This window comes from Lineus longissimus, chromosome 8 (genome assembly GCF_910592395.1).
Source record: "Lineus longissimus chromosome 8, tnLinLong1.2, whole genome shotgun sequence".
Lineage (NCBI taxonomy): Eukaryota > Metazoa > Nemertea > Pilidiophora > Heteronemertea > Lineidae > Lineus > Lineus longissimus.
The window spans coordinates 11,122,126-11,194,214 of NC_088315.1; the positions used below are offsets into that span (position 1 = coordinate 11,122,126).

The following is a 72,089-nucleotide window of genomic DNA, read 5'->3' on the forward strand; positions in this document are numbered from 1 at the left end:
CCTGTGTACATTGCCAACATACCGATGATGTTGCCGAAATCTCGACAAATAAGTCATGTTTGAGTCAGTAGACATTGAGCATGGTGGAGTGGGAGAGGGAACACGAGGGGGGGTGGCCCTCCTTGAAAAGGAGAAGGAGTACGAAACACCTTCGACCGGTTTGGAGGTTTGACCAACTGTGGCACAAATAGTCTGAAGCTAGTATGAAACATGTTTCTTGAGGGAGGGGATAACATTGATGTACCAGCAGGCACCTGGTTAGGCACATGGGAGGTCAGCGGTGTTGGCATCTGCATTGTGCACTCAAACATTACAGTTTGGATTTTGTGCTTGACAGATATCTTTAACCTTTCATCGGTAATTATCTTCAATTCGGATGCAATATACTGTCCGAAGATGTCATCAGCACCTTGTGTCTTTTCCAGCTGGCCTTCAGGGACTGTTGTAGCCCTTTCTGATGCCATGAAGGACTTGGAGCGTGTGTCAACTTTCAGACAATCACTTAAAACCCATTTGTTCCGCGAAGCCTTTAGTTGGTAGCTACATAGTGTTATATTCCGAATGTGCCATCTATGTTTTAGAGACTCAATTTTTTTAATCAATCTGTTTTACAACTATCAAACTGTTTTAAATCCAAAGATTTGCTTCTAACTTCATTGTAAAGTGCCTTGGAGCATGCTTAGCATGTACAAGGCACTATAATATCCGGTATTTATTATTATTATGTTGCTCTCTCAAGGATGTTATTTTCACTTTCCTCCAGTCTCCGCTTCCTACTCATTCTTTTGCCTTTCAGAGGCTTCTTTGCTGAGAGTCGAATTTCAGGCAGCAAGTCGTCATCAGTAAATTTGTCATTCCCGTCCTCAGATCCATCAGCGGCGTCATCCATGAATTCTCCTGCCTCATCATCTTGCTCTATCATCCCATCATCCTGAAAATGAATAGCAATCAATTTTATTTATCATTTCAGACGCCAAATTCAGCAGAAGAACGGTGGATCAGCTTGCGGATATTCGACTGTTATTTTTCAGATCGACGGATCGTCAACATGTAGACAAACACTGTTTCGTCGCTCAGAATTCGATACTACCTCTTCCCTAATTTGGTGGTCACTATGTGGGGGGGGGGGGGGGGATTTACATGATTACGTTTAATAGTTTCATAAACCTTAGACCACAGTCGTCAGGAAACCAGGGAACGTATGGTTTCAACATTAAAGTCACCCACCGCCCGTGCCGAAAGGGCTGACTGGATTTTGCGCAACGCAGCGCAACGCAAGGAGCGAACTGGGGGAGCGACCATTGTTTTCGACCCTGCCAGTTTTTGTTCCCACAAGTTAACTTGGGTTTAACACGGCCACATATTACCTCTATTTTGTATAGTGTAATGCTTTGGTCATGGTTTCGATCTTGAGATTTACTCTTAGGTGTTGTGCTGTCTCAGCCCTCAGCCCTCAGCCGCACAACGAGAACTTGAACGATTTTTCGAACAGCTGAACATAGCCATTACAAATGCTCGATTTTAAAGCAAACGACAGCCAGCTTCAAATTCCCTGATTTCTATAAAACTTTTTTAGGCGGAGTGTCAAAGACAACATTGATGTGAAAAGCGATATGTTTCGTCTTTTACTTTTCGACAGTTTTGAGAATAATTTCCGAAATGCGTTTTTCTACACCACATCATACTTTTGTGGTTAGCAGTTAAGTATGTTGTTGTGCTTATGGACCATCTAAGGGTATCATATGTTTCAATCGTTGTCATCTAATGAGGAACCTGCAGAACTAAAAATCCAGATGCCAGCACCAGTACTAAAAGGTACACTTCCAGTGCATTTTCAATTAAAATTAAGTTTTGTTGATTTTCTCCCTAAAACTCCTCAAAACAACATTTTTGGTGCTATTCTAGTAATCAAGGGATGAAATATTCAATAATCATTGACCCGGGAAATGGCTTTCTCATTCGAACCATGGTCGACTTGCCTGCAGGGCCCCCTATTGGCAGGTTTTGTTGTGCAGGATTGTGTTCCTCATTGGATCTAATGGTTGCTTTGTGCGACAAAACGCCATCTCGTCTGCCGGTAAAGCCGGCAATCACTGGGTTAATATTAATCGCAGGTCGCTGCGATCACCGATTCTTGTCGCAGGCACCTGCGATGTCCACCGTAAACGAGTGTGCAATTTATGTTGTATGTGATTATGATCGCAGGTGGCCGCCATTGAAATCGTTCGTTTTGTTGGTATTGTTTGCTGGGTATTGTTGAAGTCTTGTTTGTTCGCAGATATAGCCCCGCAAAGGTCATCTCAGGCACCTCCGACAAGATGCGGTGATCGTAACAATCTGCGCTGAATTTCAAACCAAGAGTGATTACGGTTTTACGATATCATATATACGAGTGATCTTTGGTCGGACATAGAGCCTGAGATGTTTTTGTCGCATGATCGCAGGTAGAAGCGATTTGAAGCGCTCGCCCGTTTGTGCCGTGTTATGCTTTAGGTAGAGAGATTAGGTTCGCGCGTGGAGGATCTTCAATCATCCCGGCTATTTAGACCTTCAAATTGACGGGCAATTCCCGTTCTGACGAGCAGGCGATGCCAGATTTTATTCGCACCAAACGATGATTTAACTATAGAGCACCAGAAATCCCTTTCTTCATCAAGATATCGCCCGACCACGAAAAATTAATGCCTCCCTTCGGATCTCGAACATCAACAAAGAGATCGACGACATTTTACACATAACATTTGATTCAGTAATAAGGTAGATTTAGCCAAAACGCATGCTCGCATTCAAAGATCGATAGGACTGCTTTGTGCGACCGCGATCATTTGAATGACTCCAATTTAGCAAATTATCCCATCAAATGGGCTGAATAAAGGATGAGTGCATTCCAAATCGTCCCAAGATCCGAATACTAGCAATCAAATTATAAGATACAATTGTTTCTTGCAGCACAGGACGATTTTATGAGACTTCATAGAAACATTTCCATCGGGTGTATGTAAATGATGGATCGGGCAGATCGTCGGGATGGCAGTTGCCCGTCAGAATGCATTTCTCAATAGGGCAATACTTCAGGACGATCGAAAGTGTTTGAATCTTGGTCTAAATTGCATTACAATCTTTTTTTAAGTACGTCCATCTATATGGTATGTGCATCATTCGAAATGACTCGATAAGCAAGGCGCAATATTTTATGAAGACATGCATGTAATCTCCTTTATGGTAATTTGGACTGAGAAAAAAAAACTCGCGCCCGATCATCCCCATCCGTACCTGGGACACCATTGACTGGTTCATATCATACGGTGCTACTGCCATTATTCCATGCGGGAGAAACGACAAATGACAATACCCCATTCAAAGACCAGAATAGCATTGCCAACCACCCCGTTCATAGAATGGCCCATAGTTGACAAATTCTATGACAGCGAGCAGACCCGATAGTGTCCATTGAGCGGTCCATGCGCAGGGTCTCTCCGACTCCTGACCTGAATTCTGTTTACGAATACGCAGTTTTAAATCATGGTTTTACAGTATTGGTAGTGAATATTACCAATTACAAACAAAGGAGTAAAAAGACTGATCTGATCATAATGTAAGTCCAGATACAGTCTACGACGTATATCAAGATGTTGCCGAAAGGAGGCCCTTGGTGAACCCCTACCGTTGACATCCTCTAGCATAACATCTTCAGATGAAAAACTGGTAGGTCGCACGATTATTCTCAGCTTTCGCCAGTTCCAATAAGCTTGCTCTTCAGCAACTCAATGATGACCCGCAATGTGTGAATCTGCGCTGGGTGACACGTTAAGCTGGTTGGTGTTATGCCAAACATGCCAAAACCTCGACTGAAATAAAGAGCTTGCTGGCTTTTCACTTCTCTTAAATCACACGTACATTTGGTCACTACATGTATACTGACCCTGGCTGGGGTTTTTCTTCTTTATTCAATGCACCCGCTTAAAGGCCTACAACCTTTGTTGAATATTTGAAATTAGTACATGTATAGATAAATCTAGTGTAGATGGACCCCAACTTTGTCGTCATTTCAAGGAAGTTTTATAGCGCTTCTTTGGTCATTTCTGCAGTACTGATACACCGATAGAAGGTGACAAGAGGGACCCGGGGAGGGACGCCAGCGTTGATCAACCTGGCTATCTCGTCCGTGAGTACTGGTTGATTAATGGCACAGATTAGAGGAGAACCCGAGAGTCGTGCCCAAAACTTTTCATTAAACTTGAAAACTTTCTCAAACTTGTAGAATTTGAGAAAAGTCTGCAATTTTAACCAAAATGGCTTCATTGAATATATGGTATACTAGCATTGTACCCGTGGCGCAGGCAGGTTCAAATTGGCTATACCTTGAATAGATTGAATTGCAATGAAAATATAATGCAATATCAAAGGAGCAATATCGAAGAGACAAATTAAACCAACCATTTGTCCACAGACTCGGACCCTGTGGCGTGCTGTATGCGTGCATATGAAAGTAAATCAATTGGTCCGAATGAGATGATGAGGCAATGTGAATATACCTCGTTCCTTAGTCAGCAATATGCCCCTTTTTATACGGAGATGAAGGAGAACCCAGATAGGCCTTCACATGTCGGCCTCCAAATGGCTCGGACCAATTGCACTATCACTACTAAAACTTTAAAATGCGTGCTCCTCCTACATGTAGCACGATCTCGGGCAAGGCACTTAGTCGACAGGCAAGCTAGAAGTTCAGCACCGTGAGCAGCTCCTTGATAAGGCCATGCCAAGTTCAGAGTGCCTCTTCAGATACATCAAGTTTTGAAAGCTGTGGTGAGCACATAAACATACCATTGTAACCTTAATTTGAAAATCCCTTCATAATCAAGGGCTAGCTCTGGCTAATACAGTACCAATATACGATAGACCATCAATTTGACCCCAGCTACTTACTGCGGGGAAAACCCAAGTCCAGCAACCAAAAGTATCAAAATACATTTTTGTTTACATTTGAACTGCACACATGCGTTTGTTTACAATTTCTTTCCCGCGAAATCTCGAAGATCAGGTGACCTACAATCGTGGATTGAAAATAACATTAACCTTGGTTCAGCAGGTCAACACGTGTACAGGCTGTTCCAATCATCCCCCTACAGCCAGCCGTTCAACAGGTAGTGTTAGTCATCCCACAGGGAGTGCAGGTGATTCATTAATCCCCTGCATAACTGAACAGCAATGGCTTGGCTTCCGTGAGTGATAAGGAGAATTGACCGTGTCCGATTAAAAATCCCTCATTACTGCTCCGCTGAAGTAAATTTCCGAAAATAAACATGACGTTGCATCAGGATAACATATCACCTGCAAACGTGCAAAATTTCGAGACGAAACACGACCCCCAAATGGCACTTTAGCGAGCCGCCTTATAGTATTATGATATAGATGCCACATACAGCTATTCTTTCTTTGATTTCATCAGACATGTCAGAGTCTTATACATGTACCTCTTACCCCTGAGCAAAAACGTTGCCGAAAATGCGTCTGATGGAGAAGGTCAGGTTGATTAAGTAGAGAACCGCAAACGCAATGCGAATCCGCTTGATTTTAAGCACCTAATGGCTTAGTTATACAACAAAGCATTTTTGTGATTTAAAGAAGGAAAATATCATAAGTTTCAGTAGATTTGTAGCTGATTCTGAGGAGAGCATTACAAGTAAACGTAACACCCGCGTTTATATTGCATGAACCAACATCAACGACTGTTACACATTTTCTTGTGAATATAATAGGTATTGACAGAGTAATAGTGTAGTTTTGAATTGAAAAAAACAACAATGGATAGGTAGAGTGCACACAACATTTATAGCTGCAAAGGAATAACACCAAATTTGGGCTAGCCAAGCAATGTCCCATCCGTAACATCTCTATATAGTGTACCGGTAAAAAGTTAGTTAGCGGTAAAATAGTTAGTCACCGTAAACGTCGCAATTCTGAACTCGAACCCAAAGACTAAACCATGCCAACTAGAATATCTATTCACATCATTTATTACTCACGTCCCTCAAACTTCTCATTTACAAACAACTCCCAAACATCACAAGGCAAAAGACTCTGGCGCTTTTCAAGAGAATATCTTGTTAAACTACAGAGCGTGGATAACAGATAAGATAAGATGAGTTTATTGTAGTCCTTATAAACATGGTTACATCGGATGAAGATTTACAATAAACGTGTGCAAGTGCGAACAGATTCAAGAGAAAAGAAGAAATGTGATTGGCAAGGATCTGTCTAGGGAAATGTACCTTGGTCACAAGACATAAGGAGTTAGTGCTACAAATAATAAAAGGAGAGAAATAAAAAAACCTAAAATATTCATGGCACACAAAAATTTACCCCACACCCCAAATCTCCTGAATGGACTCTCCCGATGCATTCACCAGAAGAGTATGTACAGGAAACTAGGGGTGAAAAGGTTAAAATAGGTACAAATAAATACCACAACCGAATGATATCACATAATATCAACTTTAAAGGCTTTCTCCCTTTACAAAATATAATTAGTAGGGCCCTACCGTGGGGATACATTTTGTAGAAAGAATGGGTTAATGAGCATCAAAACATCTGTCGATATAGACCTTTCACGAGTTGATTTCTGGATCTGCCAGGACTTTGTGGGTTACTGGGGCTACCAGGGACTGACTAAGACATCTTAACATCAATCTTTATACCTGATTACTCTCACCCCTAATGGGTAAATAGCCCAGCCCAAATATCAGGCTCTGAACCAACAAGCACTCGATAATTAAGGAAACAACCAATCAGCACACAGCTGTATCAATACAAGATTACCGAACAGGGCCTAGGGCAGGGGCCTAGTAACCAGCTGCTAATCAAGAAGTTCATAGAAGGAGTCAAACAGCTTAACAGATAGAGATTATAAAACAATGGAAAGGATCAATTGAGAAGAAAGGTGTTAAACTCACACCGGTTAACGATCCTCGGTGTCTGGGTTTACCGAGAGCCAGAGAAGAACACAGAAATAATAATTATAGATTTAGTACCCAATTCCAAATATCGTCACAATAGTTTCAAAACTGCACGAGGATTGCAAAATGCCAATGCCTGCATGTATGGTGCTCATACCCAGATATATGATGAAGGTATAAACTTGGCATCTCTACCTTTTATCTATTAGTCGGGATGAGGAAGATACTCAAACGTTCTACCAGTAACATGTCCAAACGGTAAAAAAGATTTTTAAACTGGATGATTTTATTTGCTTTTGTGATATGGGACATGAATTGGGCTCCAAATATCGTCAAACTACTTGAAACTTTCAAATTTATTTACCCATCCCATTATTTGGAGAAAAAAAGAAGTTTACTTACTATGTAATAAAGGTACAGGAAAAAAAGGTACGAAAATATTAGGAACAGGAAATAAAAGTACCGGAAATAAAGGTACGGGAAAAAAGGTACTGGAAATAAAGGTACACAAAATGGCATAAATAGGTAAAAAAGCACACAATTTTTTTAGAAATTTTTTAGAATCTTATGTTCTTCAACTGGTTCAGATTCGGCCTATGCCTTTTTCTTTTCTTGCCCATGTGAAGACATTGTAAACTAAGAGAATAGAAATATTGCACAAGAAACCATGTATTGCACAAGAAACCATGTGATTTAAAGTTGAACTGTAAGGAGGAGTTCTATCAGCAACCCCTGGACATAAATCTGAATATGATTAAACTCATTCTATGTTGTTTCGCATTAAACTCATTAAATTGCAATTAATCAATTAACATTCATCATAGAACTGGACCCAATTAAGAATTTGCCTGGCCAATTAGGTCTTAACAGACAAATTATTAGATTTAAGACCAAACACAAGCTATATAGGGAAATTGGCAAAAATCTTAATGTGAAATGCAAGGTAGGATGCCAGATGCGCCATCCCAAATTCCGCATTCAAAAAGTGACCTTTCGTTTCAATAGCTGCCTTTAACGTTGTCATTTCCCATCAACATTCTCTCATCATTCTACCGCCAAGTCGGGCCACTTTCAATTGCCAAGTGCTGTGACCACATGCGCGCAAGAAGTGGATTAGTTGGCCGTATTTTGAATGCATCCCCGGCTAATTTGATGGACTTCTGGCTTGGCTATACATGTACAGTTTTCTTGCTAATGAAGCAATAATTTAGGTGCAAAAAGTATCCTTCCAAACACCCCCGGTACCGAAGGTGATAATGTATGTGGACAACTTTTTTCAACCGCAAGGACCCGACGCGCCGCGTAGCGGCAAAATTACGAAGCTGGCGAAACATTGCTAACGGGCCACCGTGGCCATCAGTCCAATGCAATTCACAGTTTCACCACTAGATGGCAGAGCTGAAAACGAAATTGCAGTTGCTCTTATTCGACACAACGAAATTTGACGAAATATATATTGTAAGTTCATTTGCGGCATTGGGAGGCATCATAAGGCATACCACGCGAGTTTTTGGTTTGACTAATTTTCAAGGTCACCGAGGTAACAGTTCAAAAGGTCAGGATTCGTCGATTGACTAAGGACGCAAACGCTCTAACTGGAGCCTGCTTTGTGATTTTCTTTTCATAAGCGGTTAATATATCAGGTGCTGTTCGCGAATAGATCGACCCGATCCGATTTATTGTACGACCACTAGGGGGTTTTGCTAAAAAAACGCAAACATTGTAATTGTTTGTGGTGATTGTATCCGCTCAGGACACTTTGTAGTGCTTTGATGTAATGTTCATTGTTACAGAGGTCAAAGTGACTTTCTATTCATATGTTGTTTTATAGCAGATCAGGAGACGCAGCGCATTTCGCTGTTGAAATTCGGCCCGATGCGATTCACGGTTGACCACTTAGGGCCTGTACACTCTGGTAATCAACTTCAACTTAGTCAACAAAAAAGCAATAAGAATAACGATACTAAGCTCGATGTAGGAATATGCATATGGAGACATTCGTCCCAAGTCGGCGAAAACAATTATGAATCCTTCATGAGTGACACAGCATCGCGTAACATTTCGGAGATTATTGGTCGATGGCCAGTATGGCAAAGCAGCAAGTAGGGGTATTTTCCTTTAGTAGTATTAAGGGACTGACGTGAATAATGATATCCTCGCACTGGGCGAATTGCCGGATTATGCCTTGACTTTGCACTGCTGTGACGACGTTCTACTGCGCTAAGTGCAACACAATACGGGAACAAGTTTGAAAATATCCACAAAATGATTCCTGGTATCAAGAATTCAAAAAGTATTCATAAATTCTTGCTGGCATCATACTTCTGTCTAGTAGATTTGCCTACGCGCGTGTGTGTGGAAGAGAGCAGGGGATGTGGTTTCAGAAACCTTTTTTTTAAGTTGCATTACATGACTTGGGGAGCGGGACAATAGTGCTCCCACTAAATTTCTTGTTTTCCATGACGGATGGTTCCTCTATTGTGCACACGTGGATTACGAAAGGAACTTCAAGGAGTCAGGGCTGACGTACTTAGGTTTGAGTCTTCGAAGAAAAGCTATGGGCAAAAAAAGAGAAATCCCCCTGTGTCTGACGGATAACTGTTGCTGATCGTGAACATTCACTAAAGAAACTCTCCTAAAGCTGTCCTATGGAGTATTAGTTCTAGCATCCCTAAATCCCAGGTATGATGGTTAATTATTGAAAGTAAACTTCGTATTTTTACTCTTTCTTATGAAATGTATTTTCATTTTGATAGAAGTTATGATAAATATATAGATACTAGCTAGTTGTCACGACCAAATAGAAGTGCATGACATACCTTTATTAAAAGTAAGGGTTAATGCATATGCAGGGAGACGCGCAAGTGTACGGACAACATTGAAAATTGAGTAATTATGGCCAACGTGCCTCAGGTTTATCCTGATATCAGTCACGTGACGGGTGGACCTGATACCTCGATTATTTCGCGCTCAGATTTTGTGAAGTAGTATTATTAATTTGTAGTCTAGCAGCGTCGAACTGCCGTGCCTCTTTACAAACAAATTGGTCATCATCTCGTGGCATGAGTGTTGTCTTTCTACATGTAGGTGAATGTATATTACAATCGTGATGACATATATGCGATGAGAATGAGTTCGGCGAAGATCAAATCGTTGCCGTGATTGTTAGATATTTCTGTGCAACACTGCAGAAAATAAACCACCTAGGGTCAAAATTTCGTTAGTCAGTGTTACCTTTTCACGAGTCATACCAATCTTATAAACTGAAGAAGTTTTCCTTAAACTTCTCATTTTATCATAGGTTGTGCAAACTATACCCCCAACGGATTTTGGGAATTAATTCGGCGACCAGGCTACGGGAGTGATGCGGCTAATGACGCATACGATTAAAAGTTTGTTTATTATTATAGTGTCACCCTTTCAAAAAATGGAAACCAAGACTAATTTGTTAATTTCTTGGACATTGCTAAATATTTTGGAAACTCCAAGATATCCAATTTACTGTCACAGATGACTGAGCGCAAAGCAGTTCAATCAACCATGTCAGAACTGGTCTTGCACCACATTTACCGCAGAGTAACTCCGACAAAGAAGAAAGACCAGTGTGTCCTCAGCAAAACTTTTATTCAATGATTTAACATCTTGGTGCTTATTCCTGTCTCAGCCTAACCCCAGTGTCCTTCGACATGCCCCTCATTCTTTTCAACACAAACTTCAGCTCTTGTTCTCATTGCTCTCAATGCATTTCTGATCACGTCTCTCTGTCCTCCTAAGGTCCCAACTGCAGCGACAATTCTGGCACATAGGTCATTGGTATCTTGTGGAGGCAACTTGTAAACTTGGTTCTTAAGATGTCCCCATAAAAACCCACAGGGGGTTAGGTCAGGGGAACTTGGTGGCCACTGATTCTGCATTTTGCTGGTCTGAGAAAATGAGCAACCTTTCCAACTTTTAAGGAGTGTGCAATGAAAAAAACATGCAGAGAACTGCAGAATTTGGAGGCCCAACATTACCAAAACATCTATCTTGTGCAAGACCAGTTATGACATGGTTGATTGAACTGATTCGTATTCAGTCATCTGTGACAGTAAATTGGATTTCTTAGTGTTATATGAAAGAAGACATCATTAGGTAATAAATGGTGGTTGCCAATTTCCAAAATATTTTGCCATGTCCAAAAAATCAACAAATTAATCTCGGTCTCCTTTTTTTGAAACACCCGCATCTAACTAGCTGGCGACTAACCAACCGGCCGCATCGGAAAGAGGTTACCAGCGGGCCTCAAACATTCGACTTTCCGTTCACGAGGCGGACGCCTTAACCATTAGGCCATCGAGATCGTATACATTACACAGGCTTTCCTGACTTTCTCGAGTACCGCCGAGTTAAGGCAACGCATAATAGCGTGGCACTCCTTTAAACATTTTCGTCCGCTGTTGCCAATATGCTTCTTTTCTGCAGGTTCTTGAATGACACATTTTTTAAGATAACATTTATGGCCGATATAGCAAATTTGATTACTTTAGCGTCTTCCGTAACGTCGTTTATCGGATTTCTTGAGTGCACAAAAGGTGACGCATTTTAGCCTGCGGTGAATATGTGTTATATGCTACTAGCTATTTCGCAGAAATATTATCGAAAATGGGAGAAATGGAAACTGCTGGTGACAAGTGTGGTTGTTTTTGTACAATTCACAATTTTAACATGTTTAAACAAATGAACTGCAAATACTAGGCAGGTATCCTTTTTAAACTCTGCTGTGAAACAGTGCCATTCGAAAGTATGACTTGGGTGGTTATGAAATATGGAAGACAAGGTCAAAGTGTGAGATGTGAAAATGATTATATTACGTCCCATACTGCACCTGCAATGAAAACCCCAGAGTGAAATCTATAACTGAAATGAGGACAGCAATGAAAGAGCGGAGAAAAAAACATGCAATGACGATAGTGGCAGGATGATGGAACCCACAGCATAGAATCTAACATTGAAGCCCCATCATCGCATCTACCATGGCCTTTCAGTGGATAGCTGATAGGAGACCAGCTGTTAAACGTGGTTCGTGATAATCATCGACGTCTGAAGTAAAGTGTTGTTGGTTCCATCCTTAAACATGTGTCTCCGTGGATGGATCTGCCTGAGCCATCAGCGATCCATGTATGGAAACTTCTGCCTGTGTATGCAGGTTATCTTCCTGACTCCCGAGTCCACGGGTCCCGTACGGGTGTCGTTTTAAAATAGCCACATTGAGGATAGTAACTTCACGGCAGGTATCGAATCTGAAATGTCAACAGGAAAATTGGCGAAATGGGAATCCAAAAAAGGATAGCTCCCTACTAAAGCCGTGGTCTCATTAAGGTTCGCTTTTTAAGGTTCCATATTTGCAGTACATTCTGCAGCGAACGGTATTCCCACCGAAGTCGGCATCTCGCTATTTCGCTTTCCGCATTTCGCAGTTAAAATTCTAATTGCAAAAGTATCTTCATCTTGGGAGCATTAAAAGATTCATTGTTTTTGCATGGGTGGAAATGGAACTTTATAAAATCACCCAAATCAACATTTATTTTTGAGGAGCCATTATATTATCGTGTCACATAAGAATCTAATTTTCCTTGAAATGGACATGTAAATGAGATATATTTTAGGTCCCCGAACCAAAATTCAAGAGTAGAGCTACTGATATTATTTTATAGGAAACTACAATAATTGTAAGATTAGGTGTTTCCAGACTTGTTGAGGGTAGTGTACACCTCTGTAACAATAGTGTATACTTTCTATGTACTGTCAAATGGAAGAGACCCATATACTCGACCTCGTGTAACTTGACCAACCTCAGTTTGGGGATTCGGACAAGTCACTGACCACCATAATGGTTACCACAGCGCTAGCAGACGACAATAACAAATTTGAAAACTCAGGCCGATTCAACGGCCAATTATTCCTGTTCTATGGCACTCGACGTGGATTTCTTGGTAGATACATATTTCTGGGTGATAACTTTAACACATATGTTAGGTTTGTATCGGTATAGCTGTCCTGAATGAATAGAGAAAACAGTGTTTTTGTAGTCCTATGCCTAATTCAGGGTATATATTGCGCTGATTTCTACCATATCTGCATAAGTTGTGAAGATTATTGCATGTGCTGTGTTGTGAAGCATGTACACCAGAATAGGCAGATTTGATCACAAGCACTTGGCTTAAAGTGTTCTATAAAGTGACTTAAAATGCAATATAAGACGACAGACTGTCCGCTATGGTTGCTTTCATGCACTGCCATGACTGTCCGCTATGGTTAAACTGTACAGTCATGACAGTGACACAGGTACATGTAATCATAGCGGACAGTCTGCCTTCATTTATTGCATTTAAGACACTTTATAGAACAGAGAAATAAGCTCATTTTTTACCCTGAATTAGGGATAGGTCTACAAAAATACTACTTTTTCGACTTATTCAAGACAGCTACATCAATATAAACCTTCTTATATGTCTTTAAGTTATCATCTAGCAATGTTTACCCCCCCCCCCCAACATGTTCGCGCCCCCCCCCCCCCCAAAAAAAAAATAAAACTCTTGATTGAAATACGCTTTGTTAGGTATTAACAAGTTTAGATTAATCCATACTTCGTATACGCTTACCTATCATCACCAGCGTGTCACTACTTCTTAGGACCCTGCACAGACTCCCATTGAAGTGCAGGGTTGAATTTAGAAGTCTCCTATGTGATTTTGCACCCCTATCTGGCTTGCCTTCTATTCACCAGAATCAGACCGCAGCGTGTCTAACCAGGTCGTCCTAATCAGAGCTTTTCAGGCCCTCGCACAAAAACCAGGATGTGGAGACCGAAGATTTTCAGTGGCTGAGAAACTTTGGAATTGTCTCCTTTCAGAAATAAGACCAATCACAAACATCAATTTGATCAAAACAGCAATGAATTTTTTTTTAAAAACCATCATAACATCAAGTGGGAAGTATTTTCTCCCGCGCTTTCAGCAGGGTGACCTCGAAATGCGCGTATTAGATATCAAATTGTATACGAATGCATTGTATTCTGGGTGGAGTGAACCGCACAGATGGCACGACTCGATGAATAACGCTATGCATATAAATCTAAAGCTGTATCATTCAGTGATGGTCATCAAAGCAGAAGTTTCAAAGAGATATGCAATTCAATGAAGCAGCCTTCAAGAAAACAATGAGAGCAGAACGATGACGTATGACGTCACGATAGTCTCATAGTGCCACTGTTGGCATCCTCGAATGCTCCAAATATTTTGAAAGGATCTAGGGCGGGTGTTTGAAGGAGGTTCTTTTACATGAACCTCAATGAATGCATAAACTGTGTCAAGCTGTGTTTATCATGAAACGTTGTTTACAAAGTGCAAATCAGACGAAGGTGGACTAGTGTCGTAGTAGGACCGATTTTTACACCACCAGGCGTTGTTAGTGAACAGGGGTATTTCAGGTGGATGCATTCAGATATCGTGATATTTCGTTGATTATTTTGCTCAGCCTACGCTACAGCTGGTGTTACACGTGAATTCCTGTCGCCAGTCATGTCCGTGTGTTTACAAGCAATATTTATTCAGCACCAGGTTTCATATGGCAGCATGACGGAATGAAGTGTAAGTGTCCCTGCTGTCGGATAATTGCAACTCTTGGAATATAGCCATATACATGTAGGTGAAAACGGGTGATATGAATAAAGACGAGCATATGCTTTCATCTAAAACTCCATGTTCATTTACACTAGGCCTTTCTGTACAAAATTGAAGTAAAAGCATTTGCTAGACTTTATTCATAACTCATAACCCACTGTCCATCTTCCACGTGGCCAAAATTCATGTTATCAATGTTCCTTTGAAGTCCAGAACGGGGCAACAGCGCAGGTTACCGTCGAAAAAGATATTGAGGCAAGATGCCAGTTATCAACACAGAGCCTCATACCAAATGACCTATTTTTGCAATTAGGGGTTATTCCAATGTTCTCCTGGTCCTATGTTCCCGGGCTCTATGTTACCCTAGCTATACCAAATTATGCTTTTCGAAGGGATACCTGCTTTGGCATTGGCATACACCCTTTAAATTTACAAGTAAAAACAACTAATTTGGTAGTTGGTGCAGTAGCACACCAACTGTGAAATAAGTAAGAAACCAACCATTAATTAGTTGTTTCAACTAAAAAAAGTAGTAAAAACTACCATTAAAATGGTTAAGAATCCATGATTATTTTGATAGCTAAAACAACTACATGTGATTTCACAGTCGGTGCAATAGCAACTATCTATACCAGAGTAGTAAAAATAATTGATTATTTAATTTTAAAAGTGAAGGTGATGTTTGTCATCTTCATTGAGTGCGCGGGCCCGGTGTGCAGATTAAAGTAAGTATCATGTGAAGGCCCGGTCCGGTCTAAATAGTCCTGATTAGGGTCAGGGGTAAGGGGATTGTCAGCAGGGATCAAGGGACCGTAGAGAGATTCGGCTATCCCGTTTCCGGGATCGGGATCAGGAAAGGTATCAGGTCGCGGAGAGGATCTAACCTGAAGGCCGCTATTTCATTCAAATGGCCAGCCTGAGGACGAGAGACAAAACGCAATTGTCTTCACCTCTCCGGGACTTCAACTGCAAGCAACAATACTTTAACGCTGGTTCATAGCTGGTGAATACCAATGATGTGGAGCCTAGGCCTTTGTCACGTTGCACTACCGAGATACACAATTCTTACCAGGGCAGATGGGATCAGGATAGCTAAATTGACGCAGGGAATGATGAGGTCACATCATTGGTTAGTGAAATTAACCATACCTATTTATGTCAGTTACGTGTTCTGGTCATGACAACTGTTCATGTGAAACCTATAGCAGGGCACACGGCTTGGCCACAATGGCCGTCTATGAGGGGATCACAACGCATGTCACATTTCAAAGATTTATCGCGACCTGAATTCATATCCGGATCTGGATCTCAGAACGTCGCAGCCGAACCTCTCTATTATTTATTTCCCCTGATAACTATTTGATGAGATAGTAGAACATGTATGCAACTATATGTATGTTTTCCCACAAATGCCAATCAGCTGCACGGTGACAAAAGACAAAAACTGCGAGTGCGTTGGTGTCAACTGAGCTTGCTGATACATGCAGTGGGACATGGTACTTTCCGCATACTGCGAAAACGCGGTGTCCTGAGACCCAGTCAGAGTCGGGGTCAGGGTCAGGGTATCTTTCCGCCATTCTTAGCCCTGAACAGACCGAACAAGCACTAGCTGCATATCCTGTTTGTTGGAAACCATTTGACCTAGGGAAAAAAGAGAACGGGGAATATAGGAACCGGGAGAACGAGGAACAACAACACGCACCCGCGTCCTCGATAAGCGTTCCTAGCAACAAATAATGCAATTAATGTAATCAGGAGCTCGGTTGGTCATGAGTAAATGTTCGCTTCTCCGGCCCTCACTGACACAAATATTGAAATAAGCGGACTCCTGATTTCCTCAGGATGCGGGGGATGTTGATATGTTGTTCTAAATACTTTGGTATGCCTGTTCGCATAATGAAGACAAAACATGACGAACTTATTGTTTTGTTTCATTACAGAGGTGTAAAACTGGATGAAAGTCCAGGAAGTCTGATGTACGGCCAGCATAGAACGAGTGGTATCGAAATGGAGGCCTTGAACTAAGTATGCAAAGTGGTTCTATATTGCAGTGATAATGATGCGTTGATGTTTATACTCTCGGGGATAACCAGCGACAACTAGTCACAGATGTTCACCATGAAGAGAGTAGACTCGAGTGAGTCCCAACAGGTAAGGGTTGCCGAATATGTGGTGTACGATATCATGGTGTGGATGAGGTGTAGCGTATGTCTGTACTCGTTTTGTCATATGAGAATATTACTAGAAGATAACACTACTACAATCAGCCTGGGCCATCACGGTGAACCGTGAGGAAAATAATGCATTGGGTCCTTGTGTACATATGCACCTGGAGAAAAAAATAGTTCCACTTTAAAAAAGGGAAACTTCTTTAAAAGAAGGGTACAAATAAAATTTCAAATATTATCACATTTCTCATAACATTATCTTACTTTTAAATGAGCTTTTGAAAAATTTTATTTGTACACAATCCTTGCAAAAAGTGTATGTGGTTGTGTGGTTTAGCATTTTTTTCCGTGATGGCCCAGACTGATAATAGATGTGGAGGCGTAACAGTCTGTTATGGTTCCCGATCTGGGTATCGGGAAGCATATTGATTCTGGTCCGGTGACTGTCTGTTCGTCTGTCCGTCAGCCTGTCCGAAGAAATAGTTTTTACACCTTCAGACGGACGGTGACAAGCAGAGCCAGGCCAGTCATCCACCACATAATCAGAGGGAGGGGCAATCATGCTGTTATGACTATTCCATTTGTCATATTTATGATCCCCGTTGTGACCCACTCGGATCTGATTGATAATCATCCTTTCAGACATATTAGTAGAGTGTCATTTACCTGGGCAATAAGCTGATAATTGATGTGTGATTGCGCAAAATCGATACGATTACAGAAATGTTGTTGAAAGAGGTACTGGAAAAAGTTACTGTACAGGGTGTAACAAAAAAAAGAAAACCGAGATTAATTTGTTAATTTCCGGGACATGGCTTATTTTTGGTAATTCGCAATCACCATTTATTACCAAATGATGTCCTGTTTCTTATGACACCGTGAAATCCAATTTACTGTCACAGAAGACTAAGCAGTTCAATCAACCATGTCAGAACTGGTCTTGCACCACATTACCACAGCGGAACTCCGACAAAAAAGAAAGACCAGTGTGTCCTTAGCAACATTTTTATTCAATGATTTAAAATCTTGGGCCTTATTCCTGTCTCAACCTAACTCCAGTGTCATTCGACATGCCCCTCATTCCTTTCAACACAAACTTCAGCTCTAGTTCTCATTGCTCTCAATGAATTCTTGATTATGTCTCTCTGTCCTCTTAAGGTATCAACTGCAGCGACGATTCTGGCACGTAAGCCATTGATATCTTGTGGAGGCGACCTGTTAACTTGGTTCTCAAGATGTCCCCCCCCCCCCCCCTCAAAAAATGGGGGATGAGGTCAGGGGACCTTGGTGGCCATTTAGTCTCACGGTTGATCGCCCCTAATGCATCTGCTACTAACTGGAGACTTCCAGTCCTCAACCACTCTTTTACCTCAAACACACGCTGCTTCAATAGTTGTAAGTTGCATTTCGCTGGTCTGAGAAAATTAGCAACCTTTCCAACTTGTATTAGAGTGTGCAATGGAAATACATGCAAAAGATTGCACAATTTGGAGGCCCAACAAAAGCCCTGCACTTGGTAGACAAGGCTTATTATCAAAACATCTATCTGGTACTAGACCAGTTCTGCCATGGTTGATTGAACTGTTTCGTGTTTAGTCATCTGTGACAGTAAATTGGATTTCTTTGCGTCGTAAGAAAGACGACATCAATGGATAATAAATGGTGGTTGCCAATTTCCAAAATATTTAGCCATGTCCAGGAAATTAACAAATCAAACTCGGTTTCCTTTTATTTAAACGGCCCTGTACATACATGACATATGGTTAGTAGACGACATTTGGACATTTAGACATTATTATGCAGTCCAATTATACAGTAACACCACTGTATACATACTGATATGCATAGATGTCCGTAAATGCAAAATCCGTGCCAGTAATGCTTATACTGTAGCAGAATCTCGTAATACGGATGTGGCTATAAGTACACTAACCTTTGCGCTATCCTGAAAACAGGCTCACGCAGGGGCTTTACATAGCAAAATACGTTATGAAGCCGGTGCTTCCATCAGCGCAGTAGGCTAAATTGCGTAAATGTAAGCTCATTTTGTCAGCTTCGGCGAACTAATCCACAACATAATTTTGTCATGGCGCGATTTTCGCCTCGGATAAACTGATCAGTGACGCGAAAATACATGCAGTTGCTATCCGCAAGCCATCATGTCTATTGAGGGCAATATACGAACGACGAAGATGATGGCTTGGGTTTCTCCTTATCACACACGTCGGACCAGGCCGTATGGAAAATGCCAACTATCTTCTCACGGGAAGTTGCGAGAACGGACGTGAACCACATTAGTCCTGAAAAGGTCACTGTGGACTATGGTGAAACTATACACAATATCCAGTAATTTGAGTCCAGAGTACAGATTGAACGTCATAGTGTTATTTTGTATAAACGCCTGGATGACTGGAAGTAGGCATCAGCATAAGCATGTGTGCTCGTCACCGTCATGTTCTACCACGCAATCACTGCGGCAACATGAGTTGTCTACGTCAACTGTGCAAGGACACTTCTCTATCTTTGATTGGGATTTGCACTTATTTCTGTAACATGGTTTGTGCTGCGATGTGTACATGTTTTTAGCCCATGAACAAGACCGATGTTACCACAAATGAAATGATTTAACACGGATTGCATGTTCATTTGTTTGTTTTTTGCCCAGGCGGACGAACTTAGACCACGACAAAGGCGATCACAATCCTTGTACACAGTAAGATTTACGAAAGCATAGCTTCCTCTTGTCTCGCATATTCTCTTTCGACTTCTATATTTCCCTTATTTTCAGTTTGAGGTTATGATTTGTACCAATATATGATATTCATGCGAGATTTTTACGTTGTTTGGCCTTGCACCTGTGGTGTTTGACAAAGTGATTTTCTAGTGAGTTCATATTAAGCCCATTTGCAGTTTTTTCAGATGGGGAGGCTCGTCCATTTTTTATGTAGGGGCGCGCTTAACAAAATATAAAAAAATCTCGACGGCTGTGCATTTCCCGTCTTATAACATATTTGTCCCAGATCGGTTGCATCGCATTCATCCCAGGGTGTTGGGCGGTGGGGGGGGGGGGGGGGGGGAGGATCAGTTTATAATACCCACCGCGCGCGAATTTACCTAATTGCACGAATCAGTTATACGCGCCCTCTATATATGAGATGTAGAAGCAATATAACCTGGGTACGACTCGGACTATAATAGTGACTTTCCCTTTTTCAAATTTCATGGGGTTCCTCTGGAAGGCGAGTGTCAGAAGAACATAACCAGCTATTTTTGCCAATGCTTCTATCCATTTATAAGCCAGTATCACCTAAACATATATATATATAAGACGTTTGCCTGTAATTGCGAGTCCAGTTTTTCATTACCTCTTTTATTATTCGTGTGTCTTTCAGTGTACTATTCAAACTTTATTTTCTGCTTCTTAAGTATTCCTCCTGTTATTTCTGGCAAGGTGCATATCTTTGTGTCTTGATTACTTGGACAAAAGTATCTCTGCTTACCTTAACCCCAACGCGTCCAACTTATTTCAGAGATCACGCTTCATGATGCGAGAAAGTGGCTATCGCTCTCAACTGCTAATTATCTGGCTAAATGCTAACTATAACTAAACTGGTGAAATAGTGCTAAATCTTCTTGAAGCCTTTCCAAAGAGCGAAAGGAGCGACAACGAGGCCGCAAACATCTTCGACACAACGCTCATTTTCGAATGCATGCCATTCCAAAACGCTTCGAATGAAAAGGACGTAGTAGTGTCACATTTTGTCAGTTTTACGATGGTAATAACGACGGGTCTTCAAGACTTTTCGCTCCTTCATTACCTCAATTAAGTCACCAGAAGCCAGCTTCTTAATGTTGAAACTCCAATAGTTTTTAAGAAAAAAACTTTCTTATAGCTCCCTCAAAGCCAAATTGTTTCGAACCAAATTGAGTATCCACCTCTAGCCGTATTTATATACGGTCACCGCCTTTGAAAGTAGGTGAGCTTGAATTTCGACGAGAGCGTTACTTTTTAAATACACTATTTGGTGAGAATTGCCAACATTGAATGCCTCTCGCTCCTAAACGGGTCAAGATATTGAAAATAAAGCTCTCAAGAAGAATTCAATTGGCTTCAAAATGGTACTTGTAGCACAGCGTATGATACGTTCGAGGCCAAAACAGACGTTTTCTCGAATCGTGTCATAATATTTGTCATTGAGATGGCAAAATTTAGACCTATTGTCCATAATTCAAATGGCCATAGAATCAACAGATTTTAACCTGTATCCTTGCCCCTTTGTGACCGCATAATATATACATATACAAGCAACAGCAATGTTGGCAAGATTAGTTGCGACCGTTTGACCCTTCCAAAAATTCGCATTGGAAACGATGCACTGGTTTGTATGATATTCTACAACCGCATTGGAAATCGTGCACTGGTTTCTATTTTAAAACCGTATTGGAAACGGCGGGCTTGTTTGGAGATGAGGTAGAAGAGGTACATGTGTAGATAGAGGGGCAGATGAACTGGCTGGTGAGGCAGTAGTGTTTACTGAGATGGTCTTCACACTTGCTTCTGGGAAAGGTGAATTATGAAAAGCATTATTGAGGATATTTGTGGAATTTTTATGAATGGAGTTTTATAGTTAGAGACATGTTTTAATTTTCAACACTCTGGTGTTGTGATCAGTGGTTATTAGGGTCAATTAAGGTTGGGGCAGTTATTTCATATTGTGCTAAATTATGTTTGCAAAACAACCAGTCAAAAATGACGGTTATAAATATATACGTGTATTATTTGTTTTGACATCAATAAACATTTGTTAAAAGGGTGTCGGTCTGTTGAAGTTCGTTTCAAAATTCATTTGTCTATTGTACACCGGTGACATGAACAAGAGTCAAGTTTGCTTTGACAGCTTTTTATGTTTGCGAAGGTCCACCGTGGACAAAAGTCGGTCTGTTTAAATATGATTTATCGATTGTGAGGAGTTAAACAAGCTGAAAACATTTTTCGCGGGAGCAATATAATAGGAACAAAAATAGGAACGGAAAAATAGAGAGGTTGCGCACTCTCCCGAAACCAGGATCATCATCGATCGACTGCGCAGCAGGCGGCCACAAGCTTCCTCCAACCAACCCTATCCTGGGCCAATTCCTCAATTTGTTTTGGTTCCAGCGGTCCTATGAGAGATTTGATATACATGTACGTCAGATAAGGCATTCGCTGGCGGCCAGGGCATCTCCTGCCGTGCGTCGGTTGGTATAGTGCATACAATCCAGAAGTATTAAGGTAGCAGGAAGGGTTGGGCGTTTGTGGTTTCTGAGTCTGAGGGGGTTGGTGTCTGTTGACTGTGCTTTAAGAGAGACTAGGCATGGCGCCAGTCTCTCTTAAAGCACAGCCAACAGGCAGTTGGTCTCAGTATTTGGGTATGTACAGAATCAAGGCAGCTCAGAGAGCAATGATTGAACGATGCTGTGGACAAGTCCAAGGATACTGCATCAGTCACGACCAACTTCTCATCAGAAAGCGTCACCACCAGCATATTCAATGTTCATTTCCAACCTGTACCAGTCCAATGCACGCCTGTCATGGTCAGCAGTGGTCAGCTCAGCGCGATATGGAACATTCTTCCGAAACTCAAGCGAGGGAAGTCTGCTCATTAGCATATCTCGCGCACTGCTCCTTCTTGTCAAACATCGTAGTGAAATCGTAATGGAAAACGTCTGGCTTTGCGCCAGACATTGAGACTAATAAGTGAAGAACTAATAGGTAAAGAACTTCTACTTGCGCGAGACTGCTGTGATAAAATTATCATTGCAGAGACTCCGGTGACGTACACATATATTTTTTACAATCAAAAATGCCCTCAAAAGACGACATGGAATGATTATTTTATTGATATTTCCTACTATATACCTTCCAATTATCACTTTATACAAATAGATCGGCGTTAGGTCGCATGCTTTTCTTTCCTGGTGACACTATAAAGCAAAATAGTTGCAACCCCGTAAATGCGCTATAAGTCAAATAATAAGTGACGGTGACCCGTTATAGTTTCGCCAGCTTCGCTTTTTGGGCCTTTGCGTCTAGCTGGCTCATTGCTTGGCATCCGTAAAATGTGTCCCAGGAACGTCAATTGGCGGAGGTGCACCCAATGTATTAAGGGGGGGGGGGGGGGTGCACTTCACCAGTGAGTACACTGTTGTATTTGATACATGGTCGGTCCGCTTGATATTTAACATGATCCTGTAGCATGATGTTGCAAACGCGTTGATGTTGTTTTCCATGTGTTTGGTAATCACCCAGGACTCACATCCGTATAACAGTACGGTGAGGCAGGTGGTAGTGAAGAGGCGCACTTTTGTACTGATCGATATGGTTTGACTTCTCCAGAGTTTCTCGAGCTTCCAGAAGGCAGAGCAGGCGAGGGCTTTTCTTCTCTTCAGGTCAGCTGCACTTGAGTCCATCATGGAGCCCAGATACTTGAAGTCAGTCACATGCTGTATGGGTTCTCCATATACTTTTAGTGGTGAACTTGTATCGCAGTGGCGTGTCATATACTCTGCTGTTTTCGAAACCAGGATATTGTCGGCTTCATCCAGTTATATACTCGATTTGATTTAATTGTTGAATTATATTGATATTCCACCACCATTATAACAATCATCTTTTAAATTTTAGATTTGACATATATGTGTATGCAACTGACATACCAAAGTCATTATCCTAGTCTAAGGCCATAGAATACGACTTCATTTTTCCCGCTTCATGTACATGTCCAATCAAGAACTTGAAAAATTATTGTGCGCGCACAAGTTGTTTATCGATAGTTCAGTAAATACAAGTCGTCAACAAGCCTATCTATCGGCGTTGTGCGTCGGTATCCCTCTTTCACCGCTGATAAACTCCCCCTGAGACTGTCAATACTTGGAACCCCTTTTAAATCAGTTTATTTCAAGAAATTTCGATGGCCATGCATTTATGGTTGTTGGGTCTGACTTCTATATCGCTGGATCTGATCGACGGTAAAGAAAGGGATAATTTAAGATTGAACCACACCGCCGATAACTTAGCGAGGGCTTTGGGATTGACGCAGACCGCCGGTAAATCGGCATGAGGTGTCAATAGACGACTACAATTAACTCTCAAAGTTGAATTCGGAGTGGGAGTCGCAAATGATGCCCAACATAAGTATTGTGCAGCTGGCTCATCTGTATAATCTGGTCGATCGCCGGTCCGGCAAACATCGGAATTCGACTACGTATAGAGCTAAGCCAGCGACTTGTGTTGTTCCTGCTGCACGTTGCCGGTCGTAGTCGAACACGGCTACATAGTGATTTTCTCATTAGGTCTACATTTCATGGCAATTGGAAATCTCAAAATCTGAATCAATATCATTGGCTAAAAGAGACATCGATACCGTGTGCTAATAGATATATCTTAACAATGTCTCGGTTGATATAGGATGTGGAACTGTGTTATGATAGGAGGGGAGTAGTACTACGGGAACCGAGATAAGCTCCGGCCGCATGGGCCGTTCGCGGCTCGGGCAGTAGCCCAGCCGAATTGTGTATTTATGACGAGAGAGTAGGTTTTCACCAAAGACACGGTATCGTGGAGAGGGTGTCGAAACATAAGGGATGCTCGGAACAGCGTAATGAATTTTAGATGTTGATTCCCGGGGTGATTATTTTGATATATGAAATTTCTGCAATTAAAAGAAGACAACATATTTTCCCCTAAAAATTAATTTGCCAATAAAATTTGAAACATTGATAAGGGAAATTATTAAACAATTCCTTCCAATCTGCCCTTTGGTACTCGGACACCAACCAGCATCCGATAAAATGGGTTTTTTGCTCTTTTTTACCCTGATCAACGTAACTGTGATATCATTGCCAGTGGTATCAGGTCAACAAATTTAAAATATAGGAAGTTCACAGTTAAATGGTTTTCCTCTAAATAGTTCTCAGTCCATTTCTAGGCCCACAAATGGGAATACGAGAGGGTTCGAGTGCATGACTAATGCATGGCCTCTCCAATAAATGAGGGCATATTAAGAATTGGGTAAAGTAGGTCAGAACCATTCACCTTTGTGGGCCTAGAATTGGACTTAGAAAATTTAAAGGAAAACCATTTAACAGTGTATGTTGCGTTATATGTGCATGTTTCTTAGGCAAATACATGTATTTTGCAAAGTTGACAAACATTTTTGAAATAGTAGGGAGTTTTTATTATGTTGCAACATGCATGTTGTCGTCACATGGTTTATTGAAACTGAATTGGCTGTATGGCATCAAAAACATGTGCATACCATTAGGCCAACATTGAATATTTAGAACAGGCTATCAACAGTCTCATAATGTGACAAAAACTTAATTATTTTGTTAGGCTGGAGTACACTTATCAATGGGTCTAGTAGTTGAAATTAGTTGCACTAGGATCAGAATTCGAAATTTAAAATTCAATAGTAAAAAAGAAAATGCAACAAAAAAGTTTTTGCTGGCATCTAGAATAAAATGGTCAATAGGTTTTGAAAAGACAGCAGAGAATGAAAGGCTCAGTATCCTGTTTGATGTTGCAGGATAACTTCAGGTCAACCATTGACGTCAATCGAAAGTTCACTATTGTATTTAATGTTTTCAACCTTTCGCCAGTGATTCTACGCGCACTCCATAACCTGCTAGTATGAGTTTACGGTAAACCTTTTTTTAACAATGCTATTGTCATCATTATTTACTTATGTTCAAGCAAATGGTGTCTTACCCCCGAAGTTGATGTTTTTCTGCAGCTTGGTTAGTACCACACTGTACTACATATCGCATAACTCCACCCCTGTTGAAAGGATATTACTTTAGGCATCAAGTCAAAAATAAGACCCAAATTTTCCAGGAAACTTCGAACAGAAATAACTGATTTCCGTATAAGAGACAACAGCTGCCACTTTCAAGAATTGTTGAAAAGAAGAAGAAAGTTTCGAGCAATTTAAAAAAAGAAGAAAGAATGCGAAATACATGTAAGCATTACCCTGACACAAATAAGAGGTTTCAGTTTGAGCTTTTGGAAAAGCTTTCAGGGTTTTTCAGAAATATGTACCGTGTAGAAGTTTTTTAGGGTTAAGAAAAATCATTCGAGGTTTTTCTTCAGTTCAAAAACTTTTAGGGAATTTCCCTTTCTCTGAAAAACCGCTATGAGGTGCGTATTTGTCTTAGTTGAAAAACCTTAAACGTTTTTAGGTGTCACAAAAAACATAAACTATATACCCAAAAACAAAACAAAAAAGTAATAAAGAGACCAAGAGGAAGAATAAGGACAAATGTCAATAGTTGGTGCCAGCGGGATATCTAGCGTACTACCTTCAGATCTCCCACAGAGCTCTAACAAAGGTCGTCTAGTTTCACAGATCTGAGACCGGTAGATTAATTGTCGACCATGTCGAAACATTGGCATGGCCATCGCAGATTGGTGTCGTTAATATATGTATACCATCGAGAATCTTGCCATTTGGCAACTGAAAGTTGTTGCGATATGGCTCGAGACTGTATTGGCCGGCATTTCAAACTCACCGTCCCTCGATCCGTAACCTCTAAAATACATACTTTTCATTCAAGTTATTATCAGAAAATACAAGGTATGTTCCATTTCTTTAAAAAAATTAAAGGAACACCGGCAGTAAATCTACCGAGAAAAATAGTTATATTGTGATTTCATGAAAGGTTAAGTCAAATAACTGGACTGAGAGAGGATCTTACAGAACGTTTCGAATAGCATCCGCCATTCCTCGTCAGCTGACCTACTGCTGTTGTTCGGTACGGGAACTTTCCGAAGTGTGTCTCGAGAGGGCGGGATCCCGGGTGCCTGAAAGTTCCACTCGTAGGCCGCCTTTGCGGTTCAGGTCCGGGACATGCAGTCTTTCAGATATAGCCTCCTTGATGCCGCGTTCGTGCTATCGAGATTCCCGTGGCAGAATCTCGGTGGATTCCAGGCTGAACGAATGTCCTCGTTGTTCCTAAGTATGGTGGAAAATGGCTGACGAGTAGCTATAGCTACTGGCGGCTGGTGCACCCCTAAGACAAGGTCCAGAAAGAACAGAAGAGCGGTTTACAAACTCAATTGTCAGGACTATGATTCATCCTATGTGGAGGAAACCTCACAGGCCCTCACGCACCGTTTCAGCCAGCATCAGTGGCTACTCGTCAGTCGTTTTCCACTATACTAAGGAACAACGAGGACATTCGTTCAGCCTGGAATTCACCGATATTCTGTCACGGGAATCTCGATGGCACGAACGCGGCATCAAGGAGGCTACATTTGAAAGACTGCATGCCCGGACCTAAATCGCAAAGGCGGCCTACGAGTAGAAATTTCAGGTACCTAGCCATGGGACCCCGCCCTCTCGAGACACACTTCCGAAAGTTCCCGTATCGAACAACGACAACAACAACAGCAATAGATCAGCTGACGAGGAATAGCGGATGCTATTCGAAACGTTCTCTTAGTTTCTCTCTCAATCCAGTAGTTATTTGACTGAACCTTTCATGGAATTACTACGATACCTGGATGACTAATCTTCACAAGGATAAAGGTTATATTGGTATTTTTAAAATAAAAGCTGTCGCTTTCTAAACACATAAGGTTACGCCTTGGCCAGTCAGACCATAGAGGTACTATTAAACTAAAACTTCCTTGGTCAGAAAAGGCTCTCGGTTTGGCCCGAAAGGCGAGAGATACATGTAGGCCATTCATGCGATCGCCCGCCCATTATAATTAGACTTGATATATTTTAGTTTTACTCATCATTTACACCGCAGCTTAATCGACGGTTTTTGCTTTGGTTGACAGACAGTTATCTCTGGCCACACATCTTTTAGTCTTTCTCGGGTTAAGTACCACAGCTTAGCTGAAAAAACTGCAGTTCTCATACTGTTTTCTTGCTTTTATCGCGGGAGTTACATGCAGGTTGGAGACGCACTGAATGTGTTTACTCCTTAACCCCGCAAATAACCGGGTCTTCTCAAAATGGTCCATTGTGTTCGAAGTGCTTTTTTTCATTGGCTTTTCAAGCTCACCAGCGAACTGGGTCACACAAACAAAGCTTTTTCGTATTTGGGACGACTGAAGAGAATTTGGCGCGACAGATACATCTAATTGACGTCAGAACTACACTTTCTGAGGTGTCCTGAGAGTTTTTGTATGCGGCAGAATCCTGGACCATGAACACCAAGATCGAGAAATGTATTTACGCATTTGAGCTGAACTGTTACAGGAGACTTTTGAACATCCACTATACATCCCACCCCAGCAAGACTCCAAATAAACTGTAAGAGAACGAGTCATCCAGTACATCGGGCATATAACAGCCTCCTAACCGTCACCAAGAAGAAAAGGCTGAGGTGGTTCGGCCATGTGACGAGAGCCAAGGTAACACTAGCAAATACTATCATGCAGGACGCAGCGGAGGATGACCGCCGATGCAGCCGTCCAAAAAGGATATGGATGGACGACGTGATGCACTGAACTGGAAGAAAGACTTGACCCGCCTCGCCGAGGACAGAACCGTTTGGTGGCCGCATTTATGGCTGCGGGACAAGATGGTCTTGAATTTGGGTTGACAACAATTTACACTCATTTGATTCTGAAAGAATCTTTTCTGACGTATTCTGGATGACCACAGTTCAAATTACCTTTTTACTACTTTGGAATGCCCCAGTACACTACAGCTGTCAATGATTTCTTCCCCGGTTAATCTGTTCCAGTTCTCTAATATTGTTCTAGTCCTAACAAATTAAAACTTGTCATAGCTAGCACAGACACTCTGTCGGTCGATATGCCCCCGACCTCCAAGATTAGAGACCGTAATTTTTTCGCCCCTGCTGTTACTCTTATCGTTCATTCGTTCGTCAGTCTCTGTGTCTGTCCGTAAAACTGTCGTTTCCGCTTATCAACCAACTAACAAACGCCTTCGAAGTTTGATTCCGAATGTTTCGTTGCTCATTTTACATACTTGTTGCGCTAAGTTATCGCCATGAAAAAATACAGACTGTTCATCAAGCCCAGGGACAACAATCAGTGTCACTGTGTGTGGTGGAGTTTTTTTTTGGGGGGGGGGGGTAGGGTTACGCTTTTTTCCATGCTCTTGTTACACAGCCAACATATTTGTGTTATTGAGTCGAATTGGGTTCAGTACAGCTTATATCTTATGAACCGCGCCAAGAGTTGTTCGTGCTAAGAATAATAGTAAACGCCTTTTCTACTCTCTAACATTCTAAGAGTCGAACAAAATTGGAAAAACGTCAAACACTTAGTTTAATTATGAAACAGGAGAAGAAGAAGCACCCTGCAGGGATTATACGCCTTGTTCTTTAAGTTTGTTCCTAATGTCTTGAAAATAACGTCTTGAAAATAATTTGAATACATTTTTATAATTTGACAACGTATTATGATAAAGGCGAACATAAATGATAGATAAATGAAAAAGAAAACCCGCTTTCATGTTGTTTTTCTATAACGTTAATAAAGTGCTATATTGACAAGATAAACCAGAACGCAGCTCTTTGAAACGGTTGTCCTGATTTGGAAGAAAACAAAACCAGTGTAGAAGTAGAATATGCATATCCTTGAAAAAGTGTCAGGCCCTATTGTATTGTCAAGTATCATTGTAGACCGGGTGGTTCTTAATAGGCTATGGCCGCCAATAATTCAGAAATTAAAGGGTATACTAGAATACTTTGTTCCCAGAGATTCTATCCTCGGACATTTCAAACTGTCGGGGTAATAAAGGTTCCAGTAACTCCACGAGGAGTACCTGGAGAAAGCACGTAGCCAGTGGGTTCGGAACCCCTGCTAGAGCAAAAGAGTCCGCTGAAGACCACATAAAATATCTTTTGATCATGTCTTTTTTCATATAATCTTTTTAGAAGTCAATACCCAACTTAAAAGCTGACGGGCCGAATATACATTTCCGAGTAAGACCGAAGGCGAGCTCTCGGGAATGTTCTTGATGTGCATTTGGATATTCTACTGAATATACCCCATTACCCATGTCCATAGACCAACATCACACTACCTACGCCTATAGGGGTGCAATATTTATCTGTGGGATTTTAGAAGGAAAAACTTTGTCATTATTCTTAGATCTCAGAGACGGAGGAAACTACGCATGACCGAGAACCACCCAGGCTGGGGCGGCACCATTCCGTGGACGAGGGCATCCCCCATCAAAATGGTACTGTGAGCCATGGTTCAGTCCACGTCACGTTCGATGTGGTTAACGACGACGAGGAGGAATCTCACCAGCGGCGACCGAGGCATCGGAGACAATCAACGCTCGGGTGAGTTAAAGCCTCCAATGCCCTTGTCCTTGGCGCCTTCAACCGGACTTCTGACCACCACCACAATCAAAGTAAGAGTGGGCATATCTCATAAAAGCAAGTGTGATATATTACATAAGAATGCATGGAAGACTTAAAAGCCATTACACAATGATGTAGATCCAAAATTAGCACAATGAGAGGTTTATTTATGGCATCCCCACACATGTAAGAGTAATGAACACGAGGAAAAACAATCGAAAATCGCTTCCCCTTTACAGCCAAAAACTTGGAAATGCAGAGTTGACTGGTGGTGACATCTGGTGTTGTTATTGAACTACAATACTTCTCATAACATGTATTTAATTTTTGTAATTGCCAGGATCTTGGACCTGAATGAAGACTGGATCACCCGGAACCATTTCTTAGAAAGGCTTGGGGGCGAGTCACTGCCAAACGATGTCATCCATGCGAAATTAGCTGAATTTGTTGATGAGAAAGACAAGGAGAAGGAAACGTATGTTGCATTTTGATAAGCATGCCTTCTCTCCCCGCCAAAGACACAATTTATATATATTCTGCACACGCGTCGTCGCCACCTTATCCCGAGCCCTTCTCTTGCATCGGTTGGGCATAAACAAAACGTCCCGGTATTATTTGATTCTAACATTAGTTGGCGATATTCGGACACAGTATGTATGTGTCTATGTGATTGATCCCAATGCATCTAGCTGTCCTTTTTGTGCCGTGCTCAACATAAAATGCTGTTATGTACATGTACTTGTATGAAATATTGACGAAAGCACAATATTTCCCGTTCTCATTATGTTTAATGAAATGGCCAGGGGCCATTGTGCTCACCGTATAGATATTTCATAGGTTATCTATTTTAGGGAGCAATGTGTACCAAATTTCAAGTTCATAGCTTCGGTGCCATAGTTGCACTCTAAAGGCTAATTCACCCCATTTGATCTCTGTGACCTTGAAATGTAAGTCAAATCAAAACCCTGCGTGATATGTGATGCAACCTTGCTAAGAGAACCTACCATTAAAATGGTTATCAAAAACGAATCAGTAATAAGCGAGATATTACACTTTTTAAGTTTTTGGTTTTGGCCCCTGGTGGCCAAGTAAAGAATCAGACCGGACCGAAATTCAGTGTCAGAGGTCATCTGACCTAGGGGGTCATGCGTACCAATTTCAAAGTTCATAGATTGAGCGGTTAAGAAGCGTGCCACTGTTTTTGAAATAGGATACGACGACGATGATGACGACGACGACGGCGACGACGGACGACGGACACTGCGGTGTAGTATAGACTCCCTTACGGTGAGCCAAAAAGGGCAAGTCAATGTTTCATCTTCTACGTGTTCCCTTACAGATGTCGGCGTAAGCTGGCCAAGCATTTGACCACCACGGCTTTTACTATCTTCATCCTCATCATAGCCCTGCTGGACGCCACTGTCACCATCACGGCTGTTATCCTCCAAATTCATTCAACACACGGTAAGTGCCCATTCATTTGTTTATTTCTGTATGATTGAATGACAAATAACACATTTTAAATTTCAAATTACAAATTACACAAATTACACGAATTACACGAATTACACTAATTACACGAATTACACGAATTACACGAATTACACGAATTACACGAATTACACGAATTACACGAATTACACAAATTACACAAATTACACAAATTACACAAATTACACGAATTACACGAATTACACGAATTACACGAATTACATCAATTACATCAATTACACGAATTACACGAATTACACGAATTACACGAATTACACGAATAACACGAATTACACGAATTACACAAATTACACAAATTACACAAATTACACAAATTACACAAATTACACAAATTACACAAATTACACAAATTACACAAATTACACAAATTACACAAATTACACAAATTACACAAATTACACAAATTACACAAATTACACGAATTACATAAATTACACAAATTACACAATGGTGATTTCAAAAACAGTTTTAAGATGACATTTTAACACCAGATCTGACACTAAAACCACAGATTAGACCAAGATTGAAAACATAATTGTTGTCAGTGTATTACTTAGTATTAGTTTTAATCCTGTTTCCAAGTAGGTTATAGCATCACACCAGGTTTTACACTTACACTAAGAGATGGATTTGGCGTCCATCAAACATTTAAACTAATAATAAGATAAAACCTGATCTTAACACTAAGAAACGTGTGCTTCTTGGTGTGAAGGTTAAAATAATGTTTAAAAGCCCCAAAATGCAACAAATTGAATTCAAATTGGTGCTTTCCATAGTAATCACCATATCTGACCAAATACCACTGAAAAAATATTTGAAATTCCAAAGCTACAATTGGACCATGTTAAGTGCAAAAATAAACAGATAAAAGGCCAAATCAAATCGAATCTGACCTAACAGCTACTATCAGTAACATGTCTCTGCTGCCTCAGAGAAATATGAAGGATGTTGTGTTGATAGAGGAAATCACTTGAAGAATAAATGAATATGTACTACGGTAACTGTGTCCCATCACTGCGGTAGTTGGAGACAACCCACAGCCGCAGTCAGACTTTCACGGTGTCGTGTTCGGGAACGTTGCCTCAGATTGTGCATCCTCACGTGTAAGGGGAAATTGCATGCCTGTCCCTTCGCCTGCGTGACTGAGGTATGGAGGTCGTTACACTCTCCGAAATAAAGTCTTTTGAGCTTTTAGGGGATTTCAGCCATCGATTTCAGCCATGATAAGCACGCTCTTGAGGTTTTTCAGGAAATTGGTTTTTCACAAGCTCAAGAACCTTTTGGCGGTTTTTATTTCTCTGAAAAACCTCGAGAGTTGACTGAAAAAAGGAGGTTTTTCAAAGGCCGTTTTTTATGAGTATCGTACCAGTTCCGCGACTGTGCTAAAGTCTAACTGTACGTAGCAGGCGCGGATCCAAGGGGGGGGGGGGCACCGGTCGCACGCCTCCCCCTTAATTTGTGGTCATCAAACATTTTTTGTCTCCAAATACGTTCGCCGCATCGTTCAAATGCGCAATTATTTATAGTCAATAGGGTAACCCCCGGTATACCTTCAGTTACTACCACGCTCTGCATGCACCACTGTGCGAATGGTTATAGGTTTGCGTCTACTTTCCCGCGTCCGAAATGCTCCGCCCCAGCGCCCCCGGCGCTGTGTTGCTGTGCACTCCTCGAAGGAGACAGTACTTCCTTTTCCGTCGACATGAAAAAACAACCAGTGAAAATGCAAGTTTGATGTGGTTGCTTTAACGTTGTTGTCGTCGCCGTCGTCGTCGTGATGTGATGCGATGTGATGAGGTCGCTTCCAACTAGCTGAGTCTATTTTGACCATTCTACTTTTCGTTTTAGATGAAATCATCGTGAGGCGTGCCCAGCATAGCAAATTCAATAAATTCACGAGACACGCGTACGGGAGTATGGTCAACTTGAAAAACGTGAACACAGACGAAATGCTCGATAGAGTTGGCAAATATATCAATGGAACTTATAATGCCACAGAGTATGATAAGAAATCTATTGTAAAACGGGATATCTTCAGTTATGAACAACAGTATTCTGAGATTTCGACAAAGGATCAAGGTTACGATGACACCATAAGTGGAGGTCGTTTAATCCAACGTCAAACCCAACATAAGAGAAGGACTGAAACAGCAGAAGAGAAAGAGCGAGGAGATCGTGTGCTGATTCGCCATAAGAGGGCAGGAGGAGCGTCAGCAGATGGGTCTCCCCTGTTCGAATCCCCCACCGCCCTGCAGCTGGCGACAATTGCACACTATCTTCACTACGCTAGTGTTGCCTTACTCTCTATTTTATTGATTGAGGTGAGATATTGTGTATCTTAGTTAGGGAATCGTGAGGAAATCAGGGGTTAATGTCTCCTCCGATCTCCGGCCCTCCGCACGAACCCCTGGGACAAATAGTCTCATTTGGCAGAAGAACGTCCAGGTGCAAAGCCAAATGCGCGCCAATAAGAACCCTCCCGGCCTCACAAAATACAAGCAAGCTCGAAACAGTCCCAGATCACTTGGCTGTCAATCGTAGGCGCCAACCTTCATTAAAAAAAGTCCTTATAAGTCCTGGAATCAATTTTGCCCACCAAATCCCCCGTCTGTTCTCTGTGCATTTGATCATCGTTTGCCCTCCCTTTACACTTCGCAAATTGAATTATGCGCAAACATTCTAAATCAACGACAAGGTTAGCTTTTCAACATTGTGAATTGTTAGTACGTACCATTAAGAGAGTATGGGCAACTGCATGTTTCGTTAGAGCAGAAATCATTAAGCACTTATAAGCTGGTTACCTCCTGTCTTCTAGGGAGTAGGTGGGACTTTCCCGGCCTATTTAACCTTCTCTCTTCCTCTACATTACAGGTTATGGCAAAGATCTTCGCCCTCGGCTGCGAGTTCTTCAAGAGTAAGGTCGAAGTGATTGACATGATTATCATCAGCATTGCTTTCTTCCTTGATGTCTACTTCATCGACAGTGTCATGGACAATGTGGCGGCCGCCATCTTGCTTTTTATATGGCAGATGATAAGGGTATGCACAAGTAGGTAACTTTCAGCCACAATTCTGACAACTACCGGGTATTCCAAAGATATACTAACCTCCAGAGCCGGGTGACACTCCAGGCAAGTTTGTCTAACTTGCCTAAAACTACTAGGTGTACAAATGATTGGTAAAGTACACCGAGAAACCATACCTTACCTTTAGGGTTTTGGAATTTAAGTGTTTTAACTAATAAGGTAGCTGGTGCGATTGCCATCAAACTATCTTTGTTCCGGTCGGCTGTCTTTCTGTTGATATGTCCGGGGGGGGGACACAACTTCAAGTTCGATCTCCCGAACCAGTTGAAGCAGAGGACAGCCGGGGTTCCCTGGGGTGTTCCTCGGGAAATACCCTACCTATATGACGTCGCCATAGTGCTTAAGACTTTGTTGTCCCAGTTAAAGAAACATTTTGCGGCTTGGTGACAGAAACTGCAATAATTTTGGCAATATTAGTCTAAACTCAACGCAACAAAAAGCATTCTTTTCTGCAAGATCTACTCCACCTGAAATAATCAAGAGGTACTGTGGGGGATATTGAATAAGTTTCTTACAATATCAATGTGAATAGAGGCAACAGGATTTTTTAAAGCCCCAAATTAACTGTTTTTGCTGTATAACACTGTTTATTGGTTTCTATGGTAACCGACCATTAAATAACGTTAAAGACATTTTACAACAAAATCCTATCAAATTAAAGAGGAGATAGTACCCTTCATCGGAAAAGTCGAATTACTTCAATTGGTCATGTTTTAAGAAATCTTCATGACTTTCAATGATTTGTATCAATCCCATAAGTTTCATAAAAATTGACGTATCAAAAAGTCGTTGTTGACTGTTTGAATGGAAACACAAGATAAGTAGGTTTTTTTGCATAGTTATTTAGTTCGTTGGTCCCCATGATGGACCATCGTTTCTGTTTGTGCATTTTACCACTTTAAATGAAAAAAATTCTTCAAAAAAACGATTTTCGTCATTTCTGGACTTGTGTGAATAACCCCTAAATCATAACTAACATCTTTCCTAACTACAAAGCTATGAATCCCATATTTTCATGGGTAATGGAAGAGTACTGGCGCTTTAAAGGGAAAAAAAGATAAGGATTACCAAGCATACTTTTTAAGAAAAATACAAATGAGTACTTTTCAAAAAATTACCTCTTGAATTAAAAAAAAGGCAAGGTATATTTGACAAGCACATGCTTGCTACGCAGCAATTATTTCTAACTTGGGTGGCAAGCACGCTTGCCGTCTAAAGTGAAGATCTAATCACAAGGTAGCAAGCAGAATACGCCCCTCTAATGAATATTAATTGGAAGTGGCTATTTGGCAAGCACATGTAATTCCTCAAATAATTCAACAATATTTCATACAGTTCATGATCTAAGCTTAGTGAACATTATTCCTACTTCATTATTTTGTATTTTCATAAGTATCTTTGCAACATGATGGCTTTATTCAGCCGAATTGTCCGTGGAAAACTTTGTTTTTTATAAGTTCACCCTTAAAAAAAATTTTTTTCAACCTATTTTTGACAAATTTATGATTGAAATAAATAGCAGAGGTATCACTGTATGAGTTTCCAAAATATGAGTTAATTGTACGTCCTCCAACTGGTCGTATTGTGAATTAGTAAGGGGGTAGTTGAGGCAATAATAATGCGCTAATTAGGGTCGGCCTCACGATTAATCTCAATAAAATCAGCTTTATCCAATCAATACCATGTTTCTATACATTTTCGTGTTCGCATGAATATCCCTAATTTACTGATGTAAAATGAAATACTTGAGCTGCTGTTTCGATGAATTATTCACTTAAAACAAATGGTAAAAAAATACTCATTTTTGAATTTGAAACTTGTTGTCGGAGCGCTCGTAATTAATAGAGAGTATCAGTCTTGAGATCGGGCACCAGCCTACATGGAGACTACCATATTGCCTTAAAGTGGGTCGGACCCTTAGACGCATCCTGATAGGCAAATAAAGTGAAGATGTGCTCCCCCATCTGATATTTCCCCATGTCAGACCGAGCTGCCTCATCTCCTTTTCTACTGAACGGCGCCAGGTCTCTTTTGGACGGCCTCGATTTCTTTTCCCGTCGATGTCACCATACCAGTTATAAAGCATTATACGCGACTTCTTTAAAGGTTCGGTTCTGCTGCTCCCTAGCTTGTCATCCCTAATAAGCACGCTGTACAATCTGGCATGTCTCGCATTTAATGACGATGATATATGATTGTCTTCAGCGCTGATCCTTCAGGATAGGAAGCGTATCGACTTCCTGCTCGATGTGGTGCGTGAGTCAAACGAGGCCAACAAGCAGAAGGTGGACCGTTATGAGGAGAAGAATAACTCTTTGGAGGTAAGGGAACATGCACAGTTATATACGTCCAGCCAGATCTTTACATAGTGCACATTTCTAGGCCCGTAAGGCTGGGTTCACATAGAACTATACTATTCGGGTATTCGGTGCACGTTTTGCCAGGGCACGCGGGTACCTGAAATCGAACAAGGAAATTTCACAATACCGGGTCACATAAGAGGGCACTATTCGAAGAGGTCGTATACCTGCGTATAGTATAGTATAGTGGGAATCGTGCGCGTTCGATTTTCGTGCAGCGTATACCACCCTGTTCAGAAGTGACCAGAGGAATTGGTAAGAACATGCATTTTAATGTTATCTATCACAATTATTAAACGATTTATTGCATACTATAGGATAAGTTAGGAACAATAGTACTCATTTTTACTCATTTTATTGCAATTTCTAAGTACAGGCCTTCATTAGGCTGGGTTCACATAGAACTATACTATTCGGGTATTCGGTGCACGTTTTGCCAGGGCACGCGGGTACCTATAATCGAACAAGGAAATTTCACAATACCGGGTCACATAAGGCTCGGTTCACATAGAACTATACGGTATTCGGTATACGCTATTCGATATACGCTATTCGGTATTCGCTTTACGCTATACGGGCACGGCGAGTCACATAGGGTAGCATGCGTGCGGTATTCGGTCATTTGGCGCCGATCAGATGGACAGTTCAGACGAAGAAGATTTGGCTCTTCTCCTCTTAGCCGAGGATGAAGCTGACCAGGCACAAAGACCAAAGAAAGAAAGGCAGAATGGGTGCGGCAGCACTTTAAGATGAGACCTCTGTTGGGGGAGTACCACAGGACATTTAAAAACTTCATGGATCATCCAGATGTTAATTAAAAGAATCATTTAGTTGATTAGTAATAAAACATGTAATGAAGGCCTGTACTTAGAAATTGCAATAAAATGAGTAAAAATGAGTACTGTTGTTTCTAACTTTTCCTATAGTATGCAATAAATCGTTTAATAATTGTGATAGATAACATTAAAATGCACTGGTCACTTCTGAACAGGGTGGTATACGCTGCACGAAAATCGAACGCGCACGATTCCCACTATACTATACGCAGGTATACGACCTTTTCGAATAGTGCCCTCTTATGTGACCCGGTATTGTGAAATTTCCTTGTTCGATTTCAGGTACCCGCGTGCCCTGGCAAAACGTGCACCGAATACCCGAATAGTATAGTTCTATGTGAACCCAGCCTAATGGGGAAATTTTAGGCCTTCTATTCAAGCCACTATTGCCATTGTGTGATATGAATAATGACTAGCAAATGCTTTTATCTAAAACTCCATGTACATTTACACTACACCTTTCTGTACAAAATTGAAGTAAAAGCATTTGCTAGACTTTATTCATATCAGCCAATGATGCTGCTGGTCAATTAATCAAGAAACTTACTTCCATCGTGGGCTTACCAAAATGAACACCTGCACTGGCTTACTGAAGTGGACGTTAGGCGTACGAAACCCGAGTAGTTGGAGTTCAGTTATACATTGGGAGTAAATTTTTAGAAAATAAATGAAAATAAAATAAAATACAGCATATTATAGTGCCCGGTCCAAGCTCTAGGCTTTGCCCCAAGTCACTGTACAGAGATTAGGAACCTTTAAAATGTACACTGCGAAAATGTAGAAAAAAACGAACATTTAAAATATGTCCTTTTTGAAAGTGTCTAAACAGTTCATAAAAAGTTATCAGTCAAAAGATTTTTTGAAAGGAGAGTTTTTAATGCACGACTAGAGCTAGCACCACTAGGCTTCATCCTCGGGAAGAGGTATGGTCCACTGAATCGAAATGACCGCTCTCCATTCTTTTCTTGTCATTGGAATAATTTATTTTTTCATTCTGAACGCAGTGATCTTGTTGGCTGGTAATGATTGACCAGATCAGATCACTATATGGTGCTATATCATGAAGTGCTCGAAAAACATGTAAAAATTATGTATTTAAGATGATACTTAGCGACACAAAAAAGAGTTACCTATATTAAATTCGAGTGACTCCAAAATATTTCTGTTATCTAATTATTCCAATATTTGTGTGTCAGTTTATTTGATCATTACCTGCTTCAGTTATATACTGCGCAAAAGGAATTTACGTTTTTGACACTTCTGCACCCGAGCAGGTTTAATTTAAGGTCGTCCGTCACCAATCAAACTCGCAGACCGCGGTTAAATCCACTCAGATCTTGAACAGTACAATTCCCTGGCGAACTCTGTATGACCATCGAACTCTGTCAGGAACATCAGCGATCAAGACTGATTGCGTCATTTCATGATGAGGTCTCATTGTGTGCAGACGAAAATCTCAAGAGCATTGATTTGCGATCTTTGTTGCGATGATACCTTTGGTCTATGAGCTAACGCACCAACAGTACGATGATGTTTTAATAGTTCTGAAGGTGGTGTAATATGGACGTTGACTCCTTCTTATCCAGATCAGCAAGTACCTCTTATAATACTCGCTTATATTTTTTTGGTTGTGAGCATACCAGAACCGTATGAATTTTAACCCTCGAAGCTAAAAGTACATTTTTTAGGCCTACCGATAGATATCAAATGTTTCTACTTATTTGCAGACTGCTGTACAGAGATTGACCACACTTGCCAAGTACAACGGAGCGACGGACGTAGAAATAAAACGATGCACAGAAATTGTTGTTATGGTTGATACAGGTAAGGAGGGAAAGCGCATTGCTGGCATTGGCGCTAGCACTGCTCAGAGATCGGGCCATACGTAGATTAGACTGCCGACTTTTACTTGGTCCTATGTATTTCCATTGAAAGAAACCGGGACACACTCCTTCAAGTTCCAATATCTAGTTATCGCGCTCCTCTATATTACATTCCCAAAGGGCTTTTGAGCTTTTGAAAAAAGACAAATACTTGTATGAGGTTTTTCGGAAAAAGGAAAAATCCTTCTCGGGAAAACTTTGCGGGAGTGCATATTTGTATTGGCCAAAAATCCTAGGAGGTTTTTCAAAAGCTAAAAAATCTTTATTTGAGTGTTCTTGTACGTCACCAAACAAGTTGTCAAAAACAGTTGTAATTTTTAAACTGGGTACTCTCCGTATCTTCACGATTTCGGGTATAAATCACTATGAAATATGTCGCGAATTTTGTTTTTTATACTGGTAGGCCAAATTCTCTTTCAAGTATTTTCAAAAACACAAAAAATACCAGGAATTAGACACTCATTCAAAACGTTTATCATATTTGTCAAGTACTAACAGTTGTCTCTCTGACTGGCGCCCTAACTTTGATATGCGAACAACTTCAAACTAAACGGTAATCTTGTCGCCATGCAAAACCTACAAAATTCAAAAGTGCTCGCCATGTTCTACCAACTTTTGGCATACTACAGTCAAGAACCGCTCAGTCTAGAGTATAAAATATATGGAATTGCATGTAATTGACCTGTGATTAGTTCTCTGTCGTACAGTATGCAAATCGTTTAGATCGATCCTGGTGGCCGAGGCGCTCATGTGTCCGCCTCGCGAATAGGTCGAAGGATCGAGGCACGCGGAAAGCTCGGTTGGATGCAGCCAGTTATACCAGTAGTTGGGTGCGACAGTACATGCGTATAACGCAGAACCGAATATTTTGTTTGCGTTCTTGGTGTGTCGTGGAGAGTAAAATAACAAAGCCATATTACAACTACTCTTTTCCCACCCATCCCAAGGACTACGAGGTGTTTAGGCTTGCCTGTCGTGACCCAACTGTTCTTATAGAATAATATATATCTCCGCATTTCCATTGCAGATGAAGAAATAAAAAAAACACAGAAGAAGCCCGTGTATAAATCCATCCAAACTGTCTTCAGCAACGTCCGCAAATGCAGGGGCAGGAAAGGAGGGTTCATTTTAGAGCCACTTCATTCGGTGGATGATAAACCGCAGTCTAACCAACAACCAAGAAGAAAGCGCCTCTCCACCGATCTATCCGTTGAACTGGTACACAGACAGCGCAAGGCTTCGCATGCGAATGTCCACTCGCACGGTCACCAGCAAAGTCTTAATGACATTATGCATTCGCTTCGCCTGTCACGTCGCAGGGAATCGGTCAATGGACTCGATTCTTCAAATCGATCCGCTCCCTATTCCAAAAAAAGGATCCACTTCCTAGACGGTGACCTGGGTCATAAGTCAGTTCCAGACAATCTCCAAACCCCCAATTTCACATTTGTGTCTTCATTTTCGCCTGCCACATCGCCGAGTGTTTCGCGGACCAGTTCCATCTTGAAAAATCCTGATTCACCAAGGTATATAAGGAAAGGGCGCGATTTGCAATCATCGCCTCTTGTTTCTAGGAGCAGTCCTCTGTCACGTGGGAGGAAGGAGGTAGGGTTTGTGAATGATGGGTTCATTGAAGGGGAAGCTGACAACGCCGATGTGGACGCACTTGATAATGGAGTGGTGGTTTCAGGCGACGGAGGCTGTGACAGTGGTGCTAATCTAAAGAAGGTCAGAAGAACTGGGGTACACGTAGAGTTCTCTCCAGACACGACAGATGGTAATGACTTGACGTTTAATTCGGGCACCTTAAACGACTTACGAGATTCTGAAGGCACTGCCATAACTACCAACAATGAAAACTTCCTGCCGAGTGATATCAATACAGATCCTCTGCCTGATGATGGTTACAACTCTCCATATTTGTCGTCTAAGAAACTTTGTGGCATACTCAAACGGAATTCACCACAACCTCCACGTAAGGAGGACACGGCCCACCTCCCGAGCAAAGAAGCCGAGATCAATGACGATGACGAAGTCACAGGATTCTGAGTCGCCAGGTGTGGTGAAATGTACATAAACGTATGGAATGAAGATCTTGCATTTATTATGTAAAATCATTGTCTTCGATATACTATACCTGTATTGTTGGAGAGACAAGCGTGCTTGAAATGCTTATACAGCAGTAATAATACCTATTAGGGGCCACGTCTTTGGATCTATGGAACAATACCATAGCAAAAATTATTACTGTAAAAAAAACGCGTGCTTTTTGTGTACTCCAGAGTCGAAAGACTCTGGCACGAGTAAGTAAGCTAAATCTCACATTAAAAGACAATTAAATGTACACATAAATCATAAAGGAATAAACGGTCTCAAAGAACAAAACTGGCAAATAATGCAAAAGCATCAAACCTCTGCTGCATGAGGAATAGCTTATTTGCATCAGGTGTACACTGACAACATTTTAGCAACATTTTTACAACATTCTTGGTTGCAACAAATGTTGGCAAAATGTTGGCAAAATGTTGTGTACAGATGAAAATGCATGTTACAAAATGTTTACAACATGTTGTAAAAATGTTGCAAATTAAATGCAAAGCTAGTTGCAAAAAGGTTCTAAGTCTTCAGCCAATCAGAAATAGGATTTTGCGTCATGTGATCTATCTGAATTCATGTGACTTGGGAAAAAATAACCTCCCCATGGAGCATGCTGATATAGGGCACTCGATATAGGACCAAAGGCGTATATTATGTATAGCAGAACTGCCCTTGAGGGACACACCGTCAAATGTTCAGTGTACACCCTGCTTTAAGTAGTTAAAGTTTTTGAAACATTTGTTCAACCTTTTTAAATGCTCTATACACACATAGCAAAATTTTTACAACAAGCTGTTGACATTTTTTGATTTTGTGAAAAAAAAAGGTTTTGGGAGGGGAAATGGATGATTCCAAGGAGATAAGCTGTGTCATTGTTGAGAGCGAAAGAAATGTCGTCAAAAGCTGAAGACAGAGGGAACAAGGCCTATGAGGGGGTGCATCATATGGCGCAAATCACTGGACATTTGACGTTGTGTCCCACAAATAAGTTCTCCTATGCATGGTCCTATTGTGTGTCTAATTGTAGAACCCTATATCGACACCCGAAGCTTGCCGAATGGGAATTCACAGGCGCGCTGCTGTCATCAAGAGGGTCGCGAGATTTTCCCACCTATCTAACAGTAAAAAAAGTCGCACATGTCACAAATATCAAACTACTAAGTTTGCCTTCTCAATAAAGTATTCTAAAACAACTGGGTTTAGAATGCACCGCGCATTACAGTGTAAATGAACTATGCGTCAATGAAGCCTCGTTTTGAATTCAGCAGTTATGGTTAGGCAACCATAACCGCTTGGGTTGGTGTAAAATGTGGAAGCATTTAAAAAGCATTTAAAACCACATTTTTCGTTATTTGATATGAGATGTTTTAGAATAGAAATTGACCAAAGATAACAGTGGTTGAGTACCAAGATCTTTCTTTAGGGAAAGCTAGAAGCAGAGTGTTTCTTTCAAACTGTCATCGCTCAGGCACAGTGAAAATGCTTTGTTTTCCCTTCAGTATGTTTCAGAAGTAAACCATTTTTTGAAAGTGCCTGAGGTTTTTTTGTTTCCACTCTTAGAGAGCAGAAAAACGCATCATTCGTTATTTTAAGCACGCACAACTCCTGGCGTGGGAAACGTTTTGCGCCTCAGGAGGTCACCCCAATAGCACGACGCTAACGGCGTTACCAGTGTCGTCGAACTATCGGGGTTATATAGATCGACTTAGTGATATCATGCATGACGTTTATCATCCCTCAGGCCAAAAATCATTTAACAAAAACCGAGCTTCTCAGCTGTTCCACTGTGGTTAAACAAGCCTTATCCAGCCTGTATCCGCGAGCCGTATGTTATGGCGGGCGGTTTCGGTCACAATCAGTATACTTTATTCTTCCATTTACCTCTCCCACTACCGAACCCATAAGTATTATTTCTAAGTCCAATGTTGAGGGAAACGGGGTGGGAGCATGGTCAAAATAGTAATGTCCTGGTTGAATAGATTATAGTCGGTGTCCAAGCACTGAGATGACCATCAAAGCGTCCTAAACTCTATGACGTAACCGGTATGTAACCGGGAAAAAGCTTGACAACCGCTCCCGCATGCTCTCCAGTGATACAGCACAAGAAAAGACACCAATATTTGGGCTTTCACAGTTTGAACAGCGACAATAATACAGGGTTATCCAATCGCATTGTCTGCCCAAATGATAAACTGTTAAGTTGGCCGGTAACTGGGGTAATGGGCAGGATTTGAACAAATGACTAGATCAAATTAATGAACGTTACTAAAAAAGGTTGATTGCTGAATCATTCATCATCATCATTATCTACATCCGATTCAAACATCAACTCATTGTCGTCATCATCCTCTATCAGTTCATCATGTAATGGAGGCGGAATCACTGCACCCTCATTTCCGTCAGGAAGAAGCCCGCTCTGCCACCATCTACTGTCGATCACGCGTTCAGTCAATCTTTCCCAACCGAGACTGATCATTTGGACTACTTCCTGGCGGGAAATCGGATCACAGTGTCCTTCCTCATGCGCATGCCCAATTTCCCATGCTTTCCATAAGGACTTGAGGTGGCTCTTAAAACTGTGGTTAACCGTTAAGTCCAAAGGCTGGAGAAGGGTGGAGGGAGTCATGTCTATTCGCTCGTGGGATTTCTTGTCGGGACTAGGTGATGCCGATGGGCCGGGTATTGATCTACGATGAGGGGGAAGTTGGTTTTCCATCTCTGGCCAAAATACTGAAAAAAGTCAGAAAGACTACGAACCTTTGTTTTTGGTGATTGGGTATTAAATCTCATCAGAATGAGTGGTTCAAGCGAGGCTTACACAGAGTAATACGGCTGAGACGTTTTTTGGGTATCTAATTTCTGCGTTTTTGGTGGAGCCGTATTCAGACACAAAATTTAAAGTTCCTGTGTGTGCTTGCATACGCCTCGTCTCCTGGTATGACGTGATCGCTTCGGCTGTTTAAAGCAAAGTGACGTTTCTAAACAGCTCACAATGATCTTTTACTCCACTTTAGGGCAAACGTTTTCCGTCAATTCCTGACAAAAAATTGAGGTGCTGCCGAATTCTGCGTCGTATTCTCTCATCTTGTGTGCATCGATCACGCCTTTCTGCCACTTCCTCGTATTCCTCTACCAATCTAGAGTCCGTGAGTGGACACGAAAATGGTTCGAAAATGAGCAATATCTTCGTCTGACAAATCCTCAAATGGAAGAAGCTTCCGACAAAAATGAAATAGGTGGTACAAAGTTGTCCTGAAAGCGTTATTTTTTAGTCCCTTTTTTATTAAAAAGGCTTTTCGGTATGTATAAATATTTGTAGACGAAATATCAAGTTTCATAATATACACAACTTTAATGGCTTACTGAGGCTAATCCGGGTAAGGCGCGATAATTCTGTCAGATTTTATTTTTTTTATTTTATATGCACTTTGATTATGGGGACAACGACCGTAGAGTGGAAGATATCTGGGCAGCCGACAGCTTGATTATAATGCTCTGGTAATATAAACTATGTGGTCCTTAAAGGAACACTGGTATAGGTGGTACAGCAAAACACGTTATACCGTATAATGATGCGTGCAGCCATTACCTACGATAATGTGATGAAGTACATGAAGGTGTTTTCAATGATGTGAGCTGGACTTCACAATGTTGTTTATCGGTTTTCTTCTTACTTTTGAATATTTTATTCTGCCACCAGTGTCGATCTAGAGTGTCTTTGATGCAATGAACTATATTTTATAATTTTTATTTCGAAATGATTAAATATCAAATGCTCATCAAAGCTTGTCTTTCTTATTATGTTGATAATTTTTTATGTTCAAAACCATGAAAATAACTTCTGGGTAACTTCTGCAAATTAAGGGCACTTTAATCACGACTGTTGTTTGCAGGGACTTTGTTCTCCAGGTAAAAAAACCGAGAGATTTCAATTGTTTCTTTCACGGTTTAAAAAATCAAGGGTGTTAGTGTCTGGTAGAAGCTCAATATCCCAAGATGGCTAGCCTTTTAAACACCGCAGACATTCACTTGGAGACCAGTGAGCACAAGGACAATCTACACTTTTGCATACAAAGTGTTAGCCCATTCGCGTGAAGACAACGACTGGGGAAAATAACATCTGAAAACACAGCCTATCTTTTTTCATTAGGCTGTAATACAACAGGGACAGGTCGCATCACATCCAGATTTTCAAAGTTTTTGTACCATATTAGGGTTAGACAGCGCAGCATATTATGTTAGCCAACACGCGAAGGCTTCTGTCCTTTCATCTGGCTGGACAACAGGAACAAGTCACATCCAGTAAACAAGTAAATGCATTTATCTAAAACTCCATGTACATTTACACTAGGCCTTTCTGTACAAAATTGAAGTAAAAGCATTTGCTAGTCTTTATTCATATCACCCTGTCCTGGGGCTAGACGGTTACAATGGGTTCAAGTCACATCCTGGCTTGGACGGTAAGGTGTTTGGCCACTCCAAGGGTCTTGTCGACAATTTCACATCCAGGCATGTGCAAACGGGGCTGAACAAGATAGACAGGTCACATCCTGGCTTATAAAGTGTCATATTATTTCTTTGGGTCAGATAATGAAGACATCATAACATCCCGAGATTTAAATACTGTCCTTCCATTAATGCACTCACGACACAGATTCTTCACAGAGACAACAGCGACAAGTCAAAACCTGTCAAACAAGATGGGTGCCCTATTTCTACTGGTTTATCCTTCACTGGCATAAAGGCTAGATGAGCAGTGCAGTCATACCCTGGCTAGGATAACAAAGTATTTGACTTTTCAAAATCAAACATCCAAAAACTGTCCTGTTCCGTAAGCCTGAACAACAGGGACAACGAGGACAAGCACCACCCAGGGGACAAGCAGGTTACAACTGGCCCTACAGAGACCGTCATTAGGCCACATGAATAAAAACTAGCATTTCCTTGAAAGCAAATCCTTCTAGTAGAGGCAGTATTTGCTAAAAGTGGAAGATTATGCTTGTTTTCATATTGATAATGTGGACCTTTCACTGCAGATGCTTTGCTAAAAATCTTCTAGCAAATGCTTGAAGGTCAGTACCGATGTCATATTTCTTATGAATGGTCGGCGTTGGTAATCTATATCATCTTGAGGTTTTGGTATTGTTAGAAGGGGGTAAAGCATCCTGAACTTCAGGGCTTTTCACTTGGCACTTATAAACGACGAGGTCTTTTGAGTTATGTGTGTGGGAAAGGAGCACACGACTGACCAAGGTATTCGAGGATAGGGGGTCAAGAGGTCTCCTGATGACAAGACGTTGGCGAAAGTGCTAAGTGTTCTGTCCTCGTTGACACACTCTCTCGCGACATCATCATCCGGCTCATCTGTCATCTGACTGGGGAAGTCCTGCATCCGTTTAATAATTTGCCTCGTTATACATCATAGAGCCTCTACTGCTAAGGGCGATCCCCTTTGCAATTGTATTTGAATGATTACTTTGATAGAAAAAATTGTCCTCCACCTCCCCCCCCGAAACCTGAGTTCTCGCGGATTATGAAGTAACACTTAACATTTGGTCTTTCGTTCTCAAGCCTCATCTCGAGTGTCCTCCGAATAAATTGTGACTTCCGTTACACGTGGCCTCATAAAATCGATGCTGTGAATGATATGTATCTACGTGACATGGCTTTCAAGGCAAATACAATTTTCGTGACCAAAACGCATAAAATCAGCCATTCGGAATATGACAAACCTCTTACTTCAATTGTCTAGCCTCCTCAGGAGCAACCTTGAAAAATCGAAGCATTTCCTATCTAGTAAAAAGCATATGCTATGCTTTATTCATATGAAGACAAGCAATTCCTCCCTTTCGAAGCAAACTCTAGAGGCTAAAAGCGTTTGCTTTGACTTGTAGCAAAGACTTAAATTTCAGAGCATTTGCTACGGTTTTATTCATACGAGTACAAGCAAATGCTTCAAAATCGGTAGGGAAAGCAAATGCTAGTTTTTATTCATATTTTCCATTGTTTGACATAATTACAGGCACAAATCACATTTCGGTTAAACACCGATGAGGGGACAATCATAATCAAAGCACACAAGATGAGAAAAATAAGGCCTTGAGCGTTTCAATTTGTTGAAAATTGAGGACAAAATGTTGGGGTAGGGAAAATCAAAAATCCCGTAACTCAAGAAGTAAGAATGATAACTAAACAAATGACATCTCATATTGTTGTTACTTAAATGTTCTATTGATTAAAATCAGATTTATGCAAATAAGGTTATTGTCAAGGTCACCAGAGGTCACCAGATATCAATAGGTCATCATTTTTGGCGAGTTCCTAAAATCTGGATACCCATTCAAAAAATCATTGTAAAGCATCAAAACATAGAATTTGGAGGATCAAAATGAATGTTATCATAGGCAAGAGATGTCAAAACCATTTAAAATAAATAAAATTTCGTTCTAGTGATCAACGAAAGTAGAGCGTGGTAAAGTTGGTGACATATTTTCAAAAGACGAAAATATATTTGATTTGAGGTCGTGAAAATGAAAAACGCAATAATTATATTATCATTTAGAATTATGATTTTAAATGACCAGGGGCCTGTTTCATAAAACTTTTTAACAGACTTCCTTCAAGGTACCATAAAGGAAGGATATAACGTCTATTTAAAGCTGCGTATTAAAAGCGTTTCATAACTCGTTTTTACTCTGCCATTACAATAAATTTAACAGGCCTGCCATTAATAAATGATTGTATGGTGTACCTCATTTGTGAAAAAAAAAAAAACTCGAACGCAGAGTGATTTATTGTGTTGAGATTCGTAATACATGATCGGGCCGTGGCAAAATGTGTCAATTTCAATGTATTTGGTTCCTATTCACTATATGAATGCCCTTTCCTGCCCGTTGCTTTAGGAGACCGTTGCAACGTTCTATGATGCATCTGGCTCTTATTTGCATCCGCTGGAATGCCCCTTCCTGTCTGGTTTTGGCATTGGCAAGAGGTGTCAAAAGCCACCTCTTGCAAGGATACCCCGAGTCTCTCAACATCCAACCATTCGGTGGATTTTTTTCAAATGCCTGGCTAAGGGCTGAACTGTGGAGAACGAAGGCGTCATGAGACCCTCCTGGAAAACGTGCCACACAGTTATTTATGATCATATCCCAATCACAAACTAGCATGACATTAATGCTGTGGTATCCTTTCCGATTGATATACACGTTTTCGTTGATGTGAGGCTTGCGTATACGACAATGGGTCCCATCGATCGATCCAATTATTCTTGGAAAACCCGTGTTATCAAAAAATTTGGTTTTGACCTTCTGGAGGTCCCTCTCGAAGTGAACGTGTTGGTCAATGCGTGCTGCAAACGCGGATGACACAGCGCCAATACACCTCGATGTTGTCGCAATGCTCACATGGTGAATATCACCGGTACTAGAGTGTTCATGCCCGGTTGCGAAATATCGTAATGCTATACACACTTGCAATGATACTGGGAGGGCGTCATTTCTCTGAGTAGGATGCTCCAACTCCTCCGACAGCTGACGACAAAAATCGAAACATATGTTCTTCGCGGCTAAAGGAACTCTAGACTACCTTCAGGTTTAAAGGAACCGAATAAAATAAAGACATGATAAAACCACTACCTGAAACACTCTTAATGCTAACATTAACCTAGATATTTTAAAGACACGTTTATGAAACGCGTTCTTCCTTTAAGGAGTGACTTTATCCTAGCATTAGGGCTAAAGGCACTTTATTAGGCTTTATGAAACAGGTCCCAGGTATTTGGTGGTTTATTGTGGGTTATATTTGAAAAAAACACTGTTTATGCAAATTAGGTCATTTTCAAGGTCACCAACGGTCAAAAGGTCATCAGTTTTGCGGGTGCTCAAATCTATATACCCACCCATTCAAGAAGTCACCATAAAAACGTCAAAACATGGAATTTCATTGACTAAAATGGGACTTATTTTAGTTTGAGGAGTTCCAAACCAATTTATTCATGTATAGGATGAGAGAACTGTTGTCTGCAATGTACACGCATCCACCAGCCAATGGCGGCCATCTTGGATGTGGCGTCCCAAGTTGCTGGATGCAACACCTCCCTTAACTTATATCGAAATGTCATGAAATTTTCAGGAAATGTGTCAAATGGTCTACTTATTTTGTTAACTTGATGACTTTCAAATTGTATTTTTATGACTTTAAACTTGACGGACGCTGTTTAGGATGACCATAATTTCTAAAGAAAACTGTCTCTAATTTTTTTATTAAAAGTATGAAAAATGCAATATTTCTCAATGAATAGTTATATCATTTTTAATGTCTCTTGTGCTTATAAACCTTTCATCAAGGTTTTTATCAACATGTATAGTGTTGGGATTACCATGCCATTGAGCCTTTTTCACTCTCTGTAAAACGATAGATCATGAAATTGACCAGAGGGAAACCGTTCTATTCCCCGGCTGGGACACTTTACCGAACGGAGTATAATAGGCCAATCAGGCCAGCATATTTACAACACTTGACTCAAAATAATGCCTTTGTCAGCAGATTTACTTCCTGAATCACATCCAGTAAAATCATAAAGTCCAAGAGGTTTGTCACATACATGTATCATCCCCAAGTATGTTTGCAACTTTCCGAATGACCGAGTACTGGATGTGACTTTTTGTGCCTATTTTGAAAAAGATTGGACGGATGCATTATTTGGAAGAGGATACTACTGTACACATACAACGCACATATCTATGTCCTTTGATATGACACCCAGACCAGATGAATTTCCAGGCCAAAGGTTTTCACATGAATATGGAAATACGGTAAAACAAGAAATATGTGTGGCCATTCTTTCAAAACTTTACAAAGTGAATATCAGTGAAAGTCAGTCGGGTTTTTTCCAGAGAAATGAATCTCATCCTTGAAATTTGCGTTCACCTCATTTTGAAGGAGTTCTAATCGCTTTGGGATTTTAAGTTCGAGCAAAAAAATGGTGGTACGTATGGTCAACCCTTTACACTAAAAAAACGAGAAAAAACGACACTCTAACCTTAACAGGTTTACAGTGTAATCAGCTGTTTTGTTCCCTGCGAGATTGAAAGGATTTGAAAGGTAACACAGGAATAAGTCGGCAGAAAATGGTGAAGGCATGAAACAACCTCCGACAGTTTTTGACGTTGTACTTCTTTTGCGTATTGCGTAAAGTGAACCAGTTTTGCTAGTAGTCAATGAGTGAAAATAGAAAAGTAATAAATTGTAACAAATCGATGGAATGAAATACAAAGGAAACTCCTTCTTCATGTATCATCAGCCACCGTGCATCTCCTTTACCAAGATACAAGACATCCAGTACCTAGACGGTTATCTAGTTTCAAGTACATGTTGTACATTAAGATTGGAGCGTGGTACATGTATGTCACAAACAAAACATGACATTTTAATTGTTGGAGAGACATCAAGAGTGACATAAAGACCATGGGTCACTCTTGGCGGGAACTGGAGAGGATTACCAGGGACCGAAGACGATGGAGGAAAGTTGTTGGAGGTCGAATCATTTCTGTAGGAGTGCACATCTCAAGCCAAGCTTCTATTTTTCAGACATTTCTCCGAGATCATTGGATGGCCACCATCAAGACTGGTGAGGTACGAATAGAGCAGAATAATTGTTAGAAATAAGTTATATTTGTTGTACAATTTTAGCAAGAAATAGTTGATCAATTACTAACTTACAGTTTCCGAATTGAGAGGGAGCACGAACGCATATGGGTAATCCCATTTCGTCGTAAAAGGTATCCAATATAACCAAAGCACTTAATTAATAGCAAACCCCCAAATCTCAATTGACGACAATCCGCCCAGAAACCCTGAAAAACTACCCAATAAAAATTGAAGGTCATCGCTACGGATGGCTTCATGATTTCACAAGACCCCCTCGGCTCAGCCTCGCTGTCGTCCTAATCGGAAAATGTCGGGTCCCGGTGTGACAGCGGATATAGTCCCCCTGGAGTCATAGTCTGGTAGCATTGTATTTGACCAATTAAGCAGCATGGTCTATTGTACCGCTAACCCTAACCAAAACATTTAGCAATGCGGGCTATTGTTACACGGACTATCAGCCCTAGGACTACCATCCCTTGCACACCGGTCATACATGTTTTCGAAATATCGAACTGCCCATCTGCCGTCTGGGAGAGGTTTACAGAAACCAATGTGTTAATTGGTGTCTTAATGCCATGGAAACGATGGCCAACACTCATATCAGTAAATTTATGTCAGCATTGGTTTCTCGTCTCTTCAGAAGACCAGAAAGGAGTTCCAGTCAAAACATTATTTGAACAACTACGTATAACATAATTCCATTGATTTTAAAGCCTAAACATACATGTAAGTCATAAGGCAACAATAGGTGACATCGCACCATGCGTAGCAATAGCATGCATGGTTGCAGTTGACCCTGGGCCCAAACACACTGGCAGGGTTGAGTTGGAAAAAAGCGTTTGACCACCAGCGCTTCGACTGGTAACAGCCATTGCAATAGCGCGACAGACGCGGTAATATCACTGGGTGCGCTCTGGTCACACTTCCCTCTTGTAAGTGCTTCATCGGAATATATGAGACCGCGTTTCAAGGCAAGGTAGTGGCTCCATGCATCATACCAGTCTTAATAGTGATTTCAATTTCATCAGAGAATAACTGACCTGGTCGTTGGAGTGGTAAAATCATGAAAGGTCCTTTGACCACTTTGGCGGGTGCTAACACCATAAGGAGGCATCAGACCACCATTCAAATTGTAAAGGTGGCATCTAACGACCTGGTGAATTTATAACACTGTAACTGAACATCTTATCGCCTGGCGATACTGGTAACATCATCACAACGAGGTGTCTCACCCCCTTTTAGAGCAGGACCAGCAACATCATCACAACGAGATATCTCACTACCTGATAAGGTGGTACCGGATACACCATCACAACGAGGTGTCTGACCGCCTGATAAGGTGGTACCGGATACACCATCACAACGAGGTGTCTCACCGTCTGATAAGGTGGTACCGGATACACCATCACAACGAGGTGTCTCTCCGTCTGATAAGGTAAACCGGATACACCATCACAACGAGGTGTCTCACCGCCTGATAAGGTGGTACCGGATACACCATCACAACGAGGTGTCTGACCGCCTGATAAGGTGGTACTGGTAACACCATCATAATGAGGTGTCTCACCGCCTAATAGGGTGGTACCGGTAACGCCATCACAACGAGGTGTCTCACTGCCTGATAAGGTGGTACCGGCTACACCATCACAGCGAGGTGTATCACCACCTGATACGGCAGTACCGGTAACATCGTCATGATGTAACGAGATTTCTCACTACCTGATAGGGCGGTACCGGTTCGCTAAAAGAAGCAAATCCCACAGCAGCTGTCACCAGAATGGTAGCGGGAAAGTGCCTACCCAAGATTCCAGTCTTTGACCCAATCAATAATAACAAAGAGTCGTATTCTTTTCGCACACTATCTGCCTTTTATTCAAGAAATACTAACAATAGGCTGCATACGTCTCCAGTTTCCAGAAAATATATCCTTTCTGATCTCCTGGTGATTCACAAAGGTTCAATCCACAGAAATAGACTAACCGGTCTGCCTTTTCACAAAGTTCCAACATCATGTCTCTCTCTCTCAACTAAAGCGGAGACTTTACACACAAGAGTATAGCCAAAAAGGATACTCCTACACCTGACCAATTCACCAAATAAGGGCATTAAGCCAACCCTGCATCAATCGACTGAGTATGTGTCCAAAACTAACCGGGGCAAGCGGCGCAGTCCAAGTGACTCATAACTTTTTAAATCACGAGCCAACACACTAAATCAGGGTTAAAGTCGGTTTACAAACAAATTGCCAATGTTGTCCTAATACAACCTCTAGGTTAAACAAATCAGTCAAATCAAAGTTTATGTACACAAAATACAGAATATAAAATATGAACACATTTGTAGTGGAAGTTCCATCCCTCGGTGGCATCTAAATAAAGGGTGCAAGTAGTACATAATGACTTAGCAACTGACTGACAATCACTAGTAGGAGGCTTTTTGATATGTGCACAAAAAGAAAATATCGAATTTGTTACCCACGTTCCTAATTATTTGCACCTTATGCACCTGGTGCCTGTGCAGATAATAGTGTATCAATGTTAATCTTTCGTAAGTTAAGTCAAAGTTGTCATAAGACGACTGTTCTTCACTATCAAAGTTAAATCGAAGTTGGAGTCGTTAATGATGCGCAGCCTCTGTAACCCCCTTACCTACCTTTACTGTCAAACGACTTCAGCATTAGACAGGCCGCTGCCATATGACTAAATAAGGATCACGTTGTCCCTGCATCAAAAGCTCGGAAATTTTATTCCAGAGGTATTAGATACTACCATTAACTTTTTTAACCGAGCAGTGTTGAAGTGACCCTCATACGTGTTAAAGCGATCCCGAATTGACCCTACCCTGTAACCCCCCCCCCCCCCCCCCCCATTTAAACACTAACATCTTCCTCCAAGAGAGTAAATTGTGCGTGCAACCCTACAAAGAGTTGTAGGGTATTGGTAAACCGTTCAGTTTCTCAAAAGCGCTTTGGCGCAATATTATCACCACTAGCATTGTACCCTTGGCGCAGGCAGGTTCAAATGGGCTATACCTTGAATAGATTGAATTGCAATGAAAATCTAATGCAATATCAAAGGAGCAATATCGAAGAGACAAATTAAACCAACCATTTGTCCACAGACTCGGACCTAGCTGTGGCGTGCTGTATGCGAGCATATAAAAGTATGTCAGTTGGTCCGATAGAGATGATGAGGCAATGCCTCGTTCCTTAGTCAGCAATATGCGCCTTTTTATACGGAGAAGAAGGAGTACCCAGATAGGCCTTCGCATGTCGGCCTCAAAAATGGCTCGATCCAATTGCACTATCACTACTATAACTTTAAAATGCGTGCTCCTCCTACATGTAGCCAGGTCTCGGGCAAGGCACTTACTCGACAGGCAAGCTAGACGTTCAGCACCGTGAGCAGCTCCTCGATTTGAAAATCCCCTCTGGCTAACACAGCACACATAAACAATAGACCACCAATTTGACCCCAGCTCCTTACTGCGGGAAAACCCAAGTCCAGCAACCGAAAGTACCAAAAATACATTTTTGTTTACATTTGAACTGCACACATACGTTTGTTTACAATTTCTTTCCCCGCGAAATCTCGAACATCAGGTGACCTGCAATCGTGGATTGAAAATAACATTAACTTTAGTTCAGCAGGTCAACAGGTACAGGCTGTTCCAATCATCCCCCTACAGCCAGCTGTTCAACAGGTAATGTTAGCCACCCCACAGGGAGTGGAGGTAATTGATTAAGCCCCTGCATAACTAAACAGCTATGACTTGGCTTCTGTGAGTCGTAAGGAGAATTGACAGTGTCCGATTAAAAATCCCTCATTACTGCTCCGCTGAAGTAAATTTCCGAAAATAAACACAACGTTGCATCAGGATAACATATCACCTGCAAACGTGCAAAATTTCGAGACGAAACACTACCCCCAAATGGCACTTTATCGAGCCGCCTTATAGTAGTATGATATAGATACCCTACAGTAGATATATGCCTGTACAAAACTTGTTCAGGGTCAACTTCCTGGATGGTATCCTGCCCGGGCTGCATGTACAAGTATGCAGCGTTCAGAAAGAGCATGTATATTTCGCCATCATTCACTCCTGGGTAGGGAGAAGCAAGTAGGGTCAAGTGCCTCGCTTAAGGACACAAAGACGAAACAGTGGTGATCCTGGCGAGAGAGGAATCGGGATTCCAACCGAAGAGCTGTCCCTGTACGCCCCACCGCTGAGTGTTAAATCTAGCTTTTGAAGTGTTAAATTTAACACGCTTTTTCTTAGCGCGCAGGAATATGGATGATTACATAAATGTGCATGTGCCCAAGGATAAAAGCTGCATGTCTGCAACGAAAGCGCCATCTGAAGTTAGTAATAACCCCACTCACTAGAATGGATTCAGGGATAAGGTTCAAGAATGTCGATCATGGCTGATGAAGTTGAACCTCGGGTCCCAATTCCGTGGAGTCAGGTGGTTGAGGGGCGGGGTAGAATTACGTCTCGTGGTTCATTTCTGGAAGAGGCTCTGTGTTATCTCGGCTACATATCATGTTTGCTGTATCTGCCTTTAATCTAATCGGGTCGAGTATCTTTAAGGACAAGCCGCAAACGCTTCCAAAATTGTTGTCTCTCGCGTTGCACACTGGTTCGCTTCGTCTCAGGCCATTCTAAGCAAGGGCAGTGCATCCTGAGTAATTCTTTGGGAAGGTCTTTTTTCTTCATCCCCATCAACACAAGGACGAACTTCGAAAGGTTTTCAACACCGCTATTTGCGGACATCTCCGGCCAATGATTCTTTAGGAGATCTTCTGTCACGATGACGACGAAGTGAATGACACCAAAGCCGTATTCCTTGACCTGTTTCCACAAAGGTATGTAATCGGGACCTGCTGCCCACTGTAGCGTCACCCTCAAGGGGTGACCGTACAGTTTCTCCTCGATATACTGGTCCACCCATCTCTTTACATCCTGCTCATTCATATTGTAAAGGATATATGCTTCTGTCCTCCCTCTTGGAAGTGAGCTTATCCCGCACAGGCCGGATGGAACAAGACGACTGCGCTCAGTGGCGGCTGCTTCTGCCTCTTCATCTGCTCGAGGCGTAAGGCGTCTCTCCAACAACCAGTGTTGAATGTTCACTCGATTACAATAAAGGATCATTGCAACTGAACAGACCAGAACCACCAAACCAATGATAGCTACCAGAGCTATCAGAGGGACGTATGGGCTGCACTGCCACCAGTAAGGATTATAATCTCTCACCCGTTTCCCGTACATGGAAACTGGTCCACTACATGTGAGAGTATCCAGTTCGTTCATGCCATTTTCCCGTATCCATCTGGAAAAACCCAGCAGCTGACATTCACAGGAAAAAGAATTTCCTCTAAGAATGACTTCCGTATTACCACGGCTAAACCGTGATAAGGCTCCTGTCTCGATGTACATTATTCTGTTAGATGACAAGTCCAGGGTTCCACTTCCAAGTTTTGGTAACGATTCTTTAAGAACGTAACCAAGGCTATTATCCCGCAGGAGAAGATAATTCAGACTTTTAAGGTTCTTTAAAATGGGTAAATAGTTATTGGTCAGTTGTGACGATTGCATCTCCAAGGTTGTCAAAGATTGCACTTGGTTTCCAAAGAATACCGATAAATTCTCTTTATCTATTCCTGTCCAATCGATTCGGGGGAACTCGAAGTACAATTTTTGTAAACGTTTAAGACCAGCAAACAAATATGGCGATGGTTTAAAGCTTTGTGATCTTTGACCCTTCAGAGACAATGCTAGTAAGTTTTTCAGATCACTTAAAGTCCCATCCTCAACACAATATAACGAATTTGACGACAGACCAAGCCAATGCAGGTTCCCAAGGCCCCTAAACATGCCGTTAGTTAAATGTCCAATCTTATTGTAATTCATTCCTAGTTTTGACAGATTATCAAGCCCTTCAAATGATCCGGGAGTAATCCACGTAATTTGGTTGTAAGACAAGTAAAGGTTCCTAAGCTTCTTCAATCCATTGAAGATCCTTCCAGTTATCACACCTATCTTATTTTCCATTAAATTTAATTTCAATAATTTCTTAAGATCGCCGAAAGAATTATCCGCAACTGAATGGATTTTATTTCGAATCAACTCAAGGTCGGCGAGGTTCCTGAGTCCTTTGAATGTGCCGTTAGTTACCGAAAGTAGTTTGTTGTTGTCTAACATCAATATAGACAAGCTCTCAAGATCTTTGAAAGATCCGTCCGGAATCGAGCTGATTTGGTTGAAACGGAGATCAAGCTTCAATAATTTCCTCAACCCTTTAAAAGTTTCATTGGTTAGCACACGGATTTGGTTACCAAACAATGACAATTCAGTTAGGTTTTCAGGCGTCTGAAAAGTATATGGCGCTATCCTGACTAGCCCACACTCAGATATCCACAAGTTCTTTAAGTTGGCGTTGTTGGGAAAGCAGGATTGGTTCAGTTCAACCGCCTCCTGGGGCTGACAGGACTGGACAGTAATTTTCACTAGGTCCTTCCCGAGGTCGGAGATTGCTGCAAGGATTTCGTGGAACGGAGCACGTCGGCAGGTGAGTGTCTTCCCGTCCGTTTCCGAGGTTACTACCTGGCACCCATCAGGAATGTTGGTTTCACCTACAGCCCCTGTCCGAGAACGGAGTGGAAGAATTGCAATCAACCAGACAAACGCACACCACACCTGAAATACAATCACGTTTGCTTTAAAGATTACGACACACAACGTCACATACGTATGATATACACAAAGTGAAAGGGTTAAGAACTAAGCGGTCGGCAGCCAAGTCACCTTCGGTGAAGTTTGAATGTTTGATCTCTGTGACCTTGAAACGTCGGTCAAATCAAAAACTCTGTTACGGGTATTATGTCCGAGAATCAACAGTACAAATTTCAGTCAAATTTTAAAGATGACCAGAAAGTAAGTCAAATTTCGATCTCGATGGCGAGCGATGGGGCAGGCGTTCGCTTTGGCATTTCGGGGGATTTGCGAAAACTCACTGTTGATCTACTCTTCAAGGCCACGGAGGTCAAATGACGTAAATTGGCATAGGCCTATGGTACGTTTCTTACCCGCAATGACTATTGACCGTATGCTTGGTACACATGTACCCTAAGTCAGGAGATCTCAAGGACCGATATTCGGCCACTCCGCTGATTCATTACTTGACCACTAGAGGGCCAAATTGGAAACCAGAAAAAATCATGTCCGTATCATCTCCATTTTTTCTTAAAGATGCGTGTACATGTAATAAGGAAACACTAACTGTAGTATTATCAAGTATAAATCAGATTCAACTGAACACTCAAAACTGCTTTGTAGGCCACTAAAACCAGTATTTTTGTAAAGTCTGTTGTTGTCCCACTTGATAATGAATGAGTGGCACTTTTTTTCGAGGTCGTTGCCATGGTAGCGGCCATAACTGCTATAAAATTAAAGTAATTCCCGAAATCAGTCACTTTTTTATGAGGCAATTATAAATCTAGGTTAGATATCTGTCAGGCATGTGACGACGTTATAAAGTTTGACGGTCATGCACCTGTATAGAGATCAATACGTGGTTGCACCATACCAGTTGAATGGTATTTTCCATTTAAGATATAATTTTTCTAAAATTGAGAATAAGGTGTGTTTAAATTGAAGAAAATGATGAAGTTTCAGTCCAATTAGCTTACTTATGCAGTTTTCAGTCTCCATTCACCCCGTAGTGGTGAAAAAGCTGACTAGCGGGTTAAAAGCCGTCAAAAATCACCCCCCTAACTTCAGATCCCCAAACCCTGAAATTATCATGCATAATGTTAACCGGGCAATACACACATCTGGAACAGCAAGGAAGGATTTTACTAATAAACCACAACTTCGGCAAATCCAAAGTTTATTTTACAGAACAAATGGCGAAAGCCATACACTACATTACAGTGTATACATACATACCAATAATCAATAACTACTAGAGCAGTACAGCAAAGTCTCAAGTTCCCTACCACAGAGGACAACTTCACAATGACGTCTCCTGACTGACTTTACAGTACTTTAAGCACAACAACAAAGTAGCTACTCATAGTGGCTCCTAACCTGCTTTACAGTAGCAGTCACACTCACGGGGACCTGCCTCAAGGAACAATTTAATGCAGCTGACAGTGGAACGGACCCTGCCAGCCACAGAGTACCTCTAAGACATACTCCTCCCTAGATTGGTGGAGTGAGGATTGGCTGCAAAGGGTCTTGGCCTTTAAAACCCACAGCAGTCAATCCCCTGGTCCCAGACATGAGGAAACCAGTAAACTAATGTACTCTCTCCATGCTGGCATATACAGAAAGATCAACAGCAACACTTCAATGAACTCCGACCAGAATCCATTACCACACAGGAGGTTATGCCAAACTTTATATGATTTTTGTAGAACAAGAAATAAAGCATCTTCACACCGTCTGATGGCGCCATAGCGCGGACAAAGGACGAACTAAACTGAAGTCAGTCTGACATGAACCACGCCTAGAATTAACCACTTTATCTCTGCCAGCACACCAGAATAAATGCCTGAAGGCTACTAGAGTTCTTCTAGCTCATGTACATGACCTCAGAATTAACCATTTCAGCCAAAATCACCCGTGGCCAGAGAATGCAACTCGGCCCACACACAAGGTTTCAGCTCGGATTCTGTCAATTTCACACGGCGACCAACACGGTCACAAACTCATCTTTTCTGGTCCAACTGGCAATAGTCAACCATCGCACTGACAATATATATGGTCTTTATACACTTATCTTACGAAATATTGTGACACATAAGTCTTACCTGTAACAACAAGGAAGGATTTTACTAATAAACCACAACTTCGACAAATCCAAAGTTTATTCTACAGAAAAATGGCGAAAGCAACTTTGCGTGATTCCCAGCGCGGAAAATGTGTGAACCACGTGATCTCAGCCCGTGCTTTAAAAAGTGAGCCCCCCCCCCCATTTTTCCATGCGGTTTATTCCTACTACTCCACAATAACGTACAACGAAAATTTCATGATTTGACAGGCTAGGATAGGTCTATTTGACTTTGAAAGCGTTCCTCCCGGATAACGTCTCGGAAAAAGTTATGATTATGTAGAAAGTACCGTTTTAAAAGGAAAACGGCTTAAAACTTTATTACAGGTACGTGGCCTGACAGATGACGTGGTCATATTTTATCATAACCTGGTGATGTTTACATTCCTCGACTTTTTTTATGATGCAGCCAGATACAAGTGTATTGTTTCAAGTGTGAAGGGTTGGGCACTGTGGTAATGTTTTCTTGGGCCTATGGGCCAAGTGTGAAAAAAGATGAAGTTCCTGTTGACAAATTAGCAGGCAATGGTGCTAATTTCAGAAACAAATCTTTCCCGTGTGTGAAGTTGTACATTACCTCAAAAATGGGACCCTTAAAAGGACCCCCGAGTAGTAAAGGGTTAAAAAGTTGATGTCAATAAAGTTTGATTTCAGATATTTTACCAATTTATTACTTGATCTCCCCACGCCAAAATACCATGGCAAAAGGAAGTACATGTATAACCAACAAAAACGGCCAAAATTTAGGGAAATGGCCATCACAATATAACGTGTCAAAAATGTAGAGGATTTTATGTAATAAAGCACTGACCCAAAGGTGGATTCAATATTGCACATTAGAGAGCCATTTGAAAATACGATTTTGCTATTTTTCTCAAAACCCGGGAAATATCACTTACTTCCTGCTGTCATTGCAAGGCAGAATAAATCATGTCGACTTGGGTATCAAAACGAAGGTCTATAAGAGTACTTTTAAAACATGGCATAGCTTTGGCTCCATTGTAAAACCCTGGGAACCTTCCCTCAAGGGATGGTAAAAAAGGGCAACAGTGCCTTTGACACTTGGAAAGAAACTGTTTCAATCAACAGTACTCGCATAGACCTTGACTTAACATAAGAAAATTGCAAAGTCCAAGTGTATTTATCATTTGATATAATTAATCAAACAGCAACGTTTGATGTTTAATTGTACAACACTTTTCCTCTTGATGAGTAACTAATGTGCAGACAAAATGGAGATATGAGGGTTAAAAACTGTAGTGGGAATTAAGTGCAAAAGAACACTGATTAAAAGTCCAAAAGAAAATAAATTCTCTTTCGACATAGTCATGTATACCACCAAAAACAGATTAGTTAAAAAAAACATTAACTTAAAAACAAGAAATATAGCCTTTCCATCGGCAGCTGTAGATCAGGCACCAGGCTACCGATTCAGACAATTATTGTACCACTGAGCTGTATTTACTCTCTACTACACAATGGCATTTACATCTTGGTCTTTCAGTTAAGCAAATTATCACCACGTTGCATTGTATGTACAGCTGTTTTTACAACTCAGCCAATTTTGAGGCAATGGTCCTGTTGTGTTCTTTTATCCCCCTATGTGCCGCTAGTGTACACACACATGAAGAAGTAATGAGTGTCGCCATGGTAGAGCTTAGGCCAATCCAGTGGGTGGGTTGTAATGTGGAAATTAGCAATAATAGCTCACAGTGTATATTTTTCCTTCCGGATTTAATTGTTTTCCACTGCAATGTGGATTACTTTGATTTGTATCTCTGGTAAAATCTTAAACTGCACTGAAAATGACATCTGCCAATTTCTACTGAAGTGACATGATCAGACATTATGCTTACGTCCTATTGACAAGACGTATTACAAAACGTTATTTATTATTATGACATACCCTGACCTGGGATTTTAGAATTTTAGAACTGTTCTCTTCAGGGACAACTCTACTGAGGATGATTGAACCAACAAAGCAATTTTCAATGACTAAAAAAACAAGGCTATTTACTCTGTTTCATTTGTAAAGAACATGTGACTATGTTATAATCAATTTCAGCAACAAGCACCTACTGTGATTACTGGAGTACCTGTCAAAGATGGGCTTTAAGAGGCAGAGATACTGGGTGCATTTTTCTGAAAATTTTACAAGTCCGAAACCTGAAACATGAAATAAAATAAATAATGCTCCTTGCTAACTTATATCAAAAATATATCTGGGTTCAGTAACAAATATTGACTTTATAAAACAGTCTTTCAGGTTGACAAATCTTCCTAATAATGAGAAACAAAGGAATATTTTGGTGAAATGGATAAGCAAACCTGTTGACTTTTCTCTGCCCAAAACCATATCAATGCGTGAATAAGGGTTATTGCTAGGGCAAGCTGGTATTTTGCAGAAGAAATCGCCTACATGTAGATAGTTTATGAGTAAAATGGTGATTTTATTTGCAGCTCTTTCAATTTTTCTGATGGGCTTGATCATGAGGTTTTGAAAGGAACCAGTTTTGGATCCACCTTGCACTGAAGGACAATGTACAGACATGGGCATCGGCCTACACATTTATACTAGTATATTAAAGTATATGGCAAATCTGTGGCCTTTCCAGGAATTTTATTAGATAATCCTGAAGTATGGTGACTTAACGGTTTATGCCTGTTTCGCCTATTCCTGTTTCGCCTATTCCAGTTCCGCCTATTCCTGTTTCGCCTATTCCTGTTTCGCCTATTTCCTACAATACCCTACAATAAATCGACTCTCCCAGGGGGAACCTTAGGGATCATGTCCATTTTATGGGGAAATGTGAGGGGACAATTGGATGATGTTAACGATGTGATGACAATTTGACTAATCAAATGCCATCAATTTTGTTAACAAACCATGCCATGACCGTTTTTAAAGAGTCATCTTGAAAGCGGTGACAGTCCGGGACTTATTTGACCATATGACCATACTGACACACAGTAAAAACTAGAGTAAAGTAGTCGCTTATTTTATAAAAACAGGAATTCATGAGTTTTTGATAAAAATACATAATTTAATAAAAAATAACAAATTTGAGCAGAGCCCTGCTTGGCTGCTAGGTCCCGATCAGATTTTAAATGTAGAACAAGCTGAGATCCTTGGAGTCAACTTTACTGCTGGTCTTACGGGGGGCTCTCATGTCGAGAGAAGGGTCTCGGCCGCACGCTGTAGAGTTTACAGCTTACTCCAGAACGGGATGTGTTATCCAGGTTTATCTAGTGAGGTAAAAACGTTTTTATGGAACAGTACTGTCCGACCCATTCTTACATATGGTTGTCACTTTTTATATTTGCGTAGTTTGGAGAGGCAAATTCTCGAAAGATTCCAGAGCAACCAAGTTAAACGCCTCTTGGGTCTTCCTAAGAGAAGCCATCATTCCAAGCTACTGGAAGCCCTTGGAATTGAAAGTATTAGCAACAGCATCAATGATTCAAAGTGTTCTCTCTTCAAACGAATCTTCCGGCATGATTCCCCCGCCAGAGCCCTGAACTGTGTTCTTTTGGCAAAGTGGGCCTCTGGTGCCGGGTGCATAAAGGGCACCCTTCTGGATTCTGTGATCGATCTCGGTGTGGCGCCCGCCTCCCTAGCGTTCTCTCCTCGGTGTCGCTCGGCTGACCGTTCGGTTGTCCCTGCTGCGGAGGATGGGATTGTGGACTCATTACACGGTCTCCTCCTCAGCAGCGGGTACGACACGAGGGGTTCGGCTGAGCACACCATGGTGAGATTGCTCACACGGGCTTTTTAATTCAATCTGTTAGGTTATACCATGGTGGCATTATAATTTTATATTTTATTACTTATATTTATAATGCCTCCATGGTTATACCCGGTACATTTAGTTTTAAATTTGTAAAGTATTGACTGAACTTGTTAGGTTGTACATTGTAGTTTTAAACCTGTAAAATATTTGATTCTCCTTTACTGGAGGTTTTAATAATAAATAAATAAAATAAATAAAAATACTGTACATTCTCATAATTATTTAATCAAAATCAGCTGTAAAACCCATGTCATAGTAAAGAACAATGTATCTATAGGTATTCTTTCTGTTACGAAGCTAGTTACTGACTAAGACAAAAAAAGAGAATCCACAATATAAAATGCAGGCCTAATAAACCTTAATCAAATCTAATGAAAGGGTAAAACTGTCTTACTATTTTATTTCTTGCCTTTTAAAATAAGCTTAAACATAAGCCGATGTAAGCTATGTATAATTTTCCAAAGTTATTCCGAATAATACTGAAATAATTGACATGTCGCTGAATCCATTATTTCAGACTTTATTCTAAATGACAGCCTTTAACACTATAGTAAGGGACGGTTCATATTCCTACGTCTGTGGGGAGGTTAGCAATACATTTGAATAGGCGAAACAGGAATAGGCGAAACAGGAATTAGGCGAAACAGGAATAGGCGAAACAGGAAGTAGGCGAAACAGGAAGTAGGCCAATCAGGAATAGGCGAATAAGGAATTAGGCGAAACAGGAATAGGCGGAACAGGAATAGGCGGAACAGGAATAGTCGAAACAGGAATACACCGACTTAACAGCCAGCATGGCCAAGAACAGCTATGTAAGAGCTTGGTGAAATGAAATTCATATTACATGACTTGTCCATTCATCGATGGTTTGCAAAGCTTTATGCCACTTGTATAGCTTATTAGGCCCACCAGCAATTTTGGTGGTGTGACCTCACAGCAAGTTGGTGGGAGGAGTTATGTATGTTGGTTTAATGGTATATACGCAAATCAATCTTGGTTTAGTGGTATATACGCAAATCAATCTGAGCACGCTCTATTGGAATATTTTGGCACTTTGTACTCCTCATGACCATCACACTCACTCACGACAGGCAGTTTGGGCCAAAAACAGATATGCATGATGTCTCCTAGGGCAGAGTTTCTTAACTATTGTTTAAATTTCCCTGTTCGGCTATAAGGGGAGAGCATTAGCGTCATTTTGAGACTCTAACAATTACAATCCTCCAAAAACTGCGACCGCCAGGTAGGGATTGAAAAGTGGCAATTTCATTCAAAAATTGAGGAAATCCAAGTTAGAGGGTTTTTTTAACTAACCTGTTTTTGATACCACCTATATGGGAGAACGGTTTCGACACTATGCGTTAAAAAGTTTGGAGATTAAATGAAATTATCGGTTGTTTTGGACATAAAAATGATGAAAATTTGGACATTAAGTACATGTATGTGTCGGTGAAAAAGTTTCGACATTATGCGTCGGTTTCGACATCATCGGTTGTAACAGGCCGCGTTTCGATGCCTGCGGAATTTGATTACATCCATGGCTACTTTTAAACTACACATAAATCTAAACGATGTACAATTTGTATTTGTATTCCTATTTTTTTTGAAGATGCATTTCCTCTAATTCAGGGAAGACGAGTTGTCAGGAATGCGCGCATGGCGTATACATGTAACAGCCAAGGCCTAATCCTGAAATCCTTTGTTTCTAATACCGGGAAACTAAGGTATGGACCCCCCCCCCCGTTTCATAACAAGGAGGACATTAAAACAGAAACAACTAAAAGTTTAATACCCGTCAGGTTGCTGCCACTGTGACTAGTGTATTGATGGGTTTTGCTCCAATGCCGACTGGTCCTTTCCATCGTACATCACACATGCCAAGCCCACTTAGATCCCGCCTCTTGCAAACAGGGCTTAAAACATGACTCCTCTTAAAGCCTGCAGCGCACTAGCCACCAACCATCGGCGTTCACAGGCGTTTTTTGCCGCAAGAGTCCTGAATGCCTGAAAAATCCCTAGTCCGCTACGAACGACGTCGGCGAACGCGACTTGACGCCACTTGCCGCAACTAAACGCCAAATATCTAACAAGTTTGATTTTTGACGCGTGTCGCCGCGCTTGAACGCAAGAAGATGTCTCACTAGCCGGTGAGGAGGCCAGGCCTACCTACCTCCAAAAATGACGCGACGTCATTTCATGCATACCCCTGTTCCAGCGGCTGTAGACTTGGTAGTATCAAATACATCTGGCTAAGTTTCAACGTTGTCTAGACATACAGTCATGCATAGACTGATGCAGCACAATGCATGAGACACCCTGTATGTTAAGGCAAATTTGTAAAATTTCACCTTTATGCCTTATAATTTCAAGATTAACAAGGATGGTGAAAAAAAAATTTCATACACATCTACTCATCACCTTGAGAAAGCCAACTGACGACTATTTCAATCTTTTATATAAAAATAGGCTGTCGTTGCGGCTTTTGTTTGAGTTTTTTGCCCTCGAAAGTTTACCTTGAGAACATGTGCAATCTCACAGGAACCAGTCGATGTCAACATCCTGTTGACTTATAAATTTCATGCGGGGCCTGCTCACCGCGTAAGTGCACAGAAGAAACTGGTATTTTTCTCAAATAATCGTCAGAGCTTCCCCTTCACAAAAAACATCGGACATTTACATTTGAATACGTAGCAATAGAGATAGAGTAGGCCCATCTGTATTCATGGTAATCACTCGAGATTGAAAAACTAGTTTTTTGGCCGACCTGATCACCACTGGCTAGTGAGACCAGAAGCCAGGTGTGCTACGGATGGCCGCCTGACTTGGCGTCGGCGGCGAGGCTATGGTCAATCAGCTTGCGTCTTAATGTCACATGATTTCAAAATGGCAGCCTAAATTGGGGGAAAAGACGCTACTGGACGCCAATTCTGGGCAAGTGTGCTCTGACCGGGATCCACTGGCCGCCAACTTTGGCGCCGAGAGGCGTCAGCCGAACGCTTCTTGTCGCCAAAGTTGGCGGCTAGTGTGCTGCAGACTTTACGGAGTAAGTATGTATCGAGTGAAAAGGTCTGATATTGTCAGGATAACTTAGATCCGTTCTAAATTACCTGACGCGAATACATGACGTTGCCTCCTTCGAGTACAACTGTGGCTTCAGATGAACAGTCCATAACAATTGCACGAGGCTTCCAACTGAAGCCAATTGGTAATAACTGATCGACAGGACTATTATTTAGACTACGAAATTGCTGTAGCTCAGACATGTTTTGTCATGTCACCACATGTATCATGTATGAAGGCTAACCGTGGCATCCCCAAGACATGTCTCGTTTTTGTCCATCCATTATTTCAAGTCGCTCAGATACATTGGTAACAACAGACCTGGTCTCTGAAAGTTCGAAGGTCATAGTCAGCTGAATCTATTTGAACACACACGTGAGCACATGATTCATGGACCATTTCATCCTGCCAGTGGCAGTTTTGCTAGATAAAGAACTGTGAGAAAAAATCTTAGATTTACAACAACCCTATCACAGGTGATCATTGGAATCTCATTATTTAAGCACATTTGGAATTTTGCAAGGTCCTATTACTGGTAAGAAACATGCTATAAAAATTTGTTGGCTTTGGGCCCAGGATGCTACTTTTTGGTACTTTGGCAGTTTTCTAACACAACAAGTAAGTTCTTTGAGAAAATGTTAGTGGTTCCTTAAGATATGCAGTATCTCAAATCAGATGTTTCTTATGTGCAATGTGCACTGCCTTGGAGTGTATACCAGTAAATATAGATCCATACTTTTAATTGGGAACAAGATTTACATAAATTTTGCCACTCTATTTTATTGCTTTTCTCATGGTCTCATCGAAAAGTAAAGCATACCATTGGAAAGAAAAAGTCTTCCAAAAGTTAGCAGAAGAATCTTCCGAAAATGTATTTTCCAATGAGATGAATTGGCATGTTAACTTTTTTGTAAATGATCGATGTTCCCAATCAAGTGTATAGATCTATAGTATGGCTCTGACTTTGGCTCTACGGAAAGAACAGTTAACTCCCTTTGACTGTGAGATTTCATGCAGATTGAGTTGATTTCAAAAAGGTAGAGGACCTGTAAAAACATGTAAAATGTTCATTGTTTGATTTATGGCAGTGATGTCTTAATGTTGGTACAATCGGGTAGTACTTTATTCCCATTGTCAATGATGTTGTTTTTTGGCTCATAATATTGTCTATCGGTCTGTCAACAATGGTGGCTATTTACTTACTCTTGAATCTAGAAAGTTGAAACTTTGTGTGTGGATGTCTTATGACCACTTAATTTGACATACCAAAAATTATCGCACTTTGACTTACCTTCTGGGATACGGGCAACCATCTTTAATAACCGTATTTTGTCAATATCATATGAAAACTGATGGCAGTGTATTCCTAATACTAGTATCTAATTTGTGCCAAAATCTGTCAAAATAATCTTAATCACCATGAAAATTTGAAATGCCAATCTCGATCTCCACTGTGTTCATATCCACTTTTAATATTTGTTGCCAAATCACAGGGGGGCTAAAATTGTGAAGTTTTATTCGACTCTAGTCATATTGTGTTTGGAGAGAATGTTAGTACTGGTTTCAGTGTAATATCTTTAATCAAGTGATATTGCCCAACTTTGTGATCATATTGCAATGGTACTTTTCATCCATTTTGTCCAATATAGAAAAAATAATATCGCTTGTGGGTGTATACATAAATTCAAAATGTACATGTATAAAAAATGGTAAGCATGTATTTTATCAAGAAGTCTTGATACACTGATTTATATGATATAGGACACATTCTTTTTTTAAGATATATGGAGAAAAAAAAACTATATTCTGGGGGGGGGGGGGGTCTAGGCGAGGAAAGGACAAAATTACCCGTGTAATGAAGAGATTAATATTGCACATATTATCACTGTTATTGATATTCATTCATATACATGTACATTACCTTGTTATAATTTATATCCATAGGTGGACATTAAATTGTATGTTGTTTAGTACAAGGTGTTTTGTGATATAAATCTTTTTTTGTTATTTGAATTGTTATGCTGTCAAGCAAATACTTGAAACTGACATGGGCCAATGAATTTCTATTCAGAGAGGGAGCGCAATTTGTGTATTTATACTTATGTATACATTCCATTGCTTTTATTACAGTGATATGGGGGGGGGGGGGGGGGGGGGGGTGGAAGCATTGGTACTTACTGTTGTAATACACTATGATTCAAACTATGTGATATGTGGTAGTACACTGCAGTTGATGTTTCTTATTGAATAAATTTTAAATTGTTGTTAAAATTAAAATACTCTTTTCTTCCTGTTGTGGACAGACTATAGATTCAGCTGGATGTCTTGTGGCGTCTCCATCTAGGTGAGGGCAGGATGGAAGTGACTAAAGTAACTAGACTGGCGTCCAATGGCATGCTTGTTTTGACTGTTGGATACAAAAATGCAGCAGAATCATGTTTTCCTGCCCCAAAATACGGCCCACGGATATTACCACCAAGGAATAGTAATGGCAACAACAACTCTCAGAAATAGTAAAAATTTAACTATTTATGTGGTTCTACAGCAGTAGAGGAGTGTTCAACCAAAACCACCAGGAATAGTTAACTATCAAAAATAACTATCAAAAACAGTAAAATAATTACTATTTAATTGTAGAAAAAGTTACCATTTATTTGGTTAAACATCTTAACTACTTTGAAGTAGTAAAAATTACTACTTCTATGTGGGTGCAATATTAATCCATTAAATAGTAACAATTTTACTATTAATGATAAAATAGTTCTTAGAGTGCATATATTATGTTGCAGCAAGAAGCTCCAGTGATGCACTGTAAAAGAAGTACAGAAAACCGGTATTCTGCTACATTGTACTGTATTGAAATACCTTAACTTATTCAGATCGTGGAAGTAAGCTTACACACGCATGACAAGTGAATTATGTGTCGAAATTGAATTTACAACCGACTGTGTTCATATCATGCTGAAGTGCTCGCAAACGTTTTTTTTCCTCATCTATCGCAGTTTCGGGCGATAAAAGAGTATTAAGTGCAGGTCGTAGCCATGACCAATTATTATCACAGGCAAATGCGGTGACCACAAAACCGAATAGATGATCATCGCATATTGATGCAACAAAAAACCTATAATTGTTAATCGCTTTACTTCATGGCTAGCAGTGTCACCTGTCACCTTTTGAAAATATTTCTGTTGCAACATAGTTTGCTATGACTCTGAAGGTTAGGGTGTATTCTCTGCGATGAGATCAGGAGACGTAGTCCCTCTCATGTCATTCGTCTTTCTGTCATTCTGTCTTTTCTCGCATGGAATGAGACGTGCCAAAAATATAGATAATTCCTTGTAGATGACATGAATTCTTCCTGGAACAATTTTTGTTGATTAGTTTGGTTATTTCTAGTTAATTACATAGTTTGAAAAGTACCAAAACAATCTGAATTGATTACAATGAGCTAATTATTATAGTTAACGCCCGATCACGCGCGTGGAGAAAAATTAGCGCAAATTGACTACATTCAAAGAGAAAATTAATGAAGATGATCAGGTTGATTATGTATAAAGAACCGCAAACGCAGTGCGAATCAGCTTTTTATTTGATTACTGTTAGAGTTGATTAAAGGCCATATATCTAGGTTTGAAACATGCTTGATACTCATGAAATATGTTGAGGGTTAAAAAAAAGATCCCAGACATTAAAACAATTCTAATAATAAAGTCATTATTTAGTTATTTCAATTTTCAATTTTAAACTATTTGAATTTCCCACCATACACAACTTTAGATTAGTTCCACGTGTGGCCGCTAGGGATTTGTTGATGACGTAGATCAGGCTATTCAGAACAAAGCAAGATGGCTTCCGCATACAGTTCAGAGAGTGAGAGCTGTCACTGACATGGCTGTCACTGACACTGACCTGTGTCGCTGTCACCTTGCTATGGCTGGAACACAAGAAGACACTATGCGGTATCACAGGCCCCAATAGGGCCTACACATTATGTATAACAACCGACCTCAGCAGCCTCGGGCATTAAATGCAATTGACATGGTTGTGTAGCCACTGTACAGTGGATGACATGTGCCATTTGGGTAGTATGAGTGTTGTGTGCATCAGCAGTGTATAAATCATGAAATAATGTTCAACTCACTTCTTGATGTTTATGTTTTCTGGCTAACGAACGTTCCTTTGGAGGCTGTCGCATGTAAGTGGGGTTGGTCAAATCGAATACAGATGGAACAGCTGTTTTTGACAAGTGGCATTTAATATTTAGTTGGATGCAGATATCCGGCTTCATGTGATAATCCGTATCGAGAAAGTGACCACTGCAAAGTTTGGCCGAAGGCCCAGGCTTCCAACACTCCAAACGTTTGCATTTCCAAATCCACAGCTTCCTCCTCTCTCGTTCAACTGGCTTTGGAAATTCATGAAAATGGGTCCCATCCGTCATTCGATTGTTCTTTGTGCTATCCTTGACACAATTCGGAGCCACACAATACACCATAGTGAATGAAACACATTACTTCGAGGTGTGCATAATTAATTAAGGCCACGACTCCTCCTTTTATGATTGCATGACATGTACAGATAGCCTGATCTACATCACAACTTTTGCTGAACCCGCCGCCTGGCTCTAACAAGCCAGTTGCTAGCCTGATTAGGTAATCAAGTTGTCAAACACATAAATGGCTATATCTTCAAAATGGATGGAGCTAATTGCATTGGGTTTTCTGTATTGTATAAAGTGTTAGGTACACTTTTGAAATCGTCTTACAGCAGAAAATGGCAAAATACCTGGAGTTATGGCCTTTAAACTACAAGTAAAATGTCTTTTTGGTTACAAGATAAGCAATATTCTTGAAAATG

At 40.9% G+C, this 72,089-nt stretch overlaps 2 protein-coding genes across 4 annotated transcripts; one reads left to right on the forward strand and one right to left on the reverse strand.

Moving 5' to 3' along the window:
- Positions 1–3,517: 3,517 nt before the first annotated feature.
- On the forward strand, positions 3,518–45,672 carry LOC135492247 (uncharacterized). Of its 3 annotated transcripts, none has more exons than XM_064778582.1 (10): positions 3,518–3,705; positions 16,558–16,768; positions 29,903–30,099; positions 30,461–30,595; positions 31,460–31,584; positions 33,481–33,953; positions 34,504–34,681; positions 36,924–37,039; positions 39,642–39,738; positions 40,825–45,672. In XM_064778582.1, the coding sequence occupies exons 2-10, from the start codon at positions 16,727–16,729 to the stop codon at positions 41,844–41,846; spliced, it is 2,385 nt and encodes a 794-aa protein (XP_064634652.1). In that variant the 5' UTR covers positions 3,518–3,705; positions 16,558–16,726; the 3' UTR covers positions 41,847–45,672. The 3 variants fall into 3 exon arrangements, with proteins under 3 accessions (XP_064634652.1, XP_064634653.1, XP_064634651.1); XM_064778583.1 differs by lacking the exon at positions 3,518–3,705 and adding an exon at positions 14,321–14,638; XM_064778581.1 differs by lacking the exon at positions 3,518–3,705 and adding an exon at positions 14,321–14,584.
- Positions 45,673–55,553: 9,881 nt separating this feature from the next.
- Positions 55,554–68,545, reverse strand: LOC135492617 (leucine-rich repeat-containing protein 15-like). The gene is made up of 3 exons (XM_064779173.1): positions 68,524–68,545; positions 60,336–60,361; positions 55,554–58,244 (listed from the first exon to the last, which is right to left on the reverse strand). Exons 1-3 carry the CDS (start codon positions 68,543–68,545, stop codon positions 56,112–56,114), a joined length of 2,181 nt encoding a protein of 726 aa, XP_064635243.1. The 3' UTR covers positions 55,554–56,111.
- Positions 68,546–72,089: the final 3,544 nt, after the last annotated feature.

What these genes read in the sequence shown, in the direction of transcription:
- LOC135492617 (XM_064779173.1), bottom strand. Translation starts at nt 68,545, where the DNA reads ATGGTTGCCCGTATCCCAGAAG. An exon ending in GGTTGCCCGTATCCCAGAAG is followed by an intron (nt 60,362 to 68,523) that starts GTAAGTCAAAGT and finishes TTGTTGTTACAG; the next exon opens with GTAAGACTTATGTGTCACAA. An exon ending in CTTATGTGTCACAATATTTC is followed by an intron (nt 58,245 to 60,335) that starts GTAAGATAAGTG and finishes ATTGTATTTCAG; the next exon opens with GTGTGGTGTGCGTTTGTCTG.
- LOC135492247 (XM_064778582.1), top strand. Translation starts at nt 16,727, where the DNA reads ATGTTCACCATGAAGAGAGTAGACTCGAGTGAGTCCCAACAG. An exon ending in AAAGACAAGGAGAAGGAAAC is followed by an intron (nt 30,596 to 31,459) that starts GTATGTTGCATT and finishes GTTCCCTTACAG; the next exon opens with ATGTCGGCGTAAGCTGGCCA. An exon ending in TGTTGTTATGGTTGATACAG is followed by an intron (nt 39,739 to 40,824) that starts GTAAGGAGGGAA and finishes TTTCCATTGCAG; the next exon opens with ATGAAGAAATAAAAAAAACA.